The sequence below is a fragment of the Ruditapes philippinarum genome, unplaced genomic scaffold (genome assembly GCF_026571515.1).
Source record: "Ruditapes philippinarum isolate M1 unplaced genomic scaffold, ASM2657151v2 ctg1021_1_1_1_1, whole genome shotgun sequence".
NCBI classification, from domain to species: Eukaryota; Metazoa; Mollusca; class Bivalvia; order Venerida; family Veneridae; genus Ruditapes; species Ruditapes philippinarum.
Genome location: NW_026864430.1, coordinates 199,216 through 262,021, shown reverse-complemented (window position 1 = coordinate 262,021; position 62,806 = coordinate 199,216). Strand labels below are relative to the sequence as shown.

The window sequence follows — 62,806 nt, the reverse complement described above, 5'->3', positions numbered from 1 at the left end:
CATTTACAATAAAAGTGATTGAAAAGATTTGAAATATAATTTAAAAAACATACATCATCAGACCTTACACCCCCCTCCCTTAAAAAAGAAAATATTCATTGTAGGCCCTATGTTACAAACACATACTGGTAATGGCTCCATCTCAACTAATAGTTAATTTAATTCCTAAACTATATTTTAAGTGTTATTACACACATTTTAACAAAACATATCTTCCTTTTGGTTACGATTTTTTAATTATAAAAAGCGGCATCGCGAAAATATGTGACAATTGAAAATTTGTCTGTTTCCTGCAGAAACATTCACAATTCTACTTGTTGTTGATTTTGATCATATAAGATTAAATATTTTTTGATTATTTTAAGATTGTTACTCATCGGCTATTTCAAGAGTCATCGTAAAACAAAATTTTCACATTTGTAATTTTCGTACCCAAAAAATTTCGTACCGAAAAAAAAAAAAAAAGTTTAGGGTCGGGGGTAAAAAAATAGGGTCGGTCGGGTTCCCTGAACCAGACATATTTTTTATTTTGGCCTTAGTCTTTTTTGTTGTTGTACCTCTGGGAATTTAATTTGGCGGTATTTTGGCTACTTTTACCCAGGATGCATCAAATACCACAAAATCTCGGGACATGATAATTTGCGGGAACACAATTCCGGCAATACTGATTTTAACTGTGTGACGTCACAGTCTCTTCTCCATCTTATATTTAGCTCCATGTTTTTATAAACTTCAAATATTTTGTTTCCAGAAAATTGGAAAAAGGGGTAATAATACTATGAAAATAGTATATAACCAAAATATTTTTATTTGTATCAAAAATAAAAGCTTAATGTACAAAACAAGTTAAAAATAAACATTAATTATTTTTTTCTAGAAATATGATTTTTATGTCTTAAGCCCAGTCAGGCATTTTCACTAGCCTGTATATGTTAACTCTACAATTTTAACTTGGTTTTGGAGTTATCCCTTCATATTCACATCTTATACATACACAGTATGTACCAGTCAGAATGATCAAAAGATATAAAAAAAATTTTAATTGTATTGACTTATATAGATATGTCATTTGATATTTTGTTAAATTATACTACAAATAAGTTAGATCAGTGTAAATAATAAAGATAAAAAATACATGTGTAAAAGTATTTTTCTTTTTTTTTTTGTAATATTTTTAATTATGTCATAAATTGTATTCATTATATAACCATGAATCAATAGATCTAATTAAAATCAGCTGATATGCTATATATTTAGCTCAATGAAACACACAAGCAGATCTAAACATTAGTAAGATTGACTACTCTTTCGAATGCGGTAAAATTTCCTGTGACGTTGTGTATTACTATTAGTATTTGGGATACAGCAATTTAGTATTTCCTTGTAAATGTCACAAGGTGTGAATGACACGCAAGTTACCCAAAATGGCATCAAAAAAAAAAAAAAAAAATTGTAACAATATCAATGTTATGAACAAACAATACTTGATAACTACAATATTTGAAGACTTACCAACTGACAGTAAATGCTCTCCGTTCAAGTGATAACTGTACATTCAGGGCTCACACTGGCTCAAATAAAATAATAGCCAATATTTTTTACTTAAAAAAATAATAGCCAAAAGTTCAGCGGACTATTCACGATTTAGCGAACAACAACATAAGCAGTTGATTAAATAAACATTACATATAAAACTTTTTCAGTTTTATAAAGATTCTCAAATAAACTGATCAATATATAGAGTATATTGAAAAATGTCATTCAAAAACAAAAATTATGTTTAACAGTAATAGAACAAGTAAAATGAATGCAATAAAAGTTTAACTGTAGCATTGCACCTTAAACTGTGGTCAATTTATTTGGACCTTAGATGCAAAAAATGTTAACTAAGAGTTTTTATGCTCCCCGAAAAATTTCGGGTGAGCATATAGTCGGCGCCTTGTCCGTCCGTCCGTCCGTCTGTTGTCTTGTCCAGAGCATAACTTGAAAACCCTTGGAGATAATTTGTTGAAACTTCATACAGTGGTAGAGGGCATTAAGGGAGAGTGCAGTGTCAAAGAACCATAACTCTAATTTGCCCGTTTTTTCAATTATCTCCCCTTATAGAAAAATCTTGTCCGGGGCATAACTCTAAAACTATAAGTGATATCAACATGAAACTTTGTAGGTGAATAGATCTCAATGGTTTGATGTGCAGTGCATAAGAACAATAACTCTTTTTGTCCTTATTTTGTGGTTATTGCCCTTTGTTTATTTTAACACTTTGAACTTTGTCCAGAACCTAACTCTAAAACTATAAGAGATATCAAGATGAAACATTGTAGGTAGATAGATCTCATTGAGTAGAGATGCAGTGCAAAAGAACCATAACTCTGTTAAGCTTCATTTTTAGCTCGACTATTCGATAAGAATAAGTAGAGCTATTGCAGTCACCCGAGCGTCGGCGTCGGCGTAACCACTTATGTTAAAGTTTTTGTAATAGTTCAAATATTTTCAAAGTCCATTGACATATGGCTTTGAAACTTTTGCACACTTGTTCACCATCATGACCCCAACCTGTAGACAGGAGGAGGTAACTCTATCAAGCATTTTGACAGAATTATGCCCCTTTTTCGACTTAGAATTTACGTTAAAGTTTTTGTAATAGTTCAAATATTTTCAAAGTCCATTGACATATGGCTTTGAAACTTTGCACACTTGTTCAACATCATGACCCCAACCTGTAAACAGGAGGAGGTAACTCTATCAAGCATTTTGACAGAATTATGCCCCTTTTTTTCGACTTAGAATTTACGTTAAAGTTTTTGTAATAGTTCAAATATTTTCAAAGTCCATTGACATATGGCTTTGAAACTTTGCCACACTTGTTCACCATCATGACCCCAACCTGTAGACAGGAGGAGGTAACTCTATCAAGCATTTTGACAGAATTATGCCCCTTTTTCGACTTAGAATTTACGTTAAAGTTTTTGTAATAGTTCAAATATTTTCAAAGTCCATTGACATATGGCTTTGAAACTTTGCACACTTGTTCACCATCATGACCCCAACCTGTAGACAGGAGGAGGTAACTCTATCAAGCATTTTGACAGAATTATGCCCCTTTTTTCGACTTAGAATTTACGTTAAAGTTTTTGTAATAGTTCAAATATTTTCAAAGTCCATAGACATATGGCTTTGAAACTTTGCACACTTGTTCAACATCATGACCCCAACTGTTAGACAGCAGGAGGGGTAACTCTATTAAGCATTTTGACAGAATTTCATGCCCTTTTTCGACTTAGAATTTACGTTAAAGTTTTTGTAATAGTTCAAATATTTTCAAAGTCCATTGACATATGGCTTTGAAACTTTGCACACTTGTTCACCATCATGACCCCAACCTGTAAACAGGAGGAGGTAACTGTATCAGGCATTTTTTTTACTATCAAGCACTAAGAATAGTCGAGCATGCTGTCCTACCGACAGCTCTTGTTGAATTATCTCCCCTTTTAGAAAAATCTTATCCAGGAAATAGCTGTAAAACTATAAGAGATATCAATATGAAACTTTGTAGGTAGATATATCTCAATGGGTAGATGTGCAGTGCACAATAATCATAACTCTGCCTTGCCTAATTCTGGAGTTATTGCCCTTTGTTTATTTTTACAAGAGGTGTACTTTCCTGTGTCCAAAACCTATTGGGAAGCATCACCCGGCTCAAACCGGGCTCTTGTTATTAAATAAAACTAAGAGAGATACTTTTCAAACTAAACAAATCTAATCCTGAATTCCTGATTCATTTCCTCTCAAGGAATTAAAAAATTTGATCAATATATTATTTGTTATTTAATAAGTTTTTATTTTTGCAGAACTATGGGTGATTTCAAAGTGCGTTGTGTAAAGGTATTTGGTCATCAAGAAACACAGAAATTGATAGAAGAAGCTTTTCAGGTACGAAAATAATAGCTACCATCGTAAAATGTGCTATGTTGTTACTAATGTTAGACTTTGAAACTTAGCTATTATTATTGTGACACTTTAGCAAACATTATACCTTAAAAATAGTTAATAAAGTAGTTACAACTTACATGTACTGTAGTTAAATTCAAATGGTTTAAGTGAGGTTTCTCCCTGGAATAATCAGGTAGATAGCTCGATAATTTGGAAAATAGAAATAATAGCTCATTTCTACAAAAATAAAATATTTGTAAACTTTTAGAAAAAAAAACATGCTTTCAACAATGACAAGTTAATTAAGAGGAGTGTTGGCATATTGGTTAAATGAAACGCACATTAATATGCCTCAGAAATTTGTATTTATTAAATTCTTTAGAAACGTTCAACATGTGTTTGATAATGTTTAACAATCATTGATTTGGAGCATGTTAGATGTTTAACAACTGAGAAAAGTAGTGCTGAATGTAGAAAGTAGTACAAATGTATTTTGACTTCCACACAAATTTTTTTTTTGTTGGTTTGAGCCCTACTGAGATACAACCAAGTTTCCTCATGATGCAGACTTGAGATTCAAGCTTATATAAAAATCTTGGTAAAATTAAACATGTAAACTAACAATGACAAATGATATATTTTTTTCAGTGTCTAAAAGATCAGAAGTTGTTTCCGGTTTGGTTCAGTGAAGATGAATGTTTTACTGTGAAAGAGAAGAGGAAGAATGATGTATATATATTTGATGTGTTTGAGGGGGAAGCCTTTGAACACATAAGTGGAATTGGATCTAGGTATATTCTGTGTTATGTATGATACATAATTACTGAAACATTTTTACACCATACTTTCCTTTGTTAACCCTTTCACTGCCATAGGGACAGCATATGCTTCCCTATTATTTTCGGCATATTTGCCATATGGACGGCTTTTGCCGTTTCTATAATAATAATAATTATTATAATAATAATTATCATAATAAATATATAGATAATCAGGGATCATTCTAGGGGGCGATTTCCGCGATTTCTCGCAAAAAAATCACCAAAATCTCAGAGAAATTTGTGAAATCATTTAATGAGAGAAAATCTCGCACGGCAATTTGAGCTGGAAAATGTCTAACCACAATCTATAGAATGCTAAAATCACACAAAAATATGATGAAAAATTTACGATTCCCATCAAGAATTTAATTTCAAATTGTTTATTAATGAAATCGGTGTAAAAAAACTCCAAAAAGTAGTCCAACACTTTGAATTATTTAGCCTAAAAAATTGCCGATCGGAGACCGCAAATTCACCGTACAGAAATACGGTATGATGGCTATTGTAACCTTTATGAGAATTTACACAAAACACTTTTAATTGATTTTAATAAAAATTGTTAGACACAGACTTACATAAAAATGGACATGTCAAAACCAAATATCGGTAAAATTTGTCTTCTTAATGTCACATCAACCACGGTAAATTTTGCCGTAAGGAACAAGTTTAAACATTTTGTTTTACGATTCCTGATGAAATAGCCGATTATAAATATTCTTTTATTGAACAAAAGTATTTAATTTTATATAATTGCAATCAGCAACAGCTGGAATTGTGAATGTTTCAGCGGAAAACAGACAAATATTCATTTGTCACATATTTTCGCGATGTCGTGATTAAAAAAAATACTAAAAGGAAGCTGAGTGTTATTCAAAGGTGTTTTATAAACACTAAAAATGATGTTTATGAATAAAAATTACTTTTAGGTATTGTTTATATTTGTGGATATGGAGATATTTGTTCATTATGTGTTCAGGTCACATATTCAATGAACATTTTTTAATGGAGGGAGGTGTGTGAAGAGAATCATAAAGAAAACAAAATGTAAGGTTATAAAAAAATATTCTTTCAAATCTCAAACAATCACTTCTTGTACAGTACAGTGTTGTCCATTAGGAACATTGGCTGGCAAATAATAGTAGTAGTAGATATTCCATGTATAATTCTTTTAATATTTCAGAATGAAAGTGTTTATTTTATTTTCATAATTAGAATTTAATTATGTTTAAAAATTCACAAAGGAAAAGGCATAGGGTGAATCAAAAAAGTGAAACCAAAAATCACTGTAATAAACAGAGCTACATCTATATCCTCATTAGATAAACAATGTTTATATGTATAGTGATTTTAAAAAGATAGAAATTTCCATATTTTTAACCTCGCCCATCATGAAAATTAAATCTCTCAAGAAAATCTAATTTCTCTCATTAAAATTTCTCAAATGAGAGAAAATCTCTCACTAAAAATCCTGACCAGAATGATCCCTGGATAATTATTATTATACTAGCAGATTTGGAAACATATACAATCATTATAATACTAATAACAAATAATAATAATAGTATTAATTAATAATGTAGTAATTTCTTAGAAAACCTTCAGGCAAATAGGTGATCAATAAATAAATAACCCTCTGGCAGCGAAAGGGTTAATATTTTGTTCAAAGGATAGATAATTTTGTAATAATTTCTTTTCATAGTATTTTGGGAACATAACCTGTACTTGGAATCATGGAAAATATATGTATAAGGTAACAGCTTAGCTATGTTAAAGCTAGGTCAGCCTGCACACCCCTGCGATCTTCAGACCGAACTCTGCTGTTTGCTGTGGATGTCAGTAAAGTTGATAACCCCAAAATTGATAATGGACATTCCCAGAAGTGGAAACTGTTCAAGTTGAAATAATTTTAATAACAGTTCATGTCTAATTGTTAATGTTTTTTTTTCCAAAAATTCTGGCCCCCAAAATTTTGTTTTTTATTCTGCTCTTTGCGTGAAAAAAGGGTTTTAGTTTATAAATTCAAAGAAAATTTATTTTTTGGAGAAGGTTAAATTAGATAAGATGAAAAGTAATGTATGATTATTTAGCATAAGTTCTTATAAGATATACATGTATTTTGGAATTTTACATGAAAAAATACAATTAAAACTACTTAAACTCTATTTAGAAAAAATACAATTAAAACTACATGAAATATTTTTTCAAAGGACCAGGGAAAATACCAACATTGCATTTGGGGGACCCCGCTTTGGACCATGTGCATCCGTGAGTCTGATCGGGTTCCTTTCCCTGGTAGCAAAGCCCCCTAGGGTTGGGTTTTTGTCATGGGCTCAGCTTCATTTATTTAATTCAATAATTTATGATGAATGACATTGATGGTAAAGTTATTGACCTGTTATAAGTTGTTGTATTGACAAAAACTATATTCTGCTCTATCGTACTTTCAGGATATCCCACGAATACCAAAGCCTATTTACAATCTTGCCATGAAAGACATTGTATTATGCTGCACAAACATTGATAAAGATGCAAGGGTAAGTCAACTATCATACATAATGTACATTGTATATATTCATCTAGAAATATCTTAGTAGTCTCTCTACTTATCTATCTCTTTACAATGGCAGTTTTAAATTTCATATATTCATAAACATGTATTTCTAATCCCATAAATTGACGTAGTTGTCATTCGTATCAAAACTTGTTTTCAGTTGTCAATTCTTTAAAAATTTTTTAAGAAAAAACTGTGGGAAAAGTTTAAACCCCTTGGGTATGAATATATCGGCCAATGTTGACAAATCACATATAGTTTTCTGATAAAAAAGAAATTCCCCCAGTTTAAAAAGATAAGTCTTTTGAAAAAAAATTGGTTTGTAAAAAAAATCACTGAATAAGCATCTTTCTATTTTTGATGATGAGTAAAAACAAAAAAAAAAAAATTTCCTGTACTATTTTTTTCCAGTTTTAAACTTCAGGGAAAAAAGGGGAATGGATGGGGGGGGGGTAGTTTATGAGAGATCAAAACAGAACAAGTCCCCCCACCTTGTTGCTGGACATTTGGGCACCCCCCTAAATACCGGGTAAATCCAAAATTTCCCAGTTTTAAAAAAATGGGAATAGTCTGTTTTTGGATTACACCACTAAATTATTCATTATCAGTGAAGTGTTTGATGATATTTTGTTTAAATGTTTAGCAATTTTTTGTCTAAAGCTTGAAGGAAAATAAAGATGATTGTCTTTGCAAACTCAACTCGATGAAAGGGAAGTTCAAGCCCTAGAGGAGACTTAACCATGTTTCCTCAAATAGCACTTGTACTGGTAAGATCCAGGAAACAGACTGAAGAGTTGTTCATTTAGCTCTAATTAAGCTTAAATTAATATGGATCTATCTCAGATTTCTGGTTAAAAATAGTGTATTACAAAATTTCCCCCTTCCAGAATTAGTGAATTTAACTGATGTTGCTTTAAAATTGTTACTGTCTATTGTGTGTACAGAATTTCAATTTAAGAATATTAAAAATAGAGTTATCAATCAACATATTAAAGACTGGTCAAACTGTATGTGTAGGCGGACACTGACTCAAGTATAAACATGTATCATAGACAAGTAATTATTGCATGTAGCTTGCTTAAGGGTTAAACTTAAAAGCAATCTAAATCATAAGTTTTGTTGTGATTCTTATGATTATTTACTATTCACATGCTGAATTTGTGTAATTGACTTGTCCTGATTTGAATTAGATACTTAAAGGATTTAAATACCAAAATACAGAAAATTGAGCTACCAGCAGTATAGAGTCTTGTCAAGCTGTATGGAGGTACAGGCTGGCCTGGTAGCAAAGGCACTTTAGGTTCCCACAGGTAAAGAGTTAAATGTGCCGTGCCATGATAAAACCAACATAATGTATTTGCGACCAGCATGGATCGAGACCAGTCTGCACATCAGCAAAGTCTGATCAGGATCCCTGCTTTTCCCATTTAAAAGTTTCTCTCCCTTGTTATATTTTTTGGGAAAAGAAAAACCCAGCATGGACCCTTGACCCAGAGACGGGCGCAAATTGCGAAAGACGGGGTTCTGGAATCCATCCCCTTGGTCCCCAAATGCTTTAATTTCGTTTTTGTTATGTGCGGCTTTTATGTTGTTTTTCCAGACTGTTTGGTGCACACAAAAAAACAAATCATGCTCCCAAACAGGGGTTTTGAAGGGGTTGGGAAAAAAATTTCTAAACTCGAGTAAACCATATTGGAAAAATGTTCTCTTATTTTAGTGTTTTTTTTCCCAATTGTTTTTAGTTTGAAAATTTTCATTTAAAATTTTAAAAACCTTTTGGGAATTTTTTTTTACATTTAAAAGTTTAAAAAAATTAGGTTTTAGATTATTAGGTATCAAACATTGTTGTCAAACTTTGTTTGAAATTTATACACAGCAGAAATTTTTCATAAATTTTGTTTCTTTATAACTTGAATTTGGAATCTTGCCAAAGATTTTATGCTTATTTAATTGTAATGAAAAAAATTCAACATGTAAACATACGTTCTATTATATAACAATAATAAACACATTGTTGACAGGGCTGTACATGGCACCGATGAATTGTTTCAAGACTATAAATGCCCAATCTTTATGGGTTACAAGATCAGTGTGTCAGGTTTGTCGGTAGCAGAGAGGACAGAAGCCAAAAAGCTTATTGAAAAAGAAGGTGAGTACATAGTTTCTTTTATGTGTAAGCAAGGCCTTACATTGTTCTTTGTCTTATTATGTAAGAAATATTTTAATACTTGCAAGAGATTATGAGTTTGTTTCCTTTATAGCCTATTTCCTATTTTTACTTATGGTAGTATGTTTATGCAAAACTCAATAATTTCCAGAATGAACAATTTTAATCAATAACTTTTTTAATTGCCAAAGGGGAGTGTATTCTGGGAGAAAATGAAGGCTAAAGAAGCACCCATTATCTCGATAACCAATGACCCAAAAGGTAGGAAAAGATATTTCAATTTAGTAGGGACAGGGTATCACATTTTTAACATTATGCTCAAAAATGATTTAAATTCCCTGTAATTTGTCAAAATTATAACTGGAGCATATTAAAAAAAAAGGTAATTGGTATATTCCAGGCTGTTTATTGACAGAAAGGGTTTTTGGTTCAGTGTCTGTCTGCAAAAAAAAAAAAACCAAGGATTTCCTGTGTTCTAAGCTTTGCCTGAAGGAAAATCTTTATTTTTCGTGCTGGCTTAATAATTAAACAATAGAGTTACCAATTCCAGTTCTTTCTGTAAGAACTTTCCTTTTAATTATCATTAACTGTTGTAATTAAAAAGGGGCATGTTTGTATATTAGTAAGTATACTACCTTCCTAGTGTTATTTTCTTGCAGTTTTCTTTAGAATTTATTCATAATTTATTCATAGTTTTTGTAGTCTTCTATCAGGATACTAAGAGCTTAAACTCTATAGAAGATTAAGGCTTTACATTATCTTGTAAATCATTGACATATAAAGATGTGTTTGTAATGCAAAAGAAAAAGATTTGTTTAAAGAAAACTTTTTGACATAGAATGTTGTGTTTTTGCAGGACAGAAGTATAACTTTGCGTTAAAATGGCAGATACATGTAGTTAAGTCTGGGTGGTTGTATGATTCCCCTGGAGAAGGGCTATTGTCAAGAGGGACTAAAACTATCCGGTAGTTTGGGTCCCGGCCCAAAAATTTAGTGGGAAATATAAAAAACTTCAACACCAGAAGGGCGGTAGCATGGCGGGGTAAATTTTAGAAATTGTAAAATGTGGGATTTTTTAAATTTAAAACCAATTTAAAATTTTTTGTTTTTCACGGGAAAGAAAATTATATGGAAAAATTTAATAAATTATTAGGATGTTGCGGGTTAAATTCGTTTTTTTATGTTTGTTTTTTTTCAGTTCACCATTACGCTTCAATTTAAACAAATTTGAGGGGCTATTGGAAACTGGACTAAAAATGTCCTACCAAAAGTCCTCTTTATGTTTGATAAAAGGGGAAAAAACAATTTCCTCTTGTACTTTAAAAATAATGGGGAAATTATTTTAATTTTCCCGGGACTTTCCATAGAGAAATAAAGGGGTTTTGATAAAAATAAATTTTATATATGAGAATATGTATAAAACATTAAATATTGGAAGAGAGGCTCTGGGGTGGTTTAGGTCATTGGCTTCAAACCACTTGCATCTCGCTGCTGTATGTTGAACATGCCCAAGTTTCATCTGATTGTACTTATTAGAAAGCTATCCAGCTAGCTTGCGGATTGTCTGTCGTTGCCCGTTTGTGTCTGAAATAATGTTTGGAGAGACACCTTCGGTCTTCCTCCACCAGTAAAGAATGCCACCATATGATCTATACTGTGTTGGTGCAACGTAAAACCGGATAACAGAAGAGAAAATATTTTTTTTTTTAAAAACAACATACATTCTGCCCTGTAAAGGACAAAAATGTTTATCAAAATGCAAATATAATAAACAAAGACTGTTTTGTAATTTCAATAATTTGAGAAAAAATGTTGATGATATAACAGAGGGTTAGTTATCCGCTGGTTAGATATCAGTTTGGGATGATGTTTTATCATTAAATATTTATGTGTTAATTTGGCAGTAGTCTGTGTTACAACATGAATCATGTCTTTTATTAACTAACTCTCCTTTATTTGTATAATGAACTTATCCAGCTTTTAATTTGGACCTGTCCAGAGTTAAATGTGATATAGACTTACTCAGCCAATTTTAGAGCTCTGCAATGTAATTCAGTGTGATATCAAAATGCTGAAATTATGCAAGTCACAGTACCCAGTGGAACTTTGTGCACTAGTAACATTAGTCTTGTCACTCTGCAAAATGTTTATACTTGCTTGACTCTTCAGTCATTACTAGTAGTATTTAATGTGTGTTAGGTGTATTTAAGTTATGGATAGTGACTTATTAATGATTTAGACATATTACTTTAATCACAGCTTCAGACATCACAGACATCAACAACATTTCTATGATATCTATGGCAAATGTAAACGAGACAGCTTGTACAACATTTACAAGGCTCGAGGATCCCACGGAGAATTTAGATGTTACAAAGGCACCTGATGACTTGTTCCTAGATGGCTGCAAGGTCAGATCTTTTTACTTTTACTGTCTTAAATTGTTAACAAGGGATTATTACAGGCTTATTTGTAAGAATTACACCGGGGCTACCATTAAATTCCAATATTTGGAAGTTAGAGACTGCAAAATCTGCATAATTCAGAGCCCCATTATATAGGAAAATAGGAAGAGCATTATACTTTGGAAGTAAGATGCAAAAATTAAGCAACCTTCCAGTAAAAGAAGCCATATTACACTTGATAAGTGGAAAACAGACTGGTTATAACAACATACTTTTGAATTATATTTAATTTGAAAAGAATGTTACATGCATTTCATTAGATTAATTTGTTTTAATAGAAAACTAGGGGTAAAGTGCATTATTTAAGTGATATTTGCTATAGTTCCTCTGCAAGATATCATATTTGCTCTGTTTGAAGTCTTCAATTATTACTTATTACAGATATATCTTAGTGGATTTAGAGGGGCTACATTAGAAAAACTGAGAAAAATCATCAACAGTGGTGGTGGAACGAGGTAAGTCCATTGATGAGTCAGTTTGTTCATAAACCCTGGCCTGCTAGAAATATTAAATAGACTTGTCCAGTTTTTGGAACTGCCCATTATCAATTCTGAAATATCAAAATGAAACTTTAAAGTGAGTCAGTTGTGGCAAGTCATTGTTGCCTTAAGCAAGAAACTATTCAATCATTTTCACTACTGGTTGGTTCCAGGAACAGATTCAAAAGTGTCTATAAACTAAAAGATTCCTACATACTTCGTAAAATAAATTCTGTATAAACCATTTAGTCAGTTAAAAGTATAGATCATGCCCAGACTGCACAGATGTGAACGTATGCCTGGATCTATACTGGTCGCAAAGGCCAAGCAGTCCATTCCAGCAGGTTAAAGACACTGTTATAATTTGATTGAATACTTATCTGCATGGTGAGATGGTGATAAAGTTAATTTGGAGGTAATAGCAGATTTTCTTTATGATTTGATGTACATTTAAAAATATGGAAATTCTGGAAAGTGGAGATAACCCTAGAGCAATGAAAACAAAAGTAAACAAGCGAAAATTGCATGCTTAGAAGATAATGAAAATTTCAACATCTCTTAGGCCCTTAAAAGATTTATGTAGTAAATCAATCATTAACTGAGCAACATTTTCAATGTTGTTAAACCATTGTGAACAATCAAAAGGTATTGCTTCTTTTAGATTAATATTTTTGTTGTTGTTTTATAACGAAAAACAAAATCTGCATTATTTTGAACAAACTTGTTTGTTTTTAGGTTTAACCAGATAACAGATAATCTAACTCATGTGATAATTGGTGAGAAAATTACTAGTGATATAGAGATGATAAAATCAATGACTAACAGGTGAGTTTTCTGTTTAATTTGTTCATTTATCAGTCTTACATACAATTGTTTTTCAAAGTATTATCTTATGGCTAATATATGAAATATTATTGCCACTCCAATGTTTTTTTTAGCTAAAGAGTCTTTAAATTATTGAGAAATTGAACCGGTTTTATTTTATGTATGAAATAATGTGATGCTGATTCAATTGTTTTAAGATAAAGTTCTGATATATAAATGAAAATCTATGATGTTATTTTTGGACAAATATTTTTCAGACCTCATACTGTGACATCTCAGTGGTTAGTGGAATGTTTTAAACAGGGAAAGCTTTTGGAGGAGGCACATTATAACAGTCCTGAGATTGTCAAACCCGATCCGAAAACACCGGAAATGAAAGGGTATACTAAAAGCTTGAATGGATTCATATAGTTTGAATATTTTGAAGTAATATTTAGTATTTTTATTTTGCTGTATACTGAAGAAAGAGTTTGATGAACTTTTTTTTTTACAAGAAACTGTTTAAGAAAACTGTTCCTTTCCTTAGTTTGTTCAGTGAGAAAGATTCTGCAGAAGGGGGTCTCTGGCACTGATTGGTTTTAAATCACTTAACCCCTTCATTGCGGTGAGTTCAAGTCCTGCCAGAGTATTTTGATCCATTCATATAAGGAAGATATCCAGCTATCCTGCAGAAGGTTGGTGGCTCTACTTGAGTGCCTTTTCAAGCCTGAAATAATGTACATGATGCATGTAGGTGTACTTGAGATAATTCTCCGCTATTGAAACTGGAAAGTAGTCATGTCACCTTTACAGTGTTTGAAACCCATGAACCCTTCTTAGCCTGCTGGCAGCAATTGATTCTGTTATACAACCAGTGTAGACCAAGTTCTGCCGGCACATCCTTTACTTCTGATCATGGTCTACACTGTTTGCTATTCAGTCAGTACTTATATTTAAATTGTGCCCAAAATGATGAGTGGTTTTGTCCAGAGTGACTTCATAAACAAGTTTATTTAAGATATGAAGTTATGCATTTATTATCTTTGTCAAAACACTTAGTGATTTGTATTGTACAGTGGACGTAGGAAATCGCGAGCCCCCCAGGAAGAGTCACGACAGAATAACTCAAAGGATGATGGGAGGGACGATGATGATATGCATGATATAATGAGTCAGTACCTGGAGAACCAGCAACCTAATACTACAGGTAAGTCTATAATTTATACCTGATCAGGCTTTATTTATATAATGGACTGGTCCTGATTTGAATTAGAGACTGTTCATTCTTACTTTAAGGGGGTTCAAGATAAAAAAAAAATCTGTAACTGAGCACCAAGTACATGAGAACAATTTGTGATAGATAAGTATATACAGTCTGGTTTAGGAAAGGAGAGTGTTTTAAATACATAATGACATTTCCTATAATTATTCACTGTTGTATGACATTTCCTATAATTCTTCACTGTTGTTAGCTATGGAAGGGTTGATTAAGGTTTGTTAATGCCTACCAAATACATGAAACATTTGAAATAAATAAGTGAAACATGTGTTGATAAAAGAAAACATAGAAGTAAAGACATAGTAGGTTGATAAAATAACATATCAAGGTAGTGTTGAATGTTCAAAAACAAATGTTCCACTAAGATATTGTCCTAGCTGGGAAATGAAGCTTTTTCATCCTTTGTAAGATATGGCTTACAGAACAAAATGGAAGAAAATTTAGTTTCATTGCTATTGTATTGTAGGAGATGCAGCGAGATCAAATGAAACAACAATGGCTCCAGATGAGGATATGACACAAGATCCTAATAGTACAGCAGGTATAATACCATGTCTTCATCATATGTTTTGATTAAATGTCTCAATCATATGTATTGATTATATGTTTTGATCATATGTATTGATTATATGTTTTGATCATATGTATTGATCATATGCCTCAAAAATGACCTGCTTAATATTAGAGTTTACCAGAAAGCAATGAGGCACACTTGCAATAAACTATATATATCCTTAGATTTTCTCAAGCAGTTACTTTTCAATTTGCATAAAGTGACAGAAAGTTAGTTTGTGTTATGGTGTAGGTGTTTATTTAAAGGTTTGAAATATGTCTAATAATGCTATTAGTGGGCCATTGAAATGTTTTATTGCGATATTGTTTTTTCTTTCATGATAAGGATTATAATACAATTTTTCACCTCAAAATGCAGGAAATAAAATATGGCAGGGAAGTTTCTCCTCTAGCCTGTAAAGCTACATGCCTCCAGATGAGTCAAAATATTTCAGTGAAATCAACTTGAGAAAAATGTACTAAGATGTAAGGAAAAGTAAAAAGTTTCAAGATTCAAGAAACATTTGACATATTATATGTGATTAATGACTGATTTTTCAGTATCTAAAACTATATTTCTACAGCAACTAAGGCAGTAAAGGCTATTTATGCATACTTTGACCACTTTTTGGTTATTTACATGGTTTGTTAGTGCCATTGATAATGTGTAAATTGCTTCCTTTTGGTAACTTATTACACATATATTACACATTTAAATACATTTTCATAATTTTCATGAAAACTAGCATGAATCTGGGGGTGTGCTGCTCTAAGAAAGTAATTTTTTCAGTTACCTGACCATTTTCACAATTGTAATACATTGCACTATTACAACAGAAAAAAGATGTTCTCATTGTTGTGTATGTCTTAAATTCTGTGCTTATTTTACAGTAAATGAAGGAGGAATATTTGGTGGGAAGAGTTTTGTGTTTTATGGTTTCAATGATGATGGTATTCCAGTACTGTCTTCTTTCATCAAGGAAAATGGAGGTAAATATTGGTATCTTAGTTACCTGAAGAAAATAGTCAGTCTAAATACATGAAGTTTTATTCATTTTTAAATGCATTTTAAATGAAATCAGGACATATAATGTCACACCTGTGAATGTCCATCACTGTGTCTGAGCATCAAGATATGGGTGAAGGACATATAACCATATGTGTAATGGTGAGCAGAGCATGTTTGATTTTCCTAAGATGGAGGTCAAGGTCACATACAGTAATATTTATTTAGTTATTATGTTTGTATTATAGGTACTGTTTTACAGAGCAATGCACGAAGAATACCAGATTATGCCATTGTACCAATTGATGGTTTCCCAGTTGACAGGACAGTTAAAGATATAGCCACAAATGCTTGGCTGGTAAGAATGACTGTTTTTTACTTTGATAATAATCTAACTGAAATTTCAGTGCTATCTTGCTAGTCTCTGCTAGTCATTTCAAAGTACTTGTTTAAGTTTTAACTTGCTGAATGTGTTAATTGGATTTGCTCTACTTTAAATTTTTTATAGTCCTTTAAAACTTAGAGGGATTTCAATATCAAATAGAAATGAGCAACTGTATAGAGCCGGGTCAGACTGCATGTATCAGGCAGTCTAGACTGATTTTTCTGGTGACAAAGCTAACCACTTATGATACCAGCTGGTTAAGGGATATAAACTAGTTGTCAAGATTTACTTCAACACAATATTATGCTGCTATTTTAAGTAGGGTTTGAACCAATCAGCAATGATTTAAAACATGCATTATTCGCCTGCAATGTACTACTATATTTTCTTTCATTCAAGCATTTTTGAAGTATTGTTTTTCCAAATCAGATATTAATTTTTGCAGCAGATATATAGCTATATACACTTTAAGAGTGATGTTTATCTTTAATTTCTGTGTTTTATAAGATTGATAAAAATGCACATTAAGTGATCAATGTTAAATAAATAAACAGACACATGTATTAAAATAAGGACATTGATTTGACAATGTATTTCTAAGGTTGTTTTATGATTAATGATATATGGCATTTCCATAAAAATAAATACAACGCATTATATATTTCAGCAAATGTGTATAGAACAAAACGTTCTGCTAGACATACACAAGAATCCATTGTTTTCACCTATAGAACTGGATGTTGAGGCATTACCTCTGAAGAATTGTGTGCTCTCTGTCAGGTAAACTAGCCATTACCCCTACTAAATATCTTTATTGAACTTGCCCTTTTTTTGTTTTTGAATGGTCCAATGTAATGTGAGGGTTTTTCAGCTTCAGAAAGAGCATATATTGAGCAGGTCAACAGATGGTTGGTGAGACAGCATAAGACCCGAAAACAGAAATAACTTTTTGTGTGGCTTAGATGAATTGGTATAAGTCATTAATTCTACTCCATGATAAATATAGTAAAGTGTTTATTATCTTGTAAGAACTCTGACAGCAGGCCAAACAATTTAATTTTCAAGCCTTACTCTTGAGTATTTCAAGTTAATGTATACAGAATTGTTGTTAAATTATTGATATTTTATTCAGTTGTACACAGTTATCAACTTTATTTCAGTGGTTATTTGGGTACAGAGAGAGATTGTCTGGTCAGCATAGCAGATGTGCTGGGGGCAAAGTAAGTGATTTAAGAGCTGTTTCTACCTAAATTTTCTTTTCTTCATTACCCTTACAACAGGGCACTCTTGTAGATTAAACATATTGATATAAATAGTCTCCCTGCTTCAAAATTCTTGTAATATTTGGTCTAATGTAGCGTTTGGAAATTCAAGTAGATTATTTTTTTCTGTCTGTAAAAACCATGTTACATGTTACATATGTATATCCATAATACTGAGATCATTTGATTTTAATATATGTAAGATTGTAATGTTTGACTTAACAGTGTCAGAAATTTTGAAATAAGAATTTTAAACAAATCTTTAGATTATTAGTAAGATGCATGTATGCGTTTCATTTCAGGACACAGGATTATTTTGTACGTCAAACAAAGAATGATTTACTACCCAGCACACATCTTATTGTAAATGCTCCAGAGGGGTCAAAATATCAGGCTGCTAAAAAGTGGGGTATTCCTGCAGTCTCTAAATTGTAAGTTATAGTACACAAGGTTTTAACTATTTTCCTGGCAAATTTATTAAGCTTCTACTTTATAAACTGACATTTATCAATTTCAAAGGGTGTTAGGATGAAGTTTGAAGTCAGCAAAACAGTATAGAGCCTGGAGAGACTGCACAAATGTGTAGCAGGGTTCGCACAGGCCATGAAAAGTCCTTGAATTTGGTGGTTAGTCCTTGAAAACTCCTTGAATTTTGTCCAGGGAAAAAGTCCTTGAAAACTCCTTGAATTTTACAGGAAACTTGTGAATTTTGTTCAATAATCCACGAATTCCTCATTAAGTACCACAAAACGATTTAAATGAGTAAAACAGCGGCCAAAAAACAAAAGAAAACTCAAATATACATCAATTAAAAAAAAAAAACGACTTTGTAACGAGATAGTAAGACGGTACGGAACGGGTATCGTTTTTTATACACGATTGAAATATTCATGACGTGTAAATTTCACGGACCTGTTTGGGTTATTCATAAAAAAATGAAGAAGTGTAATTTCTCGCCAAAATGTGTAGAAAAATACCCTTTCATTAAAGAATTCAAGGATGATTAAAGAAAAGCGATGTGTAGTGCTTGTGATAAGGTTATAGACGTTTCAGGAATGGGTGAAAGCGCTATAAAATCGCACATTAAAGTGAGAACAAACAATTCACAACACTCAACAGGGAGAGAATGTAATCAGGATATACAATGTAACTAGCTTCTTCAGTTTAGGTGCAAGTACTATCTTGAATAAAGATGACAATAACAATAATCTGACAATACCACTCCCACCCTCTGAAGCAACTACTGCAAAATCTTGCACACTTAGAAAAGAACTTCATAAATTTGATAGTACTTCAACAGGTATTTGCATGTAAAACACTAATTTCATACATTGTCGCCCTTTTACACATATTTGTCTTTAGTGTTTCACATATTTTAGTCCTTGAAATACTTGAAAAAATCCTTGAAAAGTCCTTGAAAACTCCTTGAATTTTGTCCTGGATGGTCTGTATGAACCCTGTGTAGGCTGGCCTGACACTGTACTGTTGTCAGAGGCTAATCGCCTTCAGTTTTAATAGGTTAAAAGTTAAGACTATAGGTCTTTGGGTTTGTTTTATTTGTATTTGTTTTTTCATGGCAGTGAACACTGTTTAATAAGAATTGTATATATATATTTTTGTGAAGATAAGAAATACATCAGTAGACAAAACTGTGTTTGCCAGGCGAACCATCACAGATGCTGATCTTGCTGACTTGTCATTGAATTGGAAATTGTTTGTTAGTTTAAAAAGCTATAGACTGTAATTATAACCTCGCAAAAACGAAGAAAATAAAAGCATGTCAATAAATACCTGCCCATAAGTGTAGCTCACATAATACTTTCATTTCAGGTGGGTTCTTGCTTGTGCTAAAACAGGGAAGAAAGAAGAAGAAGAGAAGTTTTTAATAGATACATTACCTGATGATAATATAAATATAAACACATTAATAGACAACCAGTCTGATGAGAGGGAACAAATCAAATCTGGGAACCAGTCAAAGTCTTCAACTAAGTCTCGACATAGTGAGATATCAAATAAGAGTAGTGCTGAACCAAATGATAAGGAAAGTGATGAAAATAGGAGTAATGAGGCCGAAAATAATCAAAATAACCAGTCTAGAAAAAGAAGTTCCGGGAATGAAACCAGTCTAAGGGATTTCTCCACTATGGGAGACACCGAAGCTATCCTAGCAGGTTTAAATACTCAAGGTGAACAAGAAACTGTTTGTGATAAAAGTAAAGCTGTTAATATAGACCCTGATGAAACTGTTGGCCCTGATAACAATGTTTCTAAAGGGAATGATTCTGTTACAGAACAATCAAAGAGCAATGTGATACATACTGAAAAAGATATTGTTCCTATTGAAATAGATGAAGATGAAAATGAACATGATGAAGACCAAGCTGTGAACAATGTGGACAATGATGATGATGAAGTAATTATTGTAAATAAAAATCTTGAAGGTGCTAAACAAGAAACAAAGAAGCCAGAAACTCCACCCTTGACAAGATGTAAGTTTAATACTGTTTCTATAGAGCAGTTTAAAGCCTATATTTATTATCATCATATTTATTATCTGATTTTCTTTGGAAAACACACATTATCAAAAACACTGCTTACTTAAAAAAAATTTAAAATTTACATAATATTATGAAATGGTTTATCATTATAATTGTATTAGAACAGAGAATCAGATAATAGATAATGGAGAATGTATTCTTATATTTTGTTTATCTATTCCAGTTAGAAGAAATCTTGAGAAGAATCCATTTGAGATTGGAACACCTGCACTAGCTAAACAAAGTATGTTTTGTTTTGTTTTTCTACTGATAGAATTTTCTTGTTCTTTTTCTCCCTTTGAAATTAGTTAACAATTTTCTCTCATATAGTAAGAGAAAAATTGCTGTTTTTAAAGTTTCAGCGAGATAATGAGTCTGAATAAATGGTCAGTAACAAAAAAGAAATATTCTTAATAAATGATAATTATGCTTTCTTAAGTTTCTTTCTTGTTCATTTAATCTGAGAACTTGAAATTTATTAAGAGTTTTAATAAGAAGTGTCTTTGTTAAATAACACACATGAATAATACAACAAAACAGAATAAAACATTCCATGTAACATTCATGTTTAATATAGCACAACAGAATAAAACGTTCTGTATCAAAACATTCAACTGCTATTTTAGTATGTTAAACATTGATTTCATGCATGTACCATTTGTTTTATCAGAAATTTCAACTTCAACTTTTTTTCAATTTAAATACATTTAAAGGGATTGATGTAAAATCGTTGTATCATGATACAACAGATGAGCCGCGTCACGACAAAACCGACATAATGGGTTTGCGACCAGTCTGATCAGGATCCATGCTATTCGCTATCAGTTTCTCTACTTGTTATAGGATTTGTAAGCGAACAGCATGGATCCTGATCAGACTGCGCTGATGCGCAGGCTGGTCTGGATCCATGCTGGTCGCAAACGCACTATGTTGGTTTTGCCGTGACGCGGCTCATATATGAAGGAGTTTCAACCATTTTGTATCAAGCCCTTTTTTTGTATATTTGTATACCCTGCAAATTAATGTTTATTTCATTTAGGTGTACGTGATAAGTTGTTAGGTGGAGTAAACATGCAGCGTGATTATGATGTTTCCATGGAAACACCACCTTTAACTAGATGTAAGTCTTGTCAAATGTAGCTTTAGACAACTTATTATATAAAATAATAATGAAGATGCTTGTAAGTAGTAAATGTTGGAATTATCTTTTTCCCCACAATACTTTATAATTTGAATTAGTGCATCAAAATATTGCTTGCTATTGGGTGGATGTTACTAACTGTCAACTCAGTAGTTGTTTTAAACCATAACTTAAAATCTAAAATTCATGTAATGTTCTTGTACAGCTTAAGTTTTAAACATTACATTCTTTTTATATGGGACTTCAAAAAAAATTGCTGTATCCACGCTGTCAACATTATAGAGTCTATTCAAACTTCACAGATGTACAAGTTGTTCTGGTCTTGGCTGTATAAAGGTAATATAGGCCAATCATTACAATTAGCATGTAGAGAGTTAAAGTGTGATAATATTTTATTACAGTTGTAAGGAAGTTAGACAAAGAGCCTGCTAAAGTTGGAACCCCATCACTATCAGAACTAAGTAAGTTGAAAATAATCTCCATGAAATGTCTATTATTTTTCTGTTGGTTCAAAATTACTAAACATTAGATGTTCTTTTGTAACTGAACTGACAAAATACTAGTCTGAATTTTGGACAATGGATTCACTTAGGTGAGAAAGTACGAGGGGTGATCCAAAAATTCGTGGACACGCTGCATAAAACAAAAAGTAATAAAGCAAATCACATGAAATTCTAGTATTTTATTAAGTGAGCATACGTCGACAAATTCTCAAAATATTGTAAAGATTTTACAAGAATTAACGATTCTGCAGCAGTTTATATACATAGACATGACAAAACTCGGCGCAGCTTACGACGTCACATACGACGTTATTCTATCATAGGAAGTAATCTATGTTACTGTTTTGCCTGATAACTTTTCAAAGTATTCCCCTTTAACCCGCACACATTTTTCATGGCGGCAGACCCAGTCTCTAAATGTACTCGCATACCATTCCTGGCTGAATGACGACAGTATGCATTGGGTGACTCCTCTCAACTCGTCCAGATTGTCAAAACGTTTCCCTTTCAACTCTTTATTTAACCTGGGAAACAAGGCGAGGTCACACGGGGAAAGATCAGGCGAATATGGTGAATGACTGAGTACTTCTGCTCCAAGCTGAGAACTAGAGAACAACACACAGACGGTTTATTTGTCACACTTTCGATCATTGTTTTTGTCTTGCCGGGCGTCTTTCCAAGATTTACACAGTACTGTATAACTGTCCGAAGTTTTGCTGGATCAGTGACGTCCATTTTTGATAAAGCTGTTTTTAGCACCTGTTCTTTAAAGCACGAGCGTAAAATAACCGCAACTTCAAAATGTCTTCTAATACTGACAGAATGACGTCATACACATCTAAACAACGTTATTTTAACGTTTCCAGCAATTTTCTTTGTTTGCACAGGTTTTACATGTGTTTAAATGAGATGAAAACGTTTATATCACAGAGAAAAAGTAAGCTGCGCCGCGATCTTGATACTTAATGTTTTTATGTTGTCATATATAGATAAAAAATGCAATTGGTGTTTTAAAATTTGGTCAATTTATTAAAAAAGCATTGATTAATAATATCCAAAGAGTTCACCTCGATAGGACGTCACATTATGGAGATACACACGTTGTCCACGAATTTTTGGATCACCCCTCGTATTTTTGTGTAATTTTTCAAATGACAAAATCGACCATTTCTTTATACTTTGAAACTTAAAATTTTTTTGCAAACAGTATTTTTTATCATTTGATCAGTCTATTAAGTGGCTTTTTTTGTCTGTCATCTGTTAAGTCTTCTTAAAACTCTGCATAGTTAAATGATGGGTTTGCCCATTCAACAAATTTTGGATGAAGATTGATCTTAACTATAGTGTTGTAATGTAGGTGTCCGGGAGCGACTGATGGGGAAAGGTTATCAGAGTGCTAGAACAATTGAAAGAAAGAAGAAACAAGATGAACAAAGACAGAGTCAGAAAGAAAACTTTGAAACCCCAGCACAACAGAGTAGAGTTCAGGTAAATCTTGCTTTATGAACTCAAAAGTGCCTTGTTAGAAAAAAGATGTTTGTATACCGTACTTTCTATAGAGCTGTGTTTCACCTTTACTAATTGGCTGTTGTGCCATGAACTAAGAAAATCACTGCCTATCAAACGACATAAATTTTCAGAGATAAGGATTTTGACGTAATAAAGATTTATGGTACCTATGTGGGTATAGTAATAACATTGTTATAATAAGGTTCTGACTTAAGTATACCTTTTCTACTAAATTTTATCATAAGGTTCTAACTAAAGAAAACCATTTCTACTAAACAGGAGCTTCAAGGGAAGGAAGGGGCTGTTCTAGATAAAGATACACCAAGTAAATTTCTCAACCCAAATGTCCGATACATTCCTAAATTTGATACGGAGGTAAGTGCAAGATTTTGTTCCAGGTTTCATTTCTTCATTATACTTATCCAGTGGCTTTTTTTCAATTTACCAAAATTTATGTTCTAAAAAATTTCACTATTGGACAGACCCATTTCCATGTGAGTGAAAACAATGTTGTTAAACCATAACCATGCATAAGTTGTATAATGGAAGTGTAATATTAGACCATGTCAGTTGATGTCATATTTTGTGAATACTGTATGTAACAGAAATCTTGTGTGCTATGAATATATTGTACTATGAATACATGAACTCAAAGTAAGCATACTTATTCCAGAAATAAAGTGGCTCATGAATTTTCCTTCAGCTCAGTTTAATTCATAGATATCAGAACAAGTTTTGTACAGTGTTTTGTTTTATCAGATTACTATAATGTAGTCAGAAGTGACATTGACAGTACTTTTCGTGCAATCTAATCTTTTTGTGTATCCCTAGTGCCATGTAGATATTGTATCACATAAGTTTATATTTATATATTCTAGATAACATGTGTGGTATGTTTGCTTTTATTGTAGGAGTTACTGAAGTCATTAGAGACCCCAGAAGCTGAGCGGACTGCCAAATCTAAAAATAGAAAGGACAGTCTTGTATGTCACTTAATGTTATATATATAACTTTCTTTCACAACTTATAAATGTAAAATTATGGTTTATATGTTAAAATTTGGAACACACTTGAAAAGAGGTCAGTTTGGAGCTTCTAAGTATTTTACATGATGGATTTCTTCAGTAGTTTAATAAATGTTTTGACCTTTAGGCCATTTTGACCTGTATTATAATAAATCTGCAGTTTTATAAATGATGACTAATGTTGACCTCTGTAGTATTTTAAACCAAGGCTACTTTACACTTTCATAGTGTTATGATACTGGCCAGTTTTGACCTTTATACTATTTCAAATGATGGCTTGATTTGACCTGTATATACATGTATTGTAAAATTAGTCAGTTTTGATTGATATAGTATTGTAACAGAAAGGAAAATTTTTGAGTCTCATAGATAACTTTATTCCTTCATATATAGGATGATGATGAACTTTATGAATTAGCTATGAGTAAGGCAACTAAGAACCTAGCAGAGTTGAGAGAAGCTCGACTACAGGGAAATTTTCCAGCATCCCAGAATGCTTGTGATGAACCTGATGGTGACTTTGAGGTAGGACTATGTGTAAATTTTAACAACTTTAAGCATATTTTTTAAGACTTTGGCATATATTTAACAAACTTTCAATTCACATGAAGTATAAGATACATAAAAAATAACTTTGATGAAAAGAATTACAGTTAAGATCAGCTCTAAGGAAACTTTCTGGAATTCATTTTATAGAAATTTAAGAATTTTTGCTCCCATATAACTGTGTTGATTTTCTTCCAATCTATCCAAAGTTTATGGACCTATCTTTAATTTATTCCCTATCAACAAAAATCATTTCTCTGATGACTATATCACTATGTTGAATATTCCAGGAATCATCTACAGTACTTAGAGGTGTTGTCATATCAGTGGGTAAGAAACTGACAAAAGACCAGACAGAGTTAAACGATCTTGTAGAGTCACTGGGCGGTGACTACCGCTGGAATTATGACAAATCCTGCACACATTTCATTTTCCAGGTATAAATGTTTTTATATTTATAAAAAGTTTTATAAGTATCTGTTTCAGCATCTGGTAGTATTTATCCTTTACAAAATTAAAACTAAAAATTATTAGCCCTGGCAACCAGTATAAAGCCAGTCCAGCCTGCACATTTGTGCAATCTGACCAGACTCGATACTGTTGGCTGACCAACTCCAAATTTTTATCTACATGTCCCAAAATTTAGTTGTGGGTAATTCCAAAACCTGATCAAAACTATTTTATAAATTCATAAGGTTATAGGCGAAACTTTAAGCCATTTTATTTTTTTATAGTGATACCTCTTACAGTGGCAATTTCTATGTATACCAAAATGTTCTGATGGAACAAATAGTTGCAGGTTTATCCTTTCTACATCATTTATGTAACACTTTCTTGAATTTCTCATAGCACCTTTTATTGACTATTATCTTAAATATTTTGTAAGAATAGTAAGAATGTACCTTTTATTGACCTCTACCTATTATTGGGGTTTTATGTTGATTAAGTAATCTGTAAATGTCACTGAAGAATGAAAACCAAATGTTCCTACTTTTGTAGATAAGTTATGTATTTAGCTTTATTAGTCCCCTACCAGTTTACCGGAGGGGACTTTAGGTTAACCCTCCGTCGGTCTGTCTGTCAGTTCGTCAGTCCGTCCGTCCACAAAACTGGATCCCGCGATAACTTGAAAAGTACTGAAAATATTTTTATGAAACTTGATATATGGATAGATGGCAGTATGGAGATTATGCACGTCTTTTTCCTTTCTTCCTATATTGAAAATTCTGCGTCAGTCCGTCCGTCCACAAAACTGGATCCCGCGATAACTTGAAAAGTACTGAAAATATTTTTATGAAACTTGATATATGGATAGATGGCAGTATGGAGATTATGCACGTCTTTTTCCTTTCTTCCTATGTTGAAAATTCTGGTTGCTATGGCAACAAATAGACTGAAAATATGGCAAATTTTACACATAAACTGGATCCAGTGATAACGCAAAAAGTACTGGAAATATTTTTATGAAACTTGAAATATGGGTAGATGGCAGTCTGGAGATTATGCATGTCTTTTTCTTTTCTTCCTATCTTGAAAATTCTGGTTGCTATGGCAACAAATAGACTGAAAATACGGCAAATTTTATACATAAACTGGATCCTGTGTTAACGCAAAAAGTAATAGAAATATTTTTATAAAACTTGTAATATGGGTAGATGGAGATTATGCACGTCTTTTTCTTTTCTTCCTATCTTGAAAATTCTGGTTGCTATGGCAACACATAGACTGAAAATATGGCAAATTTTACACATACACTGAATCCAGTGATAACTCAAAAAGTACTGGAAATATTTTTATGAAACTTGACATATGGGTAGATGGCAGTTTTGAGATTATGCATGTCTTATCTGTTCTCCCTATTTTGAAAAAATCAAAAAGAGCTGAATTTTTTTTATGAAATTGCATCTTTAATTCAAGAGTTATCTCCTCTTTAAGAATTTTGCTTTTAAAAATGTTATATTTTGGTAACAGGGATGTTTCAAATATTAACTTTAGAGTGTCCTTCAGTCCGTCTGTCTGTCTGTTCATAAAAACTGTTTCCTGTGATCACTTTTAAAGAACTTTTCCAACAACTTTACTTAAAATATAGAAAAATTGAAACATTAGTGAATGGCCAATGGCCCTTCAGAATGTTGATGGGGTTCTAACCGGTAGGGGACTTATGGATTGCTTGCAATACTATGATAATTGCTTGTTGATGTAGTATTGTGTGAATGGGGTCTTTGTTTTCTTTTCCACTGGGCTGGAATATGTCTAGGAATAGCTCACTTACAGATGGGTGGTGGTTCCCCTCATACCTAATACAATGCAAACAGGGGAACATCGGGTCTTAAACCACCTAAAAAGGCAAAAAGTTACATGAAAGAACTAAGCAGGTTTTACTAATTATGAAGAAGATTATTTTTATGCCACCGCAGCATCTGTGATGCGGTGGCATACAGCGATTCACCTGTGTGTGTGTTTGTATTATAAAGATTATATAGTGAACTTCTTGTGAAAAAGTACTAGTCCAATTTCAACCAAACTTGGCACAATTGATCCTTGGGTGAAGGGCTTCCAAAGTTGTTCAAAGAATTTCATTCCATGCAACCAAAAGGAATTATAAGAATAAATTTAAAAAATCTTCTTGTAAAGACCCAAAAGGCCTAGAGCTTAGATATTTTGCATAAGGCATTGTCTGGTAGACCCTTACCAAGATTGTTCAAATTATAGCCCTGGGGTCAAAATCGGCCCCTCCCTGGGGGTCATTGATTTTCACTATATATACATACAGTAAAAACTTAAAATACCTTCTTGTAAAGACCCAAAAGGTTAGAGCTAAGATATTTTGCATAAGGCATTGTCTGGTAGACTTCTACCCAAATTGTTCAAATTATAGCCCTAGGGTCAAAATCAGCCCCGCCCCGGGGGTCATTGGTTTTCCTTATATGTATATAGTGAAAACTTATAGTAAAAACTTTAAAAAAATTTCTTTTAGCAATTAACAAATGCTAGAGGTTAGATATTTTGCATGAAACATTGTGAAGTGAACTTCTAGCAAGATTGTTCAAATTATAGCCCTGGGGTCAAAATTGCCCCCGCCCGGGGGGGGTCATTGATTTTCAATGTATATATATATAGTAAAAAATCAAAAAATCTTATTGTCTGAAGGTACAAGGCTAAGAGCTTTAATATTTGTAAAATGATATCATCTATATGTACTCTACCAAAGTAGTTCAAATTTTGCCTCTAGTGTCAAAATTAGCTTGCCCCGGGGGCCATAGGTTTTCCTTATATGTATTCTGAATTGACAAAGGCTACAGGTTAAATATATGGCATGAGACTTTGTGAAGTGAACCTTTACCAAGATTGTTCAAATTATAGCCCTGGGGTCAAAATTGGTTCTGCTCCGGGGGTCATTGATTTTCATTATGTACATATAGTAAAAAAATAAAAAATATTTTTGTCTGAAGGTACAAGGCATAGAGCTTTGATGTTTGCTATATAATATCATCTATAGGTCCTCTACCAAAGTTGTTAAAATTTTTCCCTGGTGTTAAAATTGGCCCTGCCCGGGGGCAGTAATTCTCATTATGTACACATAGTAAAACAGAAAATAAAACAAATGTTTTCTGAATGGGAGAAAGCTACAGCTTAGATTTTTGACTTGAAATGTTGTTTGGTGGACCTGTATCAAGATTGTTTTGAATTAAACCCTTGGGTCCAAAATTTTGCCTTGCCCAAGGGGACAGTGACCTACTTTCTTGTCCTTTGATGTACAGCAATGAAATTTTGACCATGTGCACAGTTTTAGTTGTAAAATTGAACTTTGATATCAGGTGACCTAGATTTTGATGATGTGACCTACTTTCTTGTCCTTTGATGAACAGCTATGAAATTTGAACCATGTGCTTAGATTAAGATGTAAAGTGAACTTTGATTTCAGCTGACCTAGATTTTGACAAAGTGTCTAACTGTGTTGTCCTTTGATGTAGTCATGAAATTTAGGCTGTGTGAAATATGACCTTCCCACCAAATTCACTAGACTCGAGTGCATTGATATATTCCTACTCTGATCTTTTATTGAGTTAACAACAGATTTAACCACTAATCTGATAATAAGAATTAAATAGGTCAGGGATCTATGCATTTTGACAATCTTCAAAATTGTATAGAAACAAAAAAAAAATTTGTTCCTACACTACTATTTAGTGTTGTATTAATGCGGTGGCATAGCATTTTTCTCGAATGCAAGCTTGTTTGCTTTTCAGTGTTTATTGATTCTTTCTGTCTTTCACAGTGTACATAATTGAGTACCGCCTCCGTGGTCGAGGGGTTAGAGTCAATGACTACTAATCCAGTTACCTCTCTGGCGTGGGTTCGATCTCCGGGAGATGCTTTGGTAGTTTAGCTCGGAGGAAGGTAGTCTAGTACTGGTGTAACTCTCCAGGAACGATGGTTAGGAAACTACCCTCCTATATGACTGAAATACTGTTGGAAAAAGGCGTAAAATGAAACAAACAAACAAACAAAATGTATTTGAGTTCTTGCGGACACCTTGTGTAATTTGTTCATGTAAAATGTTTACTTTTGTTTCAGGGTCGTCAAAATGATACATCTAGAGAATTCAAGCATGCGAAGGCTAGTGGGATGAAAATAGTGTCTCCACATTGGCTTTACATGGTGAGATTGTTGTTTGTAGATGTTTTCAGATTTATATTCCTGTAACACATGAAGCATTTACTATATTCATGTTTAGAACAGAATCATAGGAAATATGGCTCTAGATGAGTATCAGTCATACTGAATTGAATTGAATGTAGCTTGTTGATATAAACCTTGGCAAAATAAATAAAGTATTCAAAATAGTTTATGTTGGCAATAAATAACTGTAACAGATAGTCCATTTCAAAAATGTTTACATCATGTGGCTTTTTCTCTGAATCAACCCTGAGATAGTGAATTCTTTCAAGCTGAAATAGATATGATTAAAATAAGTACTGGTGACTTGGAAATTCTGTATTTGGCACGGGGGGGGGACATGTTCAGAATGGGTCAGTTAGTTTGATCAGTGAGAATGGTTAAGTGTGATCAAAATCACAATTGATTTTGCAAAAGACTGTGTGCTGAAAGATTTAAATTTGTAAGATAAATTTCTGAAGATCATTGTTTTTTAATGCCAATGGCTGAAAACAATTTCATTTTGATCCTTATTTGTGTGTAAATTTCAGTGTAAAGAACAGAATGCCAAAGTTGATGAGACTTTATTTCCACATACATTCAACCCAAATCTTTCTCTGGTAAGTTTGATCTATGATATTTTAGCTGTTTTTCTTCATAGTAGTCTTTTACCAGATTTTTTCTGTTCTTTGTCCACAATGCTTTTTATATAAGTAGCAAACTATTTTTTGTTTAAAGATCCATCATCCTGTATGTTGCAATTAAGGATGTAACAACTTCTAAGTGAAATTTTATATATGTTTATTATTATTCTTCTAAACCAATTTCCAAACATCCAAGAATATGTGAAACATGTACTGCAAATGTTTATACACATTATAAGTATTCATTAGAATATATGCATTCATTTCTTATTAAAAAATTTGGCTTAGACTTCATCGAAAATAAATTTCTAATTACCTCCCTTTATTTACATGAAATTTAAATCGGTAATATCTAAAAATAATACTTTTTGGAACTTATAATATTGATAAATCTCCATTTGAGCATCATATTAAATGATATAAAACCATTTAAAAAAATTGAGTTACAGGATCTTTAATTATGAAGTAAGTATGTTATTTAAGATCTGAGTATATTTTGTATATTGTAATTGAAATTTGAAAGTGTTACTGATATGGTTTTATTTCCTTGCTGTTGTATTACTCAAGTCTGTTGTATCAACACGAAGAACACCGATGAGAACACCACGTAGTAGTAGAAGAGTAGCAAACACAAAAACAGAGGTGGCGCCACCAGCTAAACAGTCAATAGTTATACAGGGTGATGATGAGGGAGAAAATGTCAAAAAGGGACCAGTTAAAGCATTAGCTGATATACCAAAAATAACATTAGAAAAAGATCTTAAAAGTCCAGAAAATAAAAGCTCTTCAGAGGAAGATAAAAAGGTAATTATGGTGTTGTGTTAAGTCATTTTTCATGAATTTAAATTTCAGATTTGTCAAAGTTTATACTTAATTTAGGCTCACTGTGATATTCTAATAGTGTGAGATGAAAACGCTACAAGATATAGAGGTGTTGTTCACCCACTGACTATATTATGTTGTTGTTTTTTTTTCTGTACAAGATTTTATTTTTATATTCTGTATATTTTTTTTATTTACAAGATTTTTTTTTGCATTGTTTATTTCATTCTTAAGATATCAAATATTTAGGACATGAACATTTTAAAACTGATTTAGGACATAAACTTTATTAAACAGAATTACATTTTCATCATTATCAAATAGTATGAATTGTAATTGTTAACAGTCAACAGATTCCATTATAATAATACATGTACACAAATGTATATATATTTTAGCATTATTAAGATTCCGCTTTTGATATTTCTTGTTCATATTGATGATATTCCTTGCCTTTTTAGCTCACCTGAGCACGAAGTGCTCAAAGGTGAGCTTTTGTCATCACTCTGCGTGCGTCGTGCGTCCTTCAAAAAATGGCGTCAAACTTTTCAAACAACATCTCCTCCTAAACTACATGGCCAATTGCAACCAAACTTTACAGAAATGATCCTTAGGTGGACCCCTTTCAAAGTTGTTCAAAAAATTTAAATTCCATTAAAAAACTCTGGTTGCCATGGCAACCAATAAGAAAAACTTAAAAAATCTTCTTCTAAAAAAACCGTAAGAGCTAGAGCTTAGATATTTGGCATGAAACATCTTCTAATGAGTGCCTACCAAGTTTGTTCAAATCAAAGCCCTAGGGTCAAAATTGGCCCCGCCCCAGGGGGTCATTGATTTTCCCTATATGCATATAGTAAAAACTTAAAAAATCTTCTTTTAAAGAACTCAAAGAGCTAGAGCTAAGATATTTAGCATGAAACATGTTCTAATAGGTGTCTACCAAGTTTGTTCAAATAAAAGCCCTGGGGTCAAAATTGGCTCCGCCCCGGGGGTCATTGATTTTCCTTATATGTGTATAGCAAAAACTTAAAAAAAATCTTCTTTAAAAAAACCCAAATAGCTGGAGTTTAGCTATTAAGCATGAAACATCTTCTAGTGAGTGTCTACAAAGTTTGTTCAAATCAAAGCCCTGGGGTCAAAATTGGCCCCGCCCCGGGGGTCATTGATTTTCCTTATATGACTGTGTATAGCAAAAACTTAAAAATCTTCTTTGAAAAAACCCAGATAGCTAGTGTTTAGATATAAAGCATGAAACATCTTCTAGTGAGTGTCTACCAAGTTTGTTCAAATAAAAGCCCTAGGGTCAAAATTGGCCCCGCCCCAGGGTGTCTTTGATTTTCCCTATATGCATATAGTTAAAACTTAAAAAATCTTCTTTTAAAGAACCCAAAGAGCTAGAGCTAAGATATTTAGCATGAAACATCTTCTAATGAGTGTCTACAAAGTTTGTTCAAATAAAAGCCCTAGGGTCAAAATTAGCCCCGCCCCCGGGGGACATTGATTTTCCCTATGTGCATATAGTAAAAACTTAAAAAATCTTCTTTTAAAGAACTCAAAGAGCTAGAGCTAAGATATTTAGCATGAAACATGTTCTCATGGGTGTCTACCAAGTTTGTTCAAATAAAAGCCCTGGGGTCAAAATTGGCCCTGCCCCGGGGGTCATTCATTAACTTGACTTTTTTTTTTTAGATATATACATATTATATATATACACATATATATTTAATATTTATATATATATATATATATATATATATATATATATATATATATATATATATATACATATTATGTATATATATATATGTATATATATATATTATATATATATATACATATTATGTATATATATATATATATATATATATATATATATATATATATATATATATATATATATACATACATATATACATACATACATATATATATATATATACAACCAAGTTTGTTCAAATAAAAAGCCCTGGGGTTAAAACTGGCCCCGCTCCAGGGGCCTATATACAGGTGAGCGACTTTGGGCCATCATGGCCCTCTTGTTTAAAAAATCTTTGTATTTCCAGATTTTTTGTCCATCTTATTGTTAAAATCTGTGTAACATTTTTATAGGAAGACAATGTGGCAGAAGCAGGTGGCTCGCTGGAGATGAGAGAAGTGCTCTCAAAACAGCTGGAAGATGTCATGTCCAAGTAATCAAACTTAATAATGAATTACCTCCCTTTGACTTGAAATGTTACTTATCTAAATTCAAAAATTGAAAAGAGAAAAAATTAATATACCTAATAAAATAAGGTAATATAAGGTCTCTGCCATATATCTAGATAATAATACTTTTCCTATCAGCATTATCAGTATGTGAAAGTTTCTAACCATTTGAATGTTACAAGTGACATTGAAATGTTCTTGAGGACCGAGGCAGCTTTCACATCCACACATCCACGTAGTACAGTATGACCTGCCTCTACACTGTTACTTGCTAAATTCATTTATTTGAATTTTGTTATTCATAAGGTTTATTATGCACATATTTTATTCAAAACAGAAAAAAAAATACATGCAGCATACAGTCAAGTTTTTGTGTTGTTAGAGCTGATAATAATTATTTTAAATTAAAATGTGATTAGGCTGAAAGTCATTTCATTATTTGAAGAGAAATCAATTGTATTTGTATGAGAAAATCATTTCAGTTCCTTTTTACACATGTTTGGTCAAATTATGTGATAATTATGAAATTTCAGTAACTTGTTGTCTACCTATAAGAAGGGAGGTAATACATATAAGGTTAATCAAAATAGAAAAGGGAGGTAATGAAAAGTCCATTTTTCTCTGATTCACTTTGTTTTACCCAAGAAAAATAGGGAAAAGTTATGGATGGGTAATAAAAATAAAGTTTCCCATTTAAACAGTATTTAAGTAAATTTTTTTATGATTAAAATAGTACCCAAATATTTGTTGTATTACTTTGAATATATATAAAAAAAATTCATGTGGTCAGTTTGTGAAGTGCCAACTATCGGTTGTGCAAAGATTAAATTTTGCCACCCTGTTTATTACAGGGAGATTAAACTCAATGAAAGTCAATCTATAGGATGCTGAGCAAATAGCCTTCAGATGGATGAAATGAGTTTCTGCAAAATTTGATTTTTAGATGATAGAAATAACATTTTTTATTTTGAAGGATTTACTGAATCTTTCCTTTTGAACATATTTTTTTTTTCTGATCAATAGGGGAAAGAAAAGAAGAAAAAGCAAGAAACTAAATTGTAAGTATTTATATCAGGGGTAATCACTGAGTCACACTCTTGTTTACGTATAAAATGTTGAGACAGTCGTAATAAGTCGTAACTTGTGCCACGATACATTTATATCTATAGACATGTTATGGAATATGAATAGTCATCAAATTTACTTGAAGCTAAAATAAAATTTAATCAGGATACAAACACCTCTCATATTTTCATGTTATAAAAAATTTATATATCTACATTGTATTTCGTTTCTCAGATAAATAATACTTGGTTAGCTTGAATAATTTTTATATGGTTTTTATCTGAACAGGTAGTGGTCAGGTTGGAACCCCAGAGGACCAGTCCGGTTCCAAGCGAAGAACACAAGGTTATACTTTTATCTTTGAATTTTTCTTTGAAAAAATTTTTTTATGGAAAAATAATGTTCAGTGCAGAACAGGTCCTTGTTTTATTTGGAGTATTTAGTAATAATTTTTTCATGATCTGTGATTCTTGACTGTAATATAAAACATATTGCTCCTGATACTGTCATTATATTTGTATCTGATAGATGCAAGACCTGTCACACTTTTTTTCATTGGTCAAAATGCACATTAAACTTGTTTCTGTTTGACACAATGTGGCAATAATACTACAGAATCTTCTTTGCCACCAATATAGAGCTATGCTAGCCTATATAACCATGCAGTCTGATTGTTGCTAAATAGCCTAATTACAGTCAGGATTGATGTTTAATCATGTTTATAAAACTTTGTAAAGAGTGTTATATTAATTTTGGTTTTTGTTTCCTACAGAGAATATACAGAGGAATTCAAGTAGTAGAAGTTTAAGAAGCATGGCTGATGGTAAATATATGCTAAAATATTTTGTTTTATCCAACAAGCACCGAATGTGATTAGCGGTTACCACTAGTATAGAGCCAGGTCTGCCTGTACTGTCATGTAGTCTTACTCTACATTGTTGGCTAAAATTTCCATCCTTATATTCCAAATATTGATAATTGCACAGTTTCCAAAATTTAAGAAATTCAGCACCTTAAGGTCTAACATAATTACATAAACTTTATAGCTGTATATTTAGGAGCCAATAATGCATGTATTTCTTTACCTGTTATTTTCATAGGATATATTATGTTTGATAACATATATATACATAATGTGAATAAAATTTGAGAATTAGTTTAATGTAATTACTGACATAGATATATTGTTATATAAGGCTTATGTAAGAATTTCCCATGGGGCATCTGTGGTCGAGTGGTTAAGGTTGTTGACTTCAAACCACTTGCCTCTCACTGCTGTAGGTTCAATCCATGCCAGCGCTTGAATTCTTTCATGTGAGAAAGCCATCCCTCCATTACTATTGAACTGTTTATATGTGCATTTCAAGCAGGACTAGTCCATTATGCAAATTCATCAGGTCAAAGGTTTAGGTTGTAATTAAATATCATGTATTGTGTTTGAAGTATTTGTGAATCTGTATTTTAGAAGCTGAAGAAGAAAAAAATGCAGCTGAAGTGGCGCCGTCACAGTCCGTGCATGTCAGTTGGGATGATCCAATGAGCAGGTAAACATAGTTGTACAATAGAAAGATTGAGCTTCGATGGTTGAGATGTTGAAGTGTTTGACTTTTCAGTGCATGCCCCAGGCAATTACTAGTTAACCTGATGATCTATATTTTTATAATTTACGTCTAACAGGAAGCATGTAGAGAAATTTCATCATATCAATTATGCTAAAAATATAAAAATGTTGAGAGTTATGTAGGAGGTCGTTGAACTAATTACACTGTTTACCATTATGATCTTTTTTGGCTTACATATATGTATGCATTTTAACTCAGTACTTGTATACTGATAATATTGATATTTTTGCACTTTAAAAAAGCCAACGTCTGGATTAAATTGTATAGAGTAAGAATCTGTTTTTCAGACTGGAGCAAGCAAAATTGGCTCATAAGTTGGAGCGTGCCAACAGTCCGACACAGGAAGTTGGTGGCATGTACGGCATGGATGACGAGGATGCCCAGTACTCGGAATCTGACAATGAGACAGAAGTTCCTGTACCTCCGTTTGGAGAGCAACAACTTGTATGTCCATTTCCAGCCCCTTCTTAACCCCAACCCCCATTTCTTACTCACTTTCCCCCACATCCATGCTTTTATCATTGATTATGTTAGACAGGAAATTGTATTTGTCACAGAGTACATGTTACACCTGAAAGCTGCAACAAAATAGGATAACATTAAAAAATACATTGTTTGTATAATGATCTATATTGCTTCTTTAAGAAAATGAAAGAATGTAAGTAAACCAAGGCATTTTCTTGAAATGTTTTATTGTAAAGCATACTTTAATGGTGGACCAATTTTTAAAACTGCATGTAGCTGACAAGCTTGACTAGTTCAAAGACCATAACATTTATTAACCTTAATTTACTCAATTTGTTAAATGGACACTCCCTGCATTCAAAAATGGAACTGTGAACTGACTTTGGCCCCTGGGTGGGGGTATGTCCTGTAATAGACTATATTGATCTAACAGTTAAAATTGACACATTGCAAATCTCACTTATTTTATAGCACAAAATGTCACAGTAACATAGCAAAGTGATGTATTGATGTAGAGTACACTTTAGCTATATTTGTATTTAGTGTTTAATTTTTTTTTCTGTATATTAAACATCAAACTTTCTTGTCAGTTTGTAAATGTGATAATTTATGAGTGTGGGGAATATATAATCAATATATGATTGATGATCATGAATGCAATAAGCTCATTGGCTGATATTTTACCATCACACCTGTTGACAGATTTCATGAGCGTTTCCTGTTATGTTTAATAGCTAAGTTGTTTCAAAATCTAATGCCTGAAAATTTAACAAAATTGATAGGTTTGGGTTACGGAACAGGTTGTTATGCATTTTGTAAAAACTTTAAACTTCGTTTAAAGGAGGTGTTTTTATACCTTTATGGTCATCTTTCAAAAAAATTTACCGTAGATTGTCACCCATGTGTGTGTTTGGTTTGATTACCCACACCACCAGTAAACACCATATGGACAAGCACAAATCCCTGGTTTAAGCACAATGTATTTATAAAATGTTCCCAAGCCAATTATTACTGATGATTTATGTATGTGCGATTTCACAAAATTAGGTACTTTATCACAATACAAACAATTGCTCTGCCAATTTTTATATGGCCAGAATATAGTGTTGTATCCTGTAAATATTTTCTCAAAATGTTTATTAAATACTGTAATATATAAATATAATATAATTTAAGATTCAAGAGAATACCACACCAAGACCTGTTGGCAACAGTGGAAGGAAGAAGACCCCTACACCAGAAGGGCCATCAATTGGTAGGTGTAGAAATAATAATTTTAGGTCACCACAGATTATATCTGTACTGAGATTTCGGTGCAGCATGATTTTCTGAAACAATTTTGTTTTCCTTTTACTGAATATAATTTTTTGGGAACATGTTGGCAATATCAGGTTTGTATTGGTTGGGATTCTAAGAAAACTTATTAGATTACTGTTTACCAATTTATGATTGAATCATGATTAAAACTAGTGCAAATCCAACCCATTTTAGACCATTAGTCTGATACTTCCTGTCAGAATATGTTTTAAGGCTTAATATTGACAAAGCTTAAATCGGACAAAAGATGGCTTAATATTAACAAAATAACAACCTTAAATCTGACAAAAAATGACTTAGTATTGACAAAAAACCTTAAATATGACAAAATATAACTTATACCTGACAAAAGATGGCTTAAATATAACAAAATATGACTTATAGCTGACAAAAGATGGTTTAAATCTGACAAAAAATGACTTATATTTGACAAAAGATGGTTTAAATCTAATAAAATATGACTTATACTTGACAAAACTTGGCTTAAAGGGATATTCAGACAAAATAAATACAAAAATATCAAAATGATTTTATGTACTCAATTCATGCTAAAGTGACATTTCTTGAAGTTTCAGCATGAATTTCTGTTTAAATTCTATATATTTTGGTTTTAAAGCGTAAATATATATGTTGAACAAAATTTAGACGCCAATAGAATTTTGACTTGAACAAACCATTGAAATTACAATAACAGATATTATGGATATTGTATGATTGAAACAAGTCTAAGTCATTCATTTGACATGTTCTTTAAGGTTTCCAGAGAGTACTTTGATAGCTATTTTGAAATCCTAGCACTCTAACCTGACCAACGCGGGTCAAGTTAGGAAATCACCATTTTATTCTTTATACGGAGAAAAGTTTTGTTCCTTTGACTGTCTAATATATTCATTTTGAGGGCAATTACAGATTAATGATTGAAAATTCAGAACTAAGATATGAAAATTTTGCCTCTGTCTCCCTTTAAATCTGACAAAAGATGACTTATACTTGACAAAAGATTGATTTAATCTGACATACGATGGCTTAAATTTAACAAAAGATGACTTATACTTGACAAAAGATGGCTTAAATATGACAAGAGATGACTTATACTTGAGAAAAGATGTCTTAAATATGACAAAAGATGTCTTAAATTTAACAAAAGATGGTTTAAATATGACAAGAGATGACTTATACTTGACAAAAGATGGTTTAAATCTGACAAAAGATGACTTATATTTGACAAAAGATGGCTTATATCTGCCAAAAGATTGAATAAACTTAAAAGAATATTACTTAGATCTGACAAAAGATAGATTATATTTGACAGAAGATGACTTAGATCTGACAAAAAGATGGTTAAGACCTGACAAAAGATAGCTTAGACGTGAGGTGAGAAAAGATGGTTAAATTAAAATCCTTTATTAAAAATTTTCCATATAGTTGTTGGATTAATGTATAATGATTTTGATAATGTTTTTCAGCTTTCCCAACTTCAAACAAGTCTAGCAAGGTAACACCACCAAAGGCTGTTGAATTAGAGCAACAAGAAGTAGAAGTTGTACAGAAACCCCCACCTGTGTTCATGCTATCTGGAATGTTAGGACCTGTAAGTTTTTAAAATGTACTTGCCACAAGTATTTTGTCAAACATTAGTTTTATGTTTAATCAACTAAAATATATTTGGCTAGGTCAGAATCTCTGCAGGCTTGAAAATATCAAGTGTGTTACATTCTAGTAAATACTACGTGAGTCTAACATAATTATTATGTCAAGAATCCATTTATATACCTCCTAATATTTAAACTTAATTGTCAGCAATATCATTCCTGTTGACATGTGGATACAATATGGATTTTCTTCACATGGGTCATATTTGTGCATGTAATACATGTAGTTAGCAAGATAACATTCTATGGTGTGTGTTATAGATACCGTACATATGTATATTTACTATCCAGGAACGTGATGATTATGGTGCCCTTATAGAACAATTGGGAGGAACTGTGTTAGATACGGGCATGTTTGATGATAAATGTACACATCTTGTGATCAGTAAGTTATCTCATTATATAAATATTGTCTATTATAGCATAAAATCGGCTATTATTCCCTCTTTTGCCCATGTTATAATGGGACCAAAACCATGCGTTAACATAGTCACGCGCTCTTGTTATAGCCCGGTTTTACCTATGCGCAATACATGCAGGGCCCAGAAAACAAACAAATAATGACGATTTGGCCTGTTTGCCAGAGTCATGTGCTCTTGTTATATTGGAATTATTAATTCAAGGGCCTCGGTCGCATATTCAAGTAATAATGCCGGCAATACAGCGTATAGACATCGCCGCTTATCTTGGTTGTCGCCCTTTCTTAGAAACGGACAGTTGTCAATGTAAACAAATAGAATCTGTCAGTCAGTTTAAAATCCCCCGATTAACTTACAAAAATGGAAAGCACAAAATGAATATAAGAAAACGTTGTTTTATTGACGTTTATATTGATAAATGTTCTGTATGTTTCTTTGAGAGAATAATGTTTTATGCCTGATTTTTTTTTAAACTTGCGTGCTTAAAAAACCGATTCTGAAATTGAATCTGATGTCACTGATCTTTTTCCTACCGCCAATCTATAACCATTCTAGGAATTTCTGAGGCGCCTGTTTTGTCTTTGGTAGAGTAATGATATGTTTTTCTTATGTTAATATATCTCCAAAGTTAAACTTTGTTAAATCAATTAAAATTGGAAATTTTGTTCGGTTCTCAAGTTGTTGGCCCGGAAAAATAAAACGCATACGTAAAGCATGTAGAGTTGGATAAATACCGTTCAAGCACAAGGATTTAATGTTTGTGTTTTATATATATTATACATCACGAATCTGTTTTAGAATATTATGCTATAATAGCGTCAACGCATGTTTATTTTGTGTTATAAAGTCTGCAGAGTCCCTCGGAACTGTTGGAGCCCTCGCCCTACCGGGCTCGGGCACCAACCGTTCCTCGGGACTCTGCAGATGTTATAACACGGAAAAACGTGCGTTAACCCCATATAATCACAGGATTAATACAACTAAGTTACCACATACTCACCTCTTTCATGTGTAGAAGCTGTCCTGATGTAATGCAAGGAGGACTGACTGTGTTGTGTCCTGGCTTCATATGTGTGTTTGAATAGTACATAAATAGAATGTTGCTGCATAACCTGATTAACGTGAACCTTTGTTCAAAACTGCCCAGACTGGTTTGAAGCAGATTAATTTTTGATAATAGTAAGAAATAGATGTTTTTATTATACCCCCAAAAACGAAGTTTGGAGGGTATATAGGAGTCAACCGGGCGGTCGGTCCAGATGTCCGTTGCATTTTCCTTGTCCGGAGTATAACTTGAAGACTAATGGTTGGAATTTAATATAACTACATACAATGGTCAAGCACATTGAGAGGAAGTGCAGTGCACAAGAACCATAACTCTATCTAAAGTAATAACAGAGTTATTGCCCTTTGTTGCTTTTCCATTGCCTTCTTTTTTTGTCCAGACCATAACTTGAAGACTAATGGTTGGAATTCAATATAACTACATACAATGGTCAAGCACATTGAGAGGAAGTGCACTGCACAAGAACCATAACTCTTTCTAAAGTAATTACAGAGTTATTGCCCTTTGTTACTTTTCCATTGCTTTCTTTTGTTCGGACCATAACTTGAAGACTAATTGTTGCAATTCATTATAACTTCATACAATGGTCCAGCACATTGAGAGGAAGTGCAGTGCACAAGAACCGTAACTCCATTTTGACTTATTACAGAGTTACTGCCCTTTGTTTCTTTTCCTTGTCCGGAGCATGACTTTAAAACTACTGGTTGGAATTCAAAACAACTTCATACAATGGCCAAGCACAATAAGGGGAATTGCAGTGCACAAGAACCATAACTCCATCTTGACTAATTACAGAGTTATTGCCCTTTGTTACTTTTCCATTGCTTTCTTTTGTCCGGACCATAACTTGAAGACTTATTGTTGGAATTCATTATAACTTCATACAATGGTCAAGCACATTGAGAGGAAGTGCAGTGCATAAGAACCATAACTCCATCTTGACTATTTATAGAGTTACTGTCCTTCGTTACTTTTCCTTGTCCAGAGCATGACTTGAAAACTACTGGTTGGAATTCAAAACAACTTCATACAATGGGGTAGCACAATAAGGGGAAGTGCAGTGCACAAGAACCATAACTCCATCTTGACTAATTACAGAGTTATTGCCCTTTGTTACTTTTCCTTGTCCAGAGCATAACTTGAAAACTACTGTTTGGAATTCAGTACAACTACATACAGTTGTCAAGAACATTAAAAGGAAGTGCAGTGCACAAGAGCCATAACTCCATTTTGACAAAATACAGAGTTACTGCCCTTTGATTCTTTTCCTTGTCCGGAGCATAACTTGGAAGACTTACTGGTTAGAATTCAAAACAACTTCATACAATGGTCAAGCACAATAAGAGGAAGTGCAGTGCACAAGAACTATAACTCTATCTTCAGTATTTATAGAGTTATTGCCTTTTGTTCTTTTTCTTTGTCTTTCTGGACTTATTACAGAGTAATTCAATTAAACTTTATCAATGGCTAACCTTATTGAAAGGAAATGCAACATACATGAATTATCTTTAATTGCCCACAACCATAACTCTATGTTTCAATTATATTACAAGGTATTCTGTTACTAGTAACATCCTCATTTCCGAAGCAGACTTGTAGGGGTATTAATCACATTTAGTGATAGTTCTAGTTATGCCACCGCAGCATCTGCGATGCGGTGGCATATAGCGATTCACCTGTGTGTTTGTTTGTGTGTGTGTGTGTGTGTGTTATATAGATTATATAGTGAACTTAAAAAATCTTCTTGTGAAAAACCACTTGTCCAATTTCAACCAAACTTGGCAGGATTGATCCTTGGGTGAAGGGCTTCCAAAGTTGTTCAAAGAATTTCATTCCATGCAGAAATCTGGTTGCCATGGCAACCAAAAGGAATTATAAGAATAAATTTAAAAAATCTTCTTGTAAAGACCCAAAAGGCCTAGAGCTTAGATATTTTGCATAAGGCATTGTCTGGTAGACCTCTACCAAGATTGTTCAAATTATAGCCCTGGGGTCAAAATCGGCCCCGCCCGGGGGTCATTGATTTTCACTATATGTACATATAGTAAAAACTTAAAATAACTTCTTGTAAAGACCCAAAAGGCCTAGAGCTTAGATATTTTGCATAAGGCATTGTCTGGTAGACCTCTACCAAGATTATTCAAATAATAACCCTGGGGTCAAAATTGGCCCCGCCCCGAGGGTCATTGATTTTCACTATATGTACATATAGTAAAAACTTAAAATAACTTCTTGTAAAGACCCAAAAGGCCTAGAGCTTAGATATTTTGCATAAGGCATTGTCTGATAGACCCTTACCAAGATTGTTCAAATTATAGCCCTGGGGTCAAAATCAGCTCCGCCCCGGGGGTCATTGATTTTCACTATATGTACATATAGTAAAAACTTAAAATACCTTCTTGTAAAGACCCAAAAGGCCTAGAGCTTAGATATTTTGCATAAGGCATTGTCTGGTAGACCTCTACTCATATTGTTCAAATTATAGCCCTGGGGTCAAAATCGGCCCTGCCCCTGGGGTCATTGGTTTTCCTTATATGTATATAGAAAAAACTTTATAGTAAAAAAAGTTCTTCTAGCAAATGCTAGAGGTTAGATATTTTGCATGAAACATTGTGAAGTGAACTTCTAGCAAAATTATAGCCTTGGGGTCAAAATTGCCCCTGCCGGGGTCATTGATTTTCAATATATACATATAGTAAAAAATAAAAAAATCTTATTGTCTGAAGGTACAAGGCTTAGAGCTTGAATATTTGTTAAATGATATCATCTATAGGTACTCTACCAAAGTTGTTCAAATTTTGCCTCTTGTGTCAAAATTAGCCCCGCCCCATGGGCCATAGGTTTTCCTTATATGTATATAGTAAAAACTTAAAAAATCACCTTCTCTAAATTTACAAAGGCTAGAGTTAAGATATTTTGCATGAAACATTATGTAGTGAACCTCTAGCAAGATTGTACACATTATAGCCCTGGGGTCAAAATTGGCCCCACCCCCAGGAGTCATTGATTTTTACTATGTACATATAGTAAAAAAAAAAAGAAATATTTTTGTCTGAAGGTACAAGGCATAGAGCTTTGATGTTTGCTCTATAATATATTCTATGGGTTCTCTACTAAAGTTGTTTTAATTATGCCCCTAGTGTTAAAATTGGCCCTGCCCAGGGGCAGTGATTCTCATTATGTTCACATAGTAAAAACAGAAAATAAAACAAATCTTTTCTGAATAGGAGAAAGCTACAGCTTAGATATTTGACTTGAAATGTTGTTTGGTGGACCTGTATCAAGATTGTTTTGAATTAAACCCTTGGGTCCAAAATTTTGCCTTGCCCAAGGGGACAGTGACCTACTTTCTTGTCCTTTAATGTACAGCAATGAAATTTTGACCATGTGCACAGTTTTAGTTGTAAAATTGAACTTTGATATCAGGTGAACTAGATTTTGATGATGTGACCTACTTTCTTGTCCTTTGATGTACAGCTATGAAATTTGAACCATGTGTACAGATTAAGATGTTAAGTGAACTTTGATTTCAGCTGACCTAGATTTTGACAAAGTGTCTTACTATGTTGTCCTTTGATGTAGTCATGAAATTTAGGCTGTGTGAAATATGACCTTCACCACCAAATTCACTAGACTCAAGTGCATTGATATATTCCTACTCTGATCTTTTATTGAGTTAACAACAGATTTAACCACTAATCTGATAATAAGAATTAGATAGGTCAGGGATCTATGCATTATGACAATCTTCAAAATTGTATAGAAACAAAGAAAATCTGTTCCTACACTACTATTTAGTGTTGTATTAATGCGGTGGCATAGCATTTTTCTCAAATGCAATCTTGTTTATGTTTAGTTTTGTATACATAATTTGAAAATTAAGAATAAACTAGTATACTAGCATAATGAAGCATATACGGTTGCTTTGTTTTTAGCTCGGGTGTCGAGAAATGAGAAATTTCTAGCTAGTATAGCATCAGGAAAGTGGGTGTTGCACAAATCTTACTTTGAAGCCTGTAGACAAGAGCAGAGATTTGTTGATGTAAGGTGCTAATGTTTACTTGTGATATATCATCATAGAAAATCTTTTACTTTGTCACCTTTATACAAAAAAAGACAATAAAAATTATGTGAAGAAATGGAAACTTTCTGTGTTCAAAATAAGTCTTGGCCTGGCAGCATAAATAAATAATGTTTAAATTTAAAAGTAGAGTATATACATGTGTAATATAAAGCATTGTATCTTATATTAAAGATGGTATAATAATTGTGAGGAGATGTTTTTGTAGGAGGATTTCTATGAGTGGGGGAGTGAGGGTACACTAAGTCTAGTAAAGAATATGGAATCAAATGTAAGAATGTTGGCAGCTGCTGCTAGAGACTGGAGGATTAAGATACAGGAGGAGAAACGTGTAAGTTTTAATATTTATTACAGGTGACATTTATTTCTTCATATGCATATTATGTAATTTGGAAGTTTTGTTGTTGTTGGTTGTTTTTTTTTTTTTTTTTAACAAACAAACAAAAAATTAGAAAAAAAATCAGATTATTAGTGACAGTTCTAAAGATTTTCTTCCTAACAATTTGATTAGACTACTAGAATAAATGTTTCAAATTTGAGATGGCTTTCAAGCTTTTTCTCTAGATTTAAATTCATTTTGTATGGACATAAACAAGTTTTTTGACCAATAAAGGTAATTTGATTTTAAATTGATACTTATTTGTTATTGAACCAATGCTTGGTCACATATTAAAGTGAAAAATATACCGCCTCCATGGTTGAGGTGTTAGAGTCGATGCCCATTAATTTAGGTACCTCTCTGGCGTGGGTTCGATCACCGGGAGATGCTTTGGTACTTTAGCGCGGAGGAAGGTAGTCTTGTACTGGTGTAACTCTCCAGGAACGATGGTTAGGAAACTACCCGCCTATATGACTGAAATACTGTTCGAAAAAGGTGTAAAATAAAACAAACAAACAAACAAACAAAAACAAAGTGAAAAATAACAGATATTAATTTTAAAAAAAGATGTAAAGCTTAATAAAAAATCTTAGTTGAGAAACTTACATTGAGTATATAATTTTCACTATTTTTTATCTTTTACAGAAATCACCATCTCATTACGGTGCATTTTGCTCATGGCGTGTTCTGTTGAACTGTGATAGAACAAAGGAGAGTAACTATAAACGACTTCTAGTGGCAGGGGGCGCCACTGTGTTAAATACAAAACCTCCGTATACTGGTAGAATAGATGCTACTCATGCACTACTTGACTTTAATAAAGCTCAGTTACAGCAAGAAGACATGGAAAAGTTGATCGCTAGTGACTGTCTGTGTTTAAAAGTGGACTATATTAGTGGATTTTTGTGTAACCCGAACGTAGACATCACTGATTATATACCAGTTGAAATTGCAGCGTTACAAACAGCGTAAGTATACTGACACGTTTCAATATTATGATTTTTATAGTGCTGGTTTTGTATATACCATAGAGTTTTGCCACAGCTATCTAGCCAGGCCATTCAGTTTGCAAGATTCGACCAGGTTGACAACCACCACTTATCCCCACCCATCCTCTTTAAACAAAGCATACGGTAAGCAGTTCTGAGTTCATAGCAAAACCAGTTTCTTGCTCGAAATCAACAGTGAAATTATTATTTATATATGTTTATTATGATTTTGAAATTTAGTTATTTGTCTGTGTTCTATATACATTTTATTGTCTTTAAATTAAATTAAGAGTTATTCAAGTTTCTGCATGGAATGATGACTAATTAAAATTTCATTTTTAGAATGTCAGATGTTAGCGAAAGTACCGGCAAGAAAAGAAAGGCTTCAAGTAGTGGTAACCCAGTGAAAAGAAGTAAAAGGAAATAACACCATCTCGTGAATTAAGTTGTTTAATGTCAGTGAAATAGTAGCCAAATTGAACAATAATTTTATATGCAGCTATTCTAAAAGTGACCTTATTTGTAAGAAAATTTGTTATGACTGTGTCGAAAAAAAACAACGCCAGAATTAACAAGTTTTGAAAAAGATAGACTTTTGTATGAAATGGAAAAAAACACAATATTTTACAGGTTTTTGAATGTGGGATTGATATTTGTGTTTAAATAAATAATATAATAAAATGTGTACATTATTTAGTGCTAGTACTATGTTGCTATGCAAAGCACTAAATTTAAATAAAAGTCAGTACTAATACCTTGTGGTATGCATGATTTTAAATAAGATACCAGTACTAATAATTACAAGTGCTTGCCTGTTAGATAAAGCACTCTTTATTTTAAGCATGAAATCAATAGCTAAGTTATTATTGTAAATTATGAATGATGGAAGCAAGTAAAAGAATGTGCAGGATACAGTAAATCAAAGTTTTACTATCATTTCCTTAAAAACTTTTTTTGATCTTTTATTGTGATTATTTATTCTTCTTTTAGCATTTATGTTGCCAAAACATTTACAGTGTCAATGCTAAATTGTTAGACATTGTAGAATTTAGATAATATAAGGCATCTTTATATGATAATAAGACATTTTTGTGATTTAAAACAAAATAAAATGCGACTGATGTATATTTTTCTTTAGAATAATTAATGTTCATAGCTTACTTAAGTTAGAGAGAAAATTGACACAGGGAAATGATATTTTAATATATTTGACATTTTTTTTAGCCTAAAGCATTTGAAATTTTAAATGTATTTTTCTTCTTGGAAAGGTCATTGCCACCAGACACCATAAAATATCAATTAACTTTATATTGATATGCAATTTTGAGGACATAAAGCTACATGCAAGCTTAAATGAAGAAGGTAATTTAGGCCATTATTGACTTTTCAGTAAATTCTAGGCACTCCAATGTGGCTAGGGGTTAGTTTATTTTTGGTGTACAATTTCAAAATCTTGAACTATCAACCTGGTGGAACAGAAAAAGATCAGGGTTTGCCACTAGTATATTACAGCCAGGCCAGCCTGCACAAGTCTGACCAGGCTCTTTACAGTGGGTTACTAGGCAGCTCAATCTTTTATGTGTTTTGATAATAAAATGTGTAAAAATCACTTAATTTTCAAGTGGAGTGTTCCAATTTCGAAGATGGGCAAATCCATTTCACAAATTCAGGTAAAAGGTTAAAACATTTTATATGACTGTTGAATAATAAACAAAATTGTAAGACAGATGAAATAGGAAATATTTTAAAAAAAAAGATAAAATAATGAAAAAATGTTGGAGAAAAACAGCAAAGATGAATATTGACTAAGTTAAATCAAAATTTCAAAAAAATGGATTACAGTGTCTATTACACTTCTTTCTTATGAGTATATCTTTTAAAAATAGAATTGTGTGAAGCGACAGGTGCTAGTGGCAACGTTCAAATTAAACTTTGAAATATAGCAGCAATTCCAAAGCCTGGTAAGAAATGCCATCAAAATGGTGATGTCTTTAACTCTGATTTCATTGTTAGATTTGAACTTGTTCTCTTACAAGAACAGTGATTAGTTCTTGATGGATTGAACACATCCTAAGGAAAGTCTTCTAAAGTTGTCCATCGATTTATGCTTTAAATAGGCTAACTTATCATTTTTTAGCTCGACTATTCGAAGAATATGAGAGCTATTGTAGTCGCCCCGGCGTCCGCGTCGGCGTCTGCGTTGGTTAAAGTTTTTTGTAAAGTCAAATATCTCAATTATTACTTGAGATATTCAATTGAAACTTACAATACTTATTTATAGTAACAAGGTACATCAGATTGACAAGTTGGATAACTCTGCCTACAATATTGACAGAATTATGCCCCTTTTTAACTTAGAAATTTTGGTTAAAGTTTTTTGTAAAGTCAAATATCTCAATTATTGCTTGAGATATTCAATTGAAACTTACAATACTTATTTATAGTAACAATGTACATCAGATTGACAAGTTGGATAACTCTGCCTACAATATTGACAGAATTATGCCCCTTTTTAACTTAGAAATTTTGGTTAAAGTTTTTTTGTCAAGTCAAATATCTCAATTATTGCTTGAGATGTTCAATTGATATTTAAAATACTTTTTTATAGCAACAATGTTCATCAGTTTGCAAAATTGCATAACTGCCTGCAATATTTGCAGAATTATTTGCCCCTTTGAAACTTAGAAATTTTGGTTAAAGGTCTTCAAAGATATTTACTTGAAACTTTACACATGCACTTAGGGTCATAATTGGAGGGTCATAATTGTATGTCACTGACCAAGTTCCATAACTCTATCTTGCATTAAGGCTGATTCATATCCCCTTTTCTACTTAGTCTCTTGGTTAATGTTTACATGCAAGTTTTACATGTCTCAATAACTGTTAAAGATATTTATTTAAAACTTCACATATGCATTTAGGGTCATAATTGTAGGTCACTGATAAAGATCCATAATTATGTCTCCCCCACCTCGGGTGTCTCCCCCACCTCGGGGGGAGACATATTGTTTTTGCCCTGTCCGTCCGTCAGTCCGTCCGTCCATTCTTCGTTACCGGACGATAACTAGAGTTCCTTTTGACCTACAGCTCTCAAACTTCATAGGATGAATGGTCTTATTGAGCAGATGATCCCTATTGTTTTTGGGGTCAGTAGTTCAAAGGTCAAGGTCACAGTGACCGTTGGTCAATTTCTCGTTTCCGGATGATAACTAGAGTTCCTTTTGACCTACAGCCCTCAAACTTCATAGGATGATTGGTCTTATAGAGCTGATGATCCCTATTGTTTTTGGGGTCAGTAGGTCAAAGGTCAAGGTCACACTGACCGTTGGTCAATTTCTCGTTTCCGGGTGATAACTAGAGTTCCTTTAGACCTACAGACCTCAAACTTCATAGGATGATTGGTCTTATTGAGCAGATGATCCCTATTGTTTTTGGGGTCAGTAGTTCAAAGGTCAAGGTCACAGTGACCGTTGGTCAATTTCTCGTTTCCGGATGATAACTAGAGTTCCTTTTGACCTACAGCCCTCAAACTTCATAGGATGATTGGTCTTATAGAGCAGATGATCCCTATTGTTTTTGGGGTCAGTAGGTCAAAGGTTAAGGTCACAGTGACCGTTGGTCAATTTCTCATTTCCGGATGATAACTAGAGTTCCTTTTGACCTACAACCCTCAAACTTCATAGGATGATTGGTCTTATTAATCAAATGATCCCTATTGTTTTAATGGTCAGTAGGTCAAAGGTCAAGGTCACAGCGACCGTTGGTTAATTTCTCCTTTCCGGATGATAACTAGAGTTCCTTTAGACCTACAACCCTCAAACTTCATAGGATGATAGGTCTTATTGAGCAGATGATCCCTCTTGTTTATGGGGTCAGTAGGTCAAAGGTTAAGGTCACAGTGACCATTGGTCATTTTCTCATTTCCGGATGATAACTAGAGTTCTTATCAGTGAGGACATTTAACTATTATTGATATATCAGTGATATATCAGTTGTCTGGTTTTATATACTCTGTTCTTTTTTGATCTTTCCACCCTTATGCGGTCATTTCTTCCCCGCTGCGCGTTCAATGCTACATGGTCACAGCAAGGTGTATTACACGCATTGTTTTGTTTGCTGATGATAACTACAAATTCCTACTAGCGAGTGAGTTTTCATGCAATATGTAAGTATATAGTATATCACTTTCTATTCTTGTTAACTATTACTAATAGTATACATACATGCATGGCACCATTCAGACTATGTACATATTTATTGGTATTGCGTTACAACTTTCAAGTATCATCAAAATCCTTCAAAGGGTTGAAGAGTTATGGAGCAGACACAATTTCCTTTAATTTCGTTTGTGAAACTATATATGATATGACATTCAAGTGTCAAGTAGACCTTGACCTTGGAACCAGCCATACGAAACATGTACTCTACACGTTCTCTGGATGTGGTGAATTTTTGTTTCAAGTATCTACCAGAGAGGCTTCATTGTGAAAACGAGTGGAGTCATCCCAACACACTACAGTTATCATGATTTTACATACATTGTAATTTGAGTTGTCTTTCAATAGTGTAAAAAAAATCTGACAATATGAACGTTTGTTTCAAGTATCATCAAAATCCTTTAAAGGTTTGAAGAATTATGGAGCAGACACAATTTCATTTAATTTCATTTGTGAAACTATATATGATATGACCATCAAGTGCAATTTCGTTTGACGCCCGCCTGCCATACGCTGATTGAATAACCAGGATTTTCAAAATTGAATACCTGGTTAAAAACAAACAGTTTAGGAAGCATCTTCTCATATAACCTTAACAATAGAAACCATCCATAGACAGCCTTCATTGAAGTGACTACCGGGTATTTACATTATCTTATCTCCATTTCCATTCCTGTTTCCATTCACAGTTATTCTCAGCAGTGGGGGAGACATGCGCTTTTTTACAAAAGCATCCTCTAGTTCTATCTTGCATTTAGGCTGATTTTTTGCTCCTTTTTCAACTTAGAAATTCATGGTAAAGTTTTGCTTGTAAGCTGTTATCTCAATAACTTCTGAAGGGTTTGTGCCTTTTTTGGGACAATTTTATGCATTCATAATAATAAAGCAGTGATTTACTTGATAAAACATCTTAATAACAAGCCTTAGTACCTTTTCTGTCAAATTTATGTATTCATAGGTAATTAGTATTATTATACTCAATAAAACACCCTTGTGACATTACCTTCCGAATAGTCAAGCAAATACTGTATAATTAGACTCTCTCTAAGGCCTATTACATGAATTTATAAAAAAAAAAATTAGCCCTTTTGTGAACTTAAAAAATTAAACATTATCAAGGCACTTTTACTATCAAGCACTTAGAATAGTCGAGCGTGCTGTCCTACCGACAGCTCTTGTTAAACTATTAAATAAAATTATTAATAACTTGGTGCTTCCTGTGAACACATGAATCACACAAAGTTGTCTTTTCTGTGGTTAACATTTATTGAATCTTGTTAATCTTAATTGAATTTTGCATTTACATGTTGTTGAATTCATTTACAAAAACTGCTGATATTCGTTTTTATTGCTTTGTTAATTGTAAAAATTACGTATTTTCTTATGAAATAAAACTTATAATTAAGTGCTATTTGTGTTGTTGCTTTTTAAAAAGCTCTTCTTTTGGAGGAAATAAAGATAATATTATTATTATTATTATCATATAAAACAGTGATGATCCCACTTAAAACTTCACCATATCTGAGGGAAAGTATTTGTTAGTCACTATGCAGGACCCTTAACTTGAGCATGGGTATTTATGTATATAACCTTTTTATGATGTGAACGTTCTTTATGAATGTATTCACTTAAATTTACAATTGTCATACATTTATGTCACTGACATATACCTGTAACTTAAGGGTGTCCTTTTTGAAACTAAAAAAATCTGTCGGCTCTTTACTGTAGGGCTGCGGACTTTTCAGTAGATTGTTGGTCTTGTTTAACTTACAACGAACTCGTTGTTTTGTTTATATGTACTCAACAGTAATATTCTATTACAATAATAACTAACATAAACTGTTATGATTACAATATTTATTACACTCATCAAACATAACAAATATTTAACAACATATAAACTTAACAGAATCTTACATCGAGCAAACAATAACAACAGACAGGCGTGCATCTTTCATAATACATACAATACAAACTCTTTGTCGCAACATGCATTTCAGATTTATACAGCAGCCGATCATATTCGTAACATATGCAAACAATAGACATACATGTTTGTAGATATAATTCTATCATTCACAAAATGAATGCTTTACTATATAGAATTCTTTAAAGAATGTTTATTTAACCAAAATTTTGATAGATAAAGTTAATATACTGGTTTTATATCGTATTCCAAAATTGAGTTGTTTTTTACATTGGTCCGTAATAGTTTTGTTTTCTGTTGAAAAATAAAATCGTTTTAAAGATAGAAATAAAAGAGACAAATACTTGCAAGAAGAATAGACTTATTCCGACAAATACATCATTAGACGGGTAAAGGTGCAAAACGACTGACTAATTTTCTACAACCAAAAGGTTTTTCTAAAATTTTGAAATTTCATAATATCCGAGTCTGAAATTAAAAAAAAAAAGATTTCTTTAAAAGGTATAGTAAATTTTCATTCCTTTAAAACTGCCTTATCTTTTATAGTTTATGGATAAAGCATATTAGGTCATGTTAAAAAAAACCTTTTATGTATTTTAAGTGTTCAGCATATAAACGGGTAAAGTATACATGTAAAAAATCGTATTTTAAGTCAAACTGTTAAAGATAATTTCCGTTGTTCATTATGAAAAAGAAATAGTTAATACGTACTAGTTCTAGTCAAACCGCTAGAGAAATCATTTCCGCTGTTCAATATTAGAAAGAGTTGATGTCCATAAAGAGAAATACTAGTTCAAGTCAAACCGCTAGCAAAATAATTTCCGTTGTTCATATTGAAGAGTTTATATCCATAGAGAGAAATACTGGCTAGCGAAATAATTTCCTTTGCTCATTATTAGATAGAGTTTATGTCCATAAAGAGAAATACTGGCTAGCGAAATAATTTATGTTGTTCATTATTAGAAAGAGTTTATGTTTATAAAGAGAAATACTGGCTAGCGAAATAATTTCCTGTGTTCATTATTAGATAGAGTTATGTACTGGTTCAAGTCAAAACGCTCGCGAAATAATGTCCGTTGTTCATTATTAGAAAGAGTCGATGTACAGAAATACGTACTGGTTCAAGTCAAACCGCTAGCGTAATACTTCCAGTTCTTCATAATTAGAAATAATCGATGTCCATAATTATATATTATTAATTAAAGTAAAACCAATAGTGTACTAATTTTCGTTGTTCATTATAAGAAAGAGTCCATGTTCATAAATTGATAATATAAGTTCAAGTCAAAATCATTGGTGCAATAAATACAGTTGTTTATTGTAACAAAGAACCGATGTCCATAAATAAATAAATATTAAATGAAGTCATTCCAGTGAAACCACTGATGTAATAATTTCCGTTGTTCGTTATTAGAAAATGATATATAAATAGTTCAAATTAGTTTAAGGTTATTCACTCGTCATCAATGTCTATAAATATATAAAATAAGTTCAAGTCAAATTATTAATATAATAATTACCATTGTTCATTTTAAAAGTGATCTGATGTCCAAATACATAATGGTAATATTACTTTAAATATAGGATTAAATAAGAAAAGAGCCAATGTCCATAATTCATGTCAAAACAACTAGTATAATAATTTGCGTTCTTATTAAGTTCAAATTAAACTTTTTCTTATGTCCATTGTATTTAGAAAAGATCGATGTCTATAAACAAATGTGATTAATATTATATTATTCTTTTTCAGTTAATATAAGTTTAAATCATAATAATAATTTCGGTAATATATTTTAAGTCATAAAAACAATCGATATCCATAGCTTAAACGTTGTTGTCAAGTTATAAGTTCAAAATCAAGTGTAATGAGGCGACACTACCATAATGTAGTAACTTAAAATGTAGCATTCAATTTTTCTCCTTGTTCACTTTTTCACCCGTGTTCTATATATTTCCAAATCCGAACAATTAAAGAATACATTAATATAATACAACTCTGATTTTCACAGTCACTCAACATTCAATTTCTCGAGCACGTTTTCAAAGCACACTTGTATTCGACGAGCAGCCGTACAGCAATTACTCAAATGTAGACATGGATATGCAAGTAGTCATGGAGAATTTGGTAGTCATGTAGATTTTTGATGAGTTTTATTACAATGATTCCAAATGTGTTTCCTCTCGCAGATGCTTCACTTCTTACCTGAATTTGGGAAACAAATTCTATGTTTGAGAAACTCAAATTCAATATCTAAGAAACTGAAGAAACAGATATTTCGAGGTTCCGGCAATCAATGACCATGAAGCTAACAAAGCGCTATTGTCCATTCTTTCAATGATCATTACGTCTTTTAGACACATTACACCACCTATTTTGTTAAGATACTTTTTATTCGCGAAAAATATTTTAACTTCAAGAGCTCTTTTAGAATTATCATTTTATGAAACCTAATGTCAGTACTTAAATACTCATTCGAAATACCTCGCTCGTTATTCTTATTGACTGAAATGGCGCTTACACATAACTGTTTATAGCACAATTTTCTTTCAACATTGATTAATTCAAAGTACATTCGGAAGTACTCAATTCGAGTTTAAGAGTTTAGGATTTATTCGAGACCGAGTAGAAGGAATCAGACAAATAATCTCTAATACAAGAACCATCACTTTGAGACAACAAAGAGAACAATGACAGTAATGTAGCCAATTATTTGAAGTTCTCACATACGTAACTTGCTGCAGAATGTACCGAGCCCATTATTCGGTTTGACACGTTGGACAAAGGGTTGATGGTGTCCTGGCTTGTTATTTCCGAACAAAAGCAAGATGATGAACAAGAACCCGATCAGCATAAAAACTGGAAAAAATCAATAAATCATAATTAAATTTTCATATCAAGACGGTTATTTGGTGCACGTGAAAAAATGACAATGTAGACACTTTAAGTAAGTATCCCGTTAAATGAATCAATTTCACGATGAGCTTATTGGTATTCTTATTTGAGAGACCAACTCCCACAATTTTTTACTTCCGGTATGCGCATTTTTCATGTGCATGAAATTAGACTCTAATTGATAACAAATGAAAGTTTAAGAAATTAATCTGAAGTGATATTAAAATAAGAAAGGTAAATAAATCAATAAGTTAACGCGTTACTTACATCCGCCATTTCCGATTCCACCAGCTCCTTGAGTCGATCCGTAGTATGGCATGTAACCATAGCCTGCGGAACCGTAGTCGGCGAGTGCGAGCCCAACAACGCACATAAGGGCAATTATCGCAGCTACTGATGTTTTCATTTTTACCTATAAATAGAAATAACACATTTACTTTCTTCCTGTGGATAACGAAATGGAAATTCTAGAAGTACATTGCATCTTTCTATTAAGCATAATTATTTTGTTTCCCAATTCTATTTTCTATTTTGACCGTATATTTCGTCACCTTAGTGTTGTAACGGATTAACTCTTATTGAATTATATAAGGAGTTAACCTGTTATTGCACTAAAGTGACAATATCTTTCTCTTTTAGTAAATGTACAATAATAACAATAATAATGAAAAGAAAGAATATGGCAAGTTTTTGTATGCAAAAATCTGTAATTGCCAACTTAAATATGTAAATTATATTTTTCAGTGAATGAAACTATTTTTTAAATAAAATTAATATCAATTAAGTTAAAACCAATGCTACTGCAATTATTCAGCAAATCAAATAAGCCGCAATAGATATACAACTATGATGTACCTATGAAAGACACCTACCTTTTTGAAGTTTTTTCTTTAACTTAACGATGTACCCGACATGTGCGGTTTATAACCTAAGACTACCCGGAAATCAATTACCGACCAGACAGTGAGTGCTAGGGGCGACACTTAGTGTAATATGAGGTAGGTTTGTATATCCGGTAACTGACATCCGTGTTTAAATTCTAATATCATTTGACATAAATTCATTTTAATTTAAAATAGATGTTCATTAAGAATTTGATTTCGCACATAGTGAGAAAGATATGTTTTGTACTACATGTATATATAAATTTATTGAAGTTGGAACTGTGACCCAATCTTTTCAAATTTTCGAAAGAAAAATAAATAGTTACCTTGTAGAATTTGCCAATATTGCGATTTAAACTGATTGCCCCTCTGACATTCAAGGGGCTAGTAAACACACAGAGGGGCTTATTGCCCTAAGTCTGCACTAACCAAAAGTAATGTATTGAAACCATTTTCGTGACCCCTGAGTATATATTCTAAATACATGTATAAGAATTGTGTAAAATTTTGATCTTGAAGAAAAAACTTACCAATTTAGCGTGTGACAAATTCTTTGAATTGCCTTAGCCGAGTCTTGTACGATTTTGAATAAGACTCATGATTTACTGCGGAATGACACGATATATTTTACGATTTGTCAATAAAAATACAAGCACATACATCAACTTTACAGTTCGGGACCTATTTCAAGGCTATTTGTAGAACATTTTTTTTATTTACATTTTCTTCAATCTATCCATTTGTTTACCCATAGAAACTAGAAGATCGTTTTGAAGAAATAGCCGCCTTTGTACTTGTATAGTAAAGTGAGGAGACACGTGTGCTTTTTTTAATTTTGGTCAGATTTGGTCAGATTTTGCTAACGTGTCTTATCCTTTTAAAATGTCTTATCAACTATGTTTTTGCTTAAGTCTACTTGGCTTTTTGGTTGTCCTTTGCGTATTTAATGTATATACTATTTTATTATACGGTTTACTCGGGATTATTAATTAATGATCAAGGCATTACGCTTTAAAATAAGACTTATGATTTCTTAGCTTTCCTTACGGCATAGGATATTTAGCATACCCGTTATGTCACAGTATATATGAAGGTAATCTGGGATGTACTATAACGGGATATGTCACTCGCGCTTTCTTATCAGTGCCAATGTTGGTGTCCAATTGGAATCGATCGATCGATAAGCGCCGTGTATAAACGCCGTAATCACGGTACATGCCGGGTTGATCGGATATATTCCGTGCATAAATTTTCCGGTGATTTTGGGAGGTGGGCAATCAAAATAGTAGGAAAAAAAGGTTGTTGGTTTCTTAAATACTTTTTTCATTGGATCAATTTTAAAAATATTAATATTAATAAATATGAAACAGATACAGAAAAGTAATTTACCATAGTTAATTATGATAGAAAATTTACGTTTTGTAATTAAAATACGTTCAGAAATAACTTAATCATTAAATTTCAATTATAGCTTTAATTACATGGTTTATATTAATTATAGAATATAATTATGTCAAATGTGTCAATAAACATAGAAATTATTTTGTATTGGGACTCATTATTTATGTAATTAAAGTGTACAGCTGCTATAAAAATGTTTATAACATGTAATAATTTTTGGTTTAATAAAATGTCTGACCTTTGTTTTATTCATGTTTGTTTTCAACATGGCCTTTGATAATCTTTGATGTTTAAACATATTTTTCACATATATTTGTAATTATGTTCTTATTTAGCTTTAATCTTCATTTTTGAATAGATTGTTTTCTTACTTCACACAATAATGCCCTTTTAAAATATGCTATTGAATGACAGTTTTAATTATAAATTATAACTCAAATTTTTCATAAAAAGATAACAGTTAAGATGCAATGTTCATATATGAAATTTATACATACTGATACACTGCAATATGGCATATGGAAAATCGGATTTTGTTCTCTTTGAGGATATTGATTTAGATTTTTTTCTTGGTGAATTTACAGCTAGTGAATATGAAAATTCTGAGGATGAGGATAAGATAAGTGTAAAATCTAAAGAGGATAAAAGAAAAACTTATGTATGTGATCAGTGTGATAAGTCATACAATTCTGTATCGGGTATAAGAGGACATTTAAGGAATAAACATTGAGTTAAGAATGTTAAAGGTTAGAAAAAACTTTTTTATGCAATGTTTCTTACTGTGGGCTTTTTTAATTGTAAATAGTATAACAACTAAGATTCATATTTGCAATGGCCACGTCATACTGGTCACCAACCTGCATAACCATTGTTAGAGTTCCAGCTTCGACCCATTTGTCATGTGACATTTTTGTATGTATATATATATGCATCAGACCAGTGGACAATATATCTGTGATTTTTTATACTGAACCACTGACTTAGTAAAATTCTTTTACTCGTTTATTTAAAGGCTAGGCAGCATGAAGGACTACCTAGTTGATAAAAAAAACACTTTATCAATATATTACACATTACAATTTTTTTTAAATATTTATTTCATCTTATGAATATTAGCTGTACAAATGTAAACATAATTGGAATACAAATACAAAAAATATTGTGAAATGAACAAAGAAATACTTGACACATTGAAATCGGCACTTATAATCTACATAAATTACCAAAAAGAAGTCAAAATGTGCATGAATGGCCCCTACTGCGTTAGTAACGCAGTATAAATATGGTGATAAATACTGCAATATACAGTCATTAATTGCACATAAGATATAAATTATCACTTGAATCTTTGATCTGTTTACTTTTTCTTAAAGTTTTAGTATGTTTTTTTCCAAGTGTAATTTCTTTGAAATATTTTGGGTAATCTGGAGGCATGCGGCTTTGAAAAAATGTTTCATCAGATATATGAATGCACAAGTAGGTCCAATTCATTTTCTCTGTGACACGAATACATATTTTAATCCTTCAATCTGAATCGACAAATTCATGGTATCTTTTGTGACCTTACACTCAGTATCTTGTTCATCATCAGTTTTCAATCTTCGATAAACCTGCAATTGAGATTGAAATAATATTATACAAAAAATAAGGAAATAAAAGACTTTAAAAGTGCAAATAACAATTGACACCATGACAGGATATCATTCATGATATCCAATGACACAGCTAAGGAATCTATAATTTTTAATAAAGATGTTGTGTTTTTTTTCATTCAGATAACAAATTATGGTTTTCAAAAATTAAAAGAAACCCTACCTATTTCTAAAACATTATTTTTTGTACTTTTTAAATATCAAACGACTTAACTGCAAATTCGTCAATTTATGGTTTGGTCTCAGATTTCACCAAAAAATTGTTGAAATTTGACACAGCGTAATGAAAAATCCTACAAGATAATTGATCCAATTTTATTTTCTTGCTATAGATATGTTTATGTTTTACTAAAAAATACTAACATGGGACAAATTTAATTAACATATAACGTTCATTTACGGGACAAAAAATGTACATCACGTTTGCATTCCGCCATTTTATTTTTCGGATTTTTGTCACAGTTCATAAAATTGGAACCCGTAAAATTTCATTTTATCTCACTAAAATTCCATAATCTTAACGTTAAACCAAAGATATTTAAAGGATCTATCAAAATATTCTGTCAGTTTTCTTGTAATTTACTTATTTAAACGAAGTTTTGCAGACAAAAATTACCCTTTCACGGCGATCAACACAAAACATCAGTTCGATTGAAATTTTTATTCTTTCAACAGACACAGTTTTTCACATTAGATACTTTATACACCATGTTAAAAATACATCGGATCAATGTCATGATACTTACAGAATTATTTCATTTACTTTCTGGGGACTTCAACCCCATTACGTAAACATACCGATCGATTTTCTGACCGAACATTTCCTCCGCTTTGAACTAAAATTGTAAAATGGCGGCGTATCGTATGTTCCAGAGGTAATGGACTTTCCGTCAGATCTAAACAGAAAAAAGTAGCATTTTATTAAGCTCAGCACATAACTGGCCATTTTATGAAATATATTCTTATGAACATAATTATAGATCAATATGTCTCTTTTAACGTGAACTGGGACATCATAATGCATTCATTACTAGTCCTTTCGCTATACGTATATGCAGTATTTCGATAGAGCGGCAGTCAGTGCGCGAGCATGCGCTTTGCCATATCTCGTTCAGTTACCGCTCGCGTTTTAAACTCGGTTGCTATGAAGCGACACTAAGTGTACATGGCTTTTTCAACTAAAATATCAGACAAACACATTAAAACAATACACATAAACTACACATAGCTGTTTTCTATATTAATATTTTGCATTTGAAATTGATAGTCAAACAAATATCTCAATATTCTTACCGATTTAATGTATTGTTTACATGTGATGACAGCATCGCTGTGTGTTAGATTACTTTCGGTTCAGAAAATCCATTTGTTTACTATCAAAACTGATATGTTTACCATAGGAACCATATATAAATAGAAAGCAAATTAAACAAAGGTAAAGAAAAAATTGTCCGTTTCTTAACAAAAAATCGAATAAATAAATACAAAGTCTTTTTAACATGTCCCTTCTTTGAGTTCATTTGAAAGGGGAATAATTTGGTGGAATTTTAGACAGGGAAACAGGGAGTTATCTTACATGGCTAGGGAATATGGACGACTGAAATCATGCAAGCAAGTTTGTAAGTGCTATAAATTTTTTTTTATAATTCATTTTTGCCGATGTAAAAGTCATCTATCTAAATCAGGCATGTAAATAAGACATGAAAGCGTTTGTCGATTTTGAATTCGATTCAAATAGTTTGCGTTACATTGTTACATTCATAGTTGAATAAATATTTGCAACATCAGTAACTATTTTCACGAATATCTCGAGTAAGGATAAACAGACAGATGCAGTTGGAATTTGGACAACAGGTAACAATATTGATAAAAGTACAGATAGAAGTACAGATAACAATATTGATAAAGATACAAATAAAAGTACAGATAACAACATTGGTAAAAGAACAGATAAATGTACAGATAGAAGTACAAATGGAAGTACAAACAACAATATTGAACAGATAAACGTATAGATAACAATATTTATAAAACGTCCATACAATTCCTACTTTATACTCGAATCATATGTTCTATTTTAGTTTGAGCATTTTATAATTTTATAAGGGTTTGAACTAATGTAACTAATAAATTATTTGTTGAATGACCTTAACCCTTTACCTCATGAGCATATTGTGAAAAATGGCCGCCTCCTGTTACAAGTTCAAACTGCTAATACTTCAATACTGATGAAACTTGGCAGTAATGTTGACTGGACCATAGCCTCTGTAATCGTAAATTTCCTGTTACCATGGCAAAGGGGGGGGGGGGAGTCTCAAAAATGCAAAAGAATCACTATTTTGCATTGTTTTTTATTTCAAAGTGCTGCAACTTCTCAATGGATTGAGATAGAGTAAAAAGGCTTTTCAGCGTTGGTTACACGTTACCTTACGATCGACCTGAGGTCAGTTTTAGCCTGTCACATGTTCAAAAATTTCTTGTCGATAAGGGGGACTGCCGCCCCCTTCAAACCCCCAAACAGAAGAGGGCACATCCCCCTTCTGGCAACCCCTTGATGTATTTTTTGATGGGGGATGGCGCCGATAAAGTAGATCTAATCACTTGTTTAACACTTGTTTAACAACATTTCTAAAACTAAAAAACAGTGTTTGGGGTCTAAATAGAGGGGGTTTTCACTGTTTGAGGCCTCAAAAAGGGGGGTCGAAACGCCGTCAAAACACGTACATATGAGGTAACACCCCAGTTACACAGAGCCATCGTGATTGATCGGTAGTTTTTGTAGCCAAATTATGGAGTGAACCGATGACAACGTATTTAACACCGATATCACCTATTGGTCACCTGTTTTGCACCTACCAACTGCTATTGGGGAAACATAAGTTTCATCGGTGAAAAATTACCGATTGGCATTTTTAAACATGTTTAAAATTCACGATCGGTTGAAATATTTTACAAATAACCGACAGCAAGAGAAATATGCAAGCTCTTAATCACCGATATCGCCGATCGGACAAAGATAACCAAATATATATATAGTAAAAAAGTAAAATCTCTAACTTGCCGTATATAAGCAAAAACGCTAATGTTGGAGAAACAGGGGATACGTTGTACCAAAGACACCTTCTAAATTTATCCAGAATACGAACCAAATACAACGATCCGTTAGCGGTGCATTTTTACACGAACGACCACGTACACAGTTAATGATTTTTCAATAATGGGGCTGGAAAAGCTATACGGGAATGACCAATACAGAAAAACAATAGAAAATTTGTGGAAAAATAAATTAAGAACCTATAGACCGTATGGAGTTAATACCAAAGAATAACGCGGCAGACGGCAAACAACGCCACGGCGGGCGTCGTTCATTGACGTTACGTCACTTCCATTGTTTTGTTTGATATATTTGTATGTAGAATAAATGCTGCTGAAGAAGGCCGCAAGGCCGAAAGCTACGGCAAATTTAAATTAGCGTATAT

General features: G+C 32.4%; 1 protein-coding gene and 2 long non-coding RNA genes across 5 annotated transcripts; 1 reads left to right on the top strand and 2 right to left on the bottom strand.

Annotated features, from left to right (window-relative positions):
- Window positions 1-11,708: 11,708 nt before the first annotated feature.
- LOC132725538 (DNA topoisomerase 2-binding protein 1-A-like) lies at window positions 11,709-46,942 on the top strand. The gene is made up of 36 exons (XM_060710670.1): window positions 11,709-11,883; window positions 12,319-12,392; window positions 13,152-13,241; window positions 13,499-13,621; window positions 14,297-14,427; window positions 14,966-15,040; window positions 15,943-16,041; window positions 16,306-16,415; window positions 17,110-17,222; window positions 17,603-17,662; window positions 18,007-18,135; window positions 19,535-20,196; window positions 20,429-20,488; window positions 21,284-21,364; window positions 21,787-21,846; window positions 23,246-23,376; window positions 23,677-23,772; window positions 24,309-24,380; window positions 24,816-24,947; window positions 25,259-25,405; window positions 29,547-29,630; window positions 30,179-30,247; window positions 30,839-31,075; window positions 33,203-33,282; window positions 34,322-34,356; window positions 34,652-34,708; window positions 35,136-35,186; window positions 35,829-35,907; window positions 36,273-36,429; window positions 37,627-37,705; window positions 39,234-39,358; window positions 39,711-39,804; window positions 44,840-44,946; window positions 45,194-45,316; window positions 46,010-46,332; window positions 46,696-46,942. The coding sequence occupies exons 1-36, from the start codon at window positions 11,764-11,766 to the stop codon at window positions 46,778-46,780; spliced, it is 4,350 nt and encodes a 1,449-aa protein (XP_060566653.1). The 5' UTR covers window positions 11,709-11,763; the 3' UTR covers window positions 46,781-46,942.
- Window positions 46,943-55,276: 8,334 nt separating this feature from the next.
- On the bottom strand, window positions 55,277-56,374 carry LOC132725537 (uncharacterized). 3 transcript variants are annotated; one of them, XR_009625072.1, is made up of 3 exons: window positions 56,263-56,374; window positions 55,658-55,802; window positions 55,277-55,354 (listed from the first exon to the last, which is right to left on the bottom strand). It is a non-coding gene; the product is annotated as an uncharacterized LOC132725537 (long non-coding RNA). The 3 variants fall into 3 exon arrangements; XR_009625073.1 differs by lacking the exon at window positions 56,263-56,374 and adding an exon at window positions 56,183-56,234; XR_009625074.1 differs by lacking the exon at window positions 56,263-56,374 and adding an exon at window positions 56,192-56,214.
- Window positions 56,375-58,865: 2,491 nt separating this feature from the next.
- Window positions 58,866-60,185, bottom strand: LOC132725536 (uncharacterized). Its single transcript, XR_009625071.1, has 2 exons — window positions 60,074-60,185; window positions 58,866-59,285 (listed from the first exon to the last, which is right to left on the bottom strand). It is a non-coding gene; the product is annotated as an uncharacterized LOC132725536 (long non-coding RNA).
- Between the last annotated feature and the right edge of the window lie 2,621 nt (window positions 60,186-62,806).

What these genes read in the sequence shown, in the direction of transcription:
- LOC132725538 (XM_060710670.1), top strand. Translation starts at nt 11,764, where the DNA reads ATGATATCTATGGCAAATGTAAACGAGACAGCTTGTACAACATTTACA. An exon ending in TGTTCCTAGATGGCTGCAAG is followed by an intron (nt 11,884 to 12,318) that starts GTCAGATCTTTT and finishes TACTTATTACAG; the next exon opens with ATATATCTTAGTGGATTTAG. An exon ending in CTGGAAGATGTCATGTCCAA is followed by an intron (nt 33,283 to 34,321) that starts GTAATCAAACTT and finishes TCTGATCAATAG; the next exon opens with GGGAAAGAAAAGAAGAAAAA.